A 72,089-nucleotide genomic window follows, 5' to 3' on the forward strand; every position below is an offset into this window, starting at 1 on the left:
TGATTTGGTCCATACGCCTGTTTTAATAGCTTACGGCGGATATCTGGAGCCGACTGAGTGAGAAATCTATCTTTTAAGATCACTTTTTTCTCTTCACTTTCGGGATCAATCTCAGTGAATCTGCGAAGGCCTTCTCTCAGTCTATCTAGGAATTTACCAGGAGCTTCTTTTTCCTCCTGTTCTATATCTGCCAATTTGCCATAGTTTAAAGGCTTAGAACGTGCCTGTCTAAGTCCTTCAGGAATACATCTAACAAAATGATTCTGATCCCATCTTCCTTTAGCTGTGTTGTAGTCCCAGTCTGGTTCTATAGTTGGGACCGCCTGATTCTCAGTGGGGAGGGCCGCTATCTCGTTCTCCCTCTTCTCTACTGATTCATTACCAAGCCATTCATCTCCATAAGCAACCGCTTTTCCCAAAACTCGAGTCTTTGACTCGGGAGTCAGCGTTTGTCCCAAGATATACATCACATCCTTCCAGGTGAGGTCATAAAGCAGAGTAACACCTTTGAAAGCTCTAATATATTTTTCTGGGTCATCTAAATAGTCTCCCAGATCTTCCTTGATTCTTTGTATTTCTTGATAAGAGAAAGGCTTATTAACTCTCACAGACTGATTATTTTTCCCGGTGGGTGTTTTATAAAGAGGCAACAGCTTTTGTGGCTGTTCCTCAGTCTCTCTGGCTGTTCTGCGCATATGATCCCAGGGATAGATTGGAGAAACCTGTTTTTCCTCTTCTCTTTGTCTCCTGTCCTCCATCTCATCTCTTACTTCGATGGTCTGAGTTTCTACTGAAACCAGAGTAGTCTGAGGTCGTACTGAGACAGGAGATGTTTGGACCTCCATGTGGGCAGTTTGAATCCCAGTTTGGAGTCCCCAGCACGGGGGCAAAGTAAGAGGACAGGAGGGAGCTGAAGGTTTCACGCCCAAATCTATACCCTTAGGACATAAGTCTGGCATATTTCGCAGAGAGTAAAAGGGCAACACATATGCTACTTCTACCCATTTCCCTTGTTCCTTACAGAACCGGTCTAATTGTAGAACAGTATTATACTTAAGAGACCCTCCAACCGGCCACCGTTCGCCGTCCTCCAATGGATACCGTGGCCATGCAGTATCACATAGGAAGACCAGGTGTGTCTTCTTTAAGCCCTGGGGATCAAATCTATCCCAGTTTTTCAGGATACAGTTCAAAGGAGTGAGGCTGGAATTGTTAGCTCCCATCTGTAAGAGAGAAAAAAAGCGACCAGCGCCATTTTTTCTACCGGAGGCGTCCCTCCCTGCTCTAGATGGGGGTGTAGACAGACGTTACACCAAAAGCTTTTCCTTCCTGGTCGGACTTAGTCTGTCCCTTACCGACGCAGGCGCCGTACTCGTCCCTCCCGGTTCTACCACCGAGATGGGGTGGGGATGTACCAGGGGTAGACTTGATAGCATCCCTATTTGACGTCCAGCTCTTCACCCTTAACCTTGCTTGTCTCTGATGTCACCCGGGGTGAATCAGAGTAACCTTCTGGAATGCCTCCCAAGCTAAGACCGCTGTGGGAAACATTTGTCACCTGAGTGCCTGTGCACGACCCTGAGCATTTCCTGACTACAATAAGACCGACGCGAACATAAAACTGAGATGTTCTTTTCAAGCATCACCACACCAGTATAACAGCCTCCTCTGATCCACTAAGAGCCGGCGTTACCCATCGCAGTCCCAATCTGCGTAACCTTTAACCTCAGAGATGTTCTGGGGGCTAGAGCTCCATCTAGCTTCCGAACTTTCGATTTCTAGCGAGGCTAGGCGCTTTCTTGAATTACCAGTCTAAGTTTGGGACCTAAGCCACAGTATACAGTAACAATATAGATCACAAGTCTCTCGAAAGTCTATGATCCGATAGATTAGGTTAGTACTTCTAATTCTCAAAGAGTTATGAAATGGTCAAAGAGACCGAAAAGTTTGACCGAGAAAGGAGAGTTCGGTCCACACGCTTTGCCCATTTCTGGTCGGTTCCCGAAGGAGACATTGAGTGCCTCTTGGCATTGGCAGGTCGGTATAACACCCCAACAGGTTTTTCCCATAAGCCCTATGAGATCACTGTGGAACCGCAGAGCAGGGCCCCTTACTTGCTTCACGCAGGGCCTGTCATTCATTCACACAAGCACACGGTAGAGTTAGTAAAGCACAGCAGAAAACGTGTTCGCTAAGAGAACAAAGAACTAAAGCTCTAAGCATCCTTACCTTGTCCTGAAGGATCCCGGACGAGCCCCCAAGATGAAAGGTTGTTGTTGAATCACGCGAATACACCAGGATTCTTGGCTCCCAGAGGAGAAGAATTCAATCCGGGGCCAGAGACAAGGCTTGATTGCTCAGAGCTTTTGTGTAATAAAGTTTTTTATTAAAGTATAAAGGAGATAGAGAAAGCTTCTGACATAGGCATCAGAAGGGGGCAGAAAGAGCACCCCCCTGCTAGTCTTCAGCTGGATGTTATATAGTCACTAGCAGTCTGTTAATGAAAGAAAGGAATGTCTTAAAATTTAGAATGGCACCAAATGGTTTATCTTGGGCCATAAAATAATTAACTTGAATCTTAAAGGACAGACCACCATACAAATAGTTTCATTTACATAGATTAGGGGAACAATATCTGAGTATAACATACTGGTTTGTCAAGTAGGTTTTGGGCCAAGAGGCGGAACCGACTTGGAGACAGAGTTTGGGGTAAAGGCGTAGTACATTAGCATAGCTTAAGACAAACATTTCCATAAGAAAAAGGCATTGGTTATTTCTAGGCTCAAGAATAGCTAACTTCAGGTGAAACCAGGTGTCATTATGGCAACACAGTATTTTAAGAGAAACCTCTCTTTAAATTTGTATAGAGAAGGAAAAAAATATTATTAGTTTGTTTCTTCCTGCCGCTTAAGAGAGATAAAAATGTCTGACACTTGCAGGCTATTTCCTCCATTTGGAGACCCCTGGCCTTCCTGCCTGTTACCCTCTCATAAGCAAGCCTTCCTCAGCGATCAATGCAAAGAAATAGAGGAAAACAACAGAATGGGAAAGACTAGAGATCTCTTCAAGAAAATTAGAGATACCAAGGGGACATTTCATGCAAAGATGGGCTCGATAAAGGACAGAAATGGTATGGACCTAACAGAAGCAGCAGATATTAAGAAGAGGGGGCAAGAATACACAGAAGAACTGTGCAGAAAAGATCTTCACGACCCAGATAATCACGACGGTGTGATCACTGACCTAGAGCCAGACATGCTGGAATGTGAAGTCAAGTGGGCCTTAGAAAGCATCACTACGAACAAAGCTAGTGGAGGTGATGGAATTCCAGAGGAGCTGTTTCAAATCCTGAAAGATGATGCTGTGAAAGTGCTGCACTCAATATGCCAGCAAATTTGGAAAACTCAGCAGTGGCCTCAGGACTGGAAAAGGTCAGTTTTCATTCCAATCCCAAAGAAAGCAATGCCAAAGAATGCTCAGACTACCGCACAATTGCACTCATCTCACATGCTAGTAAAGTAATGCTCAAAATTCTCCAAGCCAGGCTTCAGCGATACACGAACCGTGAACTTCCAGATGTTCAAGCTGGTTTTAGAAAAGGCAGAGGAACCAGAGATCAAATTGCCAACATCTGCTGGATCATGGAAAAAGCAAGAGAGTTCCAGAAAAACATCTATTTCTGCTTTATTGACGATGCCAAAGCCTTTGACTGCATGGATCACAATAAACTGTATAAAATTCTGAAAGAGATGGGAATACCAGAACACCTGACCTGCCTCTTGAGAAATCTGTATGCAGGTCAGGAAGCAACAGTTAGAACTGGACATGGGAAAACAGACTGGGTCCAAATAAGAAAAGGAGTTCGTCAAGGCTGTATATTGTCACCCTGCTTATTTAATTTCTATGCAGAATACATCATGAGAAACGCTGGACTGGAAGAAACACAAGCTGGAATCAAGATTGCCGGGATAATATCAATAACCTCAGATATGCAGATGACACCACCCTTATGGCAGAAAGTGAAGAGGAACTCAAAAGCCTCTTGATGAAAGTGAAAGTGGAGAGTGAAAAACTTGGCTTAAAGCTCGACACGCAGAAAACGAAGATCACGGCATCTGGTCCCATCGCTTCATGGGAACTAGATGGGGAAATAGTGGAAACAGTATCAGACTTTATTTTGGGGGGCTCCAAAATCACTGCAGATGGTGACTGCGGCCATGAAATTAAAAGACGCTTACTCCTTGGAAGAAAAGTTATGAACAACCTAGATAGCATATTCAAAAGCAGAGACATTACTTTGCCAACAAAGGTCCGTCTAGTCAAGGCTATGGTTTTTCCAGTGGTCATATATGGATGTGAGAGTTGGACTGTGAAGAAGGCTGAGCACCGAAGAACTGATGCTTTTGAACTGTGGTGTTGGAGAAGACTCCTGAGAGTCCCTTGGACTGCAAGGAGATGCAACCAGTCCATTCTGAAGGAGATCAGCCCTGGGATTTCTTTGGAAGGAATGATGCTGAAGCTGAAACTCCAGTACTTTGGCCACCTCATGCAAAGAGTTGACTCTTTGGAAAAGACCCTGATGCTGGGAGGGATTGGGGGCAAGAGGAGAAGGGGACGACAGAGGATGAGATGGCTGGATGGCATCACTGACTCGATGGACGTGAGTCTGAGTGAAGTCCAGGAGTTGGTGATGGAGAGGGAGGCCTGGCGTGCTGCGATTCATGGGGTCACGAAGAGTCGGACACGACTGAGCGACTGAACTGAACTGAACTGACATAACATAAGAAATCCCCACATAATAGGAATTAAACTCAATATATGAGTTTTCTCATACAGTGTGATTTACTAGCGAAAAGCAACCACCACCCCACAACCTGAACTGCTCATGAATCCAGACTGAATGAGGCAGGCAGAATAATGTCTTATTTTAAGCCTCATTCCGAGAGAGAGAGATTTGTATGAATGATGTCTCTGTGAAATGAAGCAATATATTCTGGCCTCTTTATTTCCTAGTACTTGTATTTATTAACAGGAGAGATAAGAATGGCATATATTGTAAGCATCTTTTTTAAAAATTCCTCACCCAAAATATCTGGTATTAAACTCCGTAGTTCATGGCTGAAGGTCATGGATTATGGTTTCTGCTTAATTTACACATGAAGGCAGAGCTGAGGTCTCTATGGAAGGCTGTTAAACACTATAAGCAAACATGGGGGGATGGGGATATTGAAAAATATCAGTTATTACCAGATATTCGCAACTATCTGGGAAGACGAATGGATGATCTTTATGAAAATGTAACTCCAAACAACTGATCCACTTGAGGAGATAATTCAATTGGGAAATTAAGTAAGATTTGGTTGATTTACATTATTTACAACATATTCATTCAGTTACTTTGATAACTTCTGCCTCCTTAAGATTATTATTTACAATTCTGAAACACCATTCTTTTTTGACATTTAAATATTCAGCAAAATATGCAAAATAATATTTGCAAAGTATCTTGCAAGTACAAAAATAAGACACATACATATTCAGTTCAGTTCAGGCCCTCAGTCGTGTCTGACTCTTTGAGACCCCATGTACTGCAGCACACCAGGCCTCCCCGTCCATCACCAACTCCCGGAGTCCACCCAAACCCATGTCCATTGAGTCAGTGATGCCATCCAGCCATCTCATCCTCTGTTGTCCCCTTCTCCTCCTCCCCTCAACCTTTCCAAGCATCAGGGTCTTTTCAAATGCGTCAGCTCTTCTCATCAGGTGGCCAAAGTGTTGGAGTTTTAGCTTCAACATCAGTCCTTCCAATGAACACCCAGGACTGATCTCCTTTAGGATGGACTGGTTGGATCTCCTTGCAGTCCAAGGGACTCTCAAGAGTCTTCTCCAACACCACAGTTCAAAAGCATCAATCCTTCGGCCCTCAGCTTTCTTTATAGTCCAACTCTCACATCCATACATGACTGCTGGAAAAACTATAGCTTTGACTAGACAGATCTTTGTTGCTCGTAAAGTAATGCTCAAAATTCTCCAAGCCAGGCTTCAGCAATACGTGCGCCATGAACTTCCAGATGTTCAAGCTGGTTTTAGAAAAGGCAGAGGAACCAGAGATCAAATTGCCAACACCTGCTGGATCATCGAAAAAGCAAGAGAGTTCCAGAAAAACGTCTATTTCTGCTTTATTGACTATGCCATAGCCTTTGACTGTGTGGGTCACAATAAACTGTGGAAAATTCTGAAGGAGACACACACATAATATAGCCAAATATTAATATGGCCTATCTTTGTGTGGAGAACAGTTAACAACATTTTTATGACATAGTAATAATATGATTCTTTAAAATCCATCATCTGTCCTATTAATTCTAAAAAATATTACATTATTTGAGAGAGAAACATTAGAAAATATCCTATTACCTAAAATAAATCTATAGTATTAAATATAGTTTAACTCATTATATAGAATACAAATCTATACTATTAATAGTTACATTTTATATCCAAAACTATGCACATTTTCATAAGAAAATGCAGCAATCTTAAAAATGTATTTCAAACAAAATGTATACTTTGCCCTAGAAAATCATGAAAATCCTATAGGTATGGATGTATACACATTAGACTTCCCTGGTAGCTCAACTGGTAAAGAATCCACCTGCAATGCAGGAGACCCCTGGTTGATTCCTGGGTCGGGAAAATCCCCTGGGGAAGAGATAGGCTACCCACTCCAGTATACTTGGGCTTCCCTGATGGCTCAGTTGGTAACGAGTCTGCCTGCAATGTGGGAGACCTGGGTTCAGTCCCTGGCTTGGGAAGATCCCCTGGAGGAGAACATGGCAACCCACTCCGATATTTGTGCCTGGAGAATCCCCATGGACAGAGAAGCCTGGTGGGCTACAGTCCATGTGGCCACAGAGTCAGAAACACCTAAGCACAGCAGCAGAATATATATATATATATATTCCCATCACTGAGTCTGATCTATATTTTGTCAAATATTATTTTAGGATTATTCTACACTTGAATTTAGATAGTAAGTGAAAGTCTTTTACTTTGAGATAAATCATCTGTTTTGAGGAACTAAAGGATTTATATTTTCTTCTTTTTTGTAGCAAAGTCAGTTGTAGTTTATTTATTCCTTGATCATGTATACTTAATGTCAAACCCAGTTCAAATAGCATGAGTTTGTGTATATATATATATATATATATACACACATATATTTCCCCCAATACTTACAATGTTACTTCACAAACAGATCACACAGTGACTTGCTTTTCAGACTGTAAGACTTGCCATGTCGACTATAAGGCTGGACTTTACACTATGTTGTATTTAGATCTATATATTCTTTTCACTTAAGTAAAATAATAGCAGTTCACAAATACACACAAAAAAATCTCTAGGTACTTGATTAAAAGAAATCTAGAGTTGTAGGATACGAGGCTAGGTATATAGTTCTGAAAGGAGTTTGCAGTATGTGATTGTTCTTATTTTCCTATAACTGCCTTTTTGTTTTTGTTTAGTCGCTGAATCATGTCCAGCTGTTTTGCATCCCCATGGGTTGTAGCCCACCAGATTCCTCTCTCCATGGGATTTCCCAGGCAAAAACACTGGAGTGGGTAGCCATTTCCTTCTCCAGAGGATCTTCCTGGCCCAAGGATTGAACATGTGTCTCCTGCATTAGCAGGTGGATTCTTTAACTGTCTTTTACCTTGTAACATATTATTACCTTTTATACCTTGAGGCCAAGTATTTTGAGAGCGAAGTCTCCCCCAGGTTTAGCCTTCAATACAGGCAGGATCACTCTCCCTCCAGATTTTTCAGTGTGTTTTTACTCTGTAAAAAGTTTCCTTTTCTTTTTTTTTTAAACAAAGGGGATTATTAGTGAAAAGTGAAATCAAGGAAAACGCATTGAGAGGAAAATAAAGAAGGAACCACTGAAGGCAAGCTGTTGTTGGAGGCTTGGCTTTTACACATTCTGCCTGATGTTCCCATTAGCAGGAGAGACTCAGCAACAGAGGGAGTGATGAGAAGACAGTCACTGGCGTCAGAGATGAATGACCTTCAGATCATTAAGCTCCCTTCCCAGAACCTTTTATTGCACCAAACTCTTCTTATGGAATTTTTCATCTCCATGTTTCTAAGTGTGTAGATAAGCGGGTTGAGCATGGGGACAATAATTGTGTAGAAGAGCGTAAACACTTTATCCTCTGGTAATGTTGTGGCAGGTCTAATGTAAACAAAGATGACAGGTGTGAAAAAGAGGATCACGGACTGTGATGTGGGAACTACAGGTGGAAAGTGCTTTATGGCGGCTTTCTGCAGAATATGTGCACACATTATACAGAATCAAAATGTAGGAGGCCATCAAAACCACAAAGAGCACCAGTCCCATCAAGCCAGAATTGGCAATGACAAAAAAGCCAATTTTGTATGTATCAGTGCAGGCTAGTTTCAACAAAAGATATGCATCACAGAAATAGTGGTCTATTTCACTGGGGCCACAGAAAGGTAAAACAATCGCAAGAAGAAAGAGACCAAGAGAATGAAGACGTCCCCCTGCACACGACGCTATGAGAACTGAGTGATGTTTTTGCCTGTTCGTGGTGATGGCGTCGTGGAGAGGTTTGCTGATGACCACATAGCAGTCACAGGCCATCCCTGTGAGGGTGAAGACCTCATTCCCCCCTCCCCAAAGAAGTGGGTGGTGAAAAGCTGTGTCATGCAGTTTTTATAGGAAATGGCCTTTTTCTCCATCAGTAAGTCAGTCATGAGTTTGGGTGTCACAGTGGAGGTGTAGAAGAGATCTGAGAGTGCAAGGCAGTTAAGGAAGAAGTACATGGGCTGGGTGATTAGCTGACTGCATGTAATAGAAATCACAATGATCAAATTCCCCAACCAAATAGCCAGGTAACAGAATAAGAAAAATAAAAAGCAGAGGATCTGGACTTTCTTGTCCATAGAAAGTTCTAAGAGGATAAATTCAGTAACATTATTTCTATCTTCCATGATCTGATGTTCAAGAAAGTTATCTGAAATGACAAAACCAATGAAACGAATCATTGATGAGAAAATGGAAACCTAATATCTACTTTAAATGGCACCAATGTGCCGGTGCTAGACGGCAAAGTCGATCAGGTCCCGAGAACGTGCACGGCGGGGCTGAGAAAAGAAACGAAAGCAAGAGAAATCTCCAACAAAGATGGGGTCGAGAGGTTCAGACACGTCTCCACGAAGGGACGCAGTCTGACACCAACTTTATTCAGCATCTCATATTTATACAGAAGAGCGTGAGAAAGACAAGACAGTTAACATTTTCTTTGTTTGACCTACACATCTTACAAACAGTCACAAGAAATCTTGAGAGCATGGGAATGGCACCCTGTTATTATTTCTTACACCAGATAATATTTCTCTGTGCGTGAGAAGTTTGCACAGAACTCCAGGTGCCTGCAGTAAATAAGCGCCTAATCTCTGGGGTGGCGGGACAGAGAGCTATGTTTGCAAGCAAACCCTCAAGGACTGAGGCAGCTCCCAGAGCTGTGTCCTTCGGACAAAGGACCCCGTTCTGACGGGCAGCTCCCCGCACCAATGCCTTTTAAAGACAAGTTCTTTTGAGACCCACTGAAATCATTTTCATTTAATACGAGTCTTTTGAATATCTAGTACTAATATTCCTCGAAGAGCTAAGAATACAGTGATAAATTAGACAAAGTTCCAGTTTTTATATAATTTAAATTATTTTGTGAGGAAGCCAGGAATTATGTTTATCAAGAATTTTTAAAAAAGAGATAATCTTAATAGTGTTAAGTAGGGCGACATATAATGTGCCAATTTAGGATGTAAAATAGAGGTAACTATAGAATTTGCTTGATTAAGTGGTTTCTAATGAAGTCACAAAATTGGTGTAGGGTGTGTGGGTGGGCTTTGCAGTGCTGGCACAGAGTCAATGTTAAATAAATATCAATTAAATAAAAATCTGGAAAGTGAACAATGTGCTATAATTTTGAAGGAATAATACAATACATAATCATCCTTTAGTCAGGTAATTCATGATAAAACTGAAGAACAAATCATTTTTATGAGTGGACTCATGATCCTTTTTGACTTTTAAGGTAGTTAAGTTGCTCAGTAGTATCTGACTCTTCGCGACCCAGTGGACTGTAGCCCACCAGGCTCCTCCATCCATGGGATTCTCCAGGCAAGAATACTGGAGTGGGTTGCCATTTCCTTCTCCAGGGGATCTTTCTGACTCAGGGATCAAACCCAGGTCTTCTGCATTGCAGGCAGATGCTTTAACCTCTGAGCCACCATGGAAGCCCTTTTGACTTTTAAGAGGAAATAATTCCTTCATGCGAAATACTCCATGAAACTTTCATATTTCTTAAACAATATTTGTACCATATCTAGGTTAATATATTGACAAACTATGCTTTTCCTGTTTGTCTATATTTCTCTTGCAAGATTATTTCCTCTTTCAAAATCAATTAACATTCAGAAGTTATTTGAGTTACATCTTATCAGACTGTAATTATACTTGCCTAGTTTGGAAATCATATACTGAGGAATGGGCTCCTCTAATTCCAAAATAGTTCCCCCAAAACACAATACAACAAACAAGATGTAGCACTCCTTCCCTTAATTTCTTAGAGAATTCACCCACACAATCTGCATGTGGAGTAGAGTTCCCTTTGGTCACATCTCCTCTAGCATTCGTTATTGACAGACTTTGCAATGAGGACTATTCGAACTCGTGGAAGTGGTCCCTCCTTGTAACTTGGAGTTGAGTCGCTCCAAATATTAGTGTTATGGAACAAGATGACATTTTGGAAATGCAGAGAAATTCTATCATCTCCCTGCCCCAACTGCTCTTGTATTTTTCCATCATATTGAATATATGATCACATCCCTTCATGCTTGTTCCCCACGTTAGTCTCTGATGTCTTTTAACTGGAATGCCCTCTGCACTCTTTGGCTTCCATCCCATAGGGCATTTTTCATTTCTTGAATGTTCTAAGTTTCCCTGGTCGCATAGCCTTCCAAGATGCTATTTTCCCTGCCTGAAATTCTTCCTGCATCTTAACCCTGGTTTACGTAGGTTCAACCTATGGACCTCAACTCAATTGTTACTCTGAAAAGCCTTCCCTGACACCCAGGTTTTGGTGAGACAAGAGGCCCCTCGATAAGTTCTCAAAGGATCTGCCTGTGATGTATCATTAGATTCGTCTCAGTGAAAGCAGGAACTCTGTGTCTGCTTCTCTCCGCCTTCTAGTTCCAGAAACTTATTACATGCCTCCCAGCTCATCGTAGGTGCTCAGGATTTACTTAGTGTGTGAAACACAGAAAAGTTCTTGGAAGCGTCAAGGTGTCACTTGGCTTGGCACTTTTGATCTCTTTGTATATTTGGCGATTCAATTCTTTATTTCCTGGGTTGATGTGTACACTATAATCAAGGCACAATCTAAGGCACTAAGACATATCCATAAATATAGGTTCTTGCTTTCAAGGAACTCGTACAGCAGATTTCTACAATTTAGGTTCTTGCTTTCAAGGAACTCGTACAGCAGATTTCTACAATTTAGGGCTTTTCAAATGCTCTACAAGAACGTGAACGTTGAGTATGATCCATTTTCACTTCAAAGAAAGATATTTTGATTTCCATAGAAAAGGTGGAGACCTTGCAACCTTTAGTCCAATACTTATACCTTGACCATTTCAAGCAAGTCTTGTGGTTCCTTCTGGAGGTGTGTGGCTCTTGCAGAAATGTGAAGATCTTCCATCGTCCTCAGACTTTGGTGTCATTTGCAATCATAAAGAAAGCTTCCAGATATAGGTTCCAGACCACCACCACACACAGTCAGTAGCCAAAGGAGTAGATTCCAGGAATATGCGTTGTTAACCAGCATCACCGTTGACATTTCTGCTGCACACTCAATGCAGTAGCAAGGGCCTGGATTGTCCACTGGGTCTCATGTGGAATGGAAAGAAGGGCTTCCCCCCCCTCCCAAACATCCACCCCACTCTTGACAGCCTTGTGACTAGAAACGGGCCCCGAAACAAGAATCAGACAAACCAGATAAGCCCAGATGGTAGTCCATGAGATGAAGGAACTAAGCAGCTGGTTGGGATGGCGCCAAGGGGAAAGGTTGCTCTTTTTGTCTCCCGCTCTACTCCTTTCTTCCTGGACGCCTTAGGGGTTCATCATGGAGATTTGAAATAAAGTTCACCAAAGTCATATGTGTTGAATCAAGATTTTGCATTTCACCATCTCTCAAAAACGAAGAGTGCTTAACCTGCACAGGTTTCTTTCAAAAAAGTCAATTGCTTTTCAGTTCTGGGGTTTCTCTCTTGCCTTGTTCAAGTAGCCTTAAGAGTAAAAATCAACGAAAACTAAAGAAAGATTCAAAGATACCAACAAAGGACACCTTCTGTTTCTTCAATCATCTTTCCACTTAGTAGCACACGAGCTCTTTTCTTTGTATTTTGCCTAGGGAATTCGCAATGTGCTGGTTCAGATGGCAAGGCATCCGCCCGCAGGAGACTCGGGTTTGATCCCTGGGTCGGGAAGATCCCCTGGAGAAGGAAATGGCAACCCACTCCAGTATTCTCGCCTGGGAAATGCCACGGACAGAGGAGCCTGATGGGCCGCACTCCATGGGTCCTATAAGAGTTGGGCTCAACCCAGCAACTACGAACAGAAGTATTTCCAAAGACCACACTCGTGTGTGTGTGTGTGTGTGTGTGTGTCTGTCTGTCTGTGTGCCTGCCTGTGGTTCGTCTGCTCTCTCAGGAAGGTCGGGTGCTTGGCAGGCGGCGTGGGGACAAGGGGGGCGCCTCGGTAGGGCAAAGGGGCGGGGCTGAGGCGCTCCGGTCGACCGCGCCTCCGTGGCTCCCGGTGGGTTTGGGCAGCGGGCAGGTGCCGGGCAAGTTGGGCGCTCAAGATTCGCTGCGCCTAGGCCCGCAGGAGGTTCAGAGGCCCCCGGGCCGCGGGGATCGGGAGGCGGCGGGCCCCGAAGACCGACACCTCCGGGGTCGCGCGGCCCTGAGCAGCGAAGGGGATGGGGGGGGAGGCCCCGCTCAGCCAGCGCGGCCGGGTCTGGAGTGGCCGGGGGTGGGAGGGCGCCGAGACCTCCGCACCCCTCAGCCCACCCCCCAGGCCCCGCGCGCACGCACGCACGCCCTCCCGGTCACTGGGGGGTCCTGGAAGCCCATCGGGCCCCCGGCCCGGCCAGGCGGTTGCTGGTCTGGTGTTGGCGGTGTTCGGGGGCCGGGCCGGCGTCAGCAGGCTGGAGTGCGGTCGCGGGTCGTGAGGCTCAAGTACAGCACGGCTCCCCGAGGAGAGGGGCGGCCCGTTGGCCCGACCTGCAGGTCAGAGCGAAAGGGAGGCGAAGCGCAAGTCTCTTAGGGCGCCCCGCGGCGACCGCGTCCTTCTCAGGCCCTACCGGCCTGAAGGCGCCCGATCTCGTCTGATCTCGGAAGCTAAGCAGGGTCGGGCCTGTTTAGTATCTTGGATGGGAGACCACCTGGGAATTCCGGGTGCTGGAGGCTTTTTTGCCTACCAGAAGAGGTCCTTTAGCCCCCGCCCCGCGTCCCAATTCTTGGACCCACACCCCCCTCGCCCCCCCGCCACCCCCGCAGCCCCAGCCCCTCCCGGGGCGGGGGGAGTGAGTGGGTGGCCGGGGCCCCGACTCCCGCTGCAGACCTGGGTTGCCTCCCCGAGGCCCGCGAGCCCCTCCGCATTCGCATTCGGCTTTCAGGAAACCAGACGACCGGCCGTCCCGTCTCCCTCTGGGGCTCCTTTGGCTTGCCTCAGGCAATCCCGGGGCTTGCACCGACTCCAGCCAGAGCCCCAGCCCCCGCCCCACCCCCAGCCTCGCAGGCGATCGCGCATGCGCATGCGAGCGCGCGCACAGATCGATGTGCCCAAACCGGGCATCTGGCTTGTTGGCTTGGACTGGGGGTGGATCTATGCCTGGGAGTGGGACTGCTGAACCATAGGCTACTTCTACGTTTAGTTCCTTCGCGAACCTCCATACTCTTTTCCATCCCGGCTGTACCAACTCCCATTCCTACTCAGCGTGGAGGAGAGTTCCCTTTGCTCCACAGCTTCTCCAGCATCTGCTATGGACAGACATTGCAATGAGGCCCAGTCGGACTCGGGCGAAGTGGTCCCTCCTTGGCGTTTGGAGTTGAGTCTCTCCAATCATTAGTGACGTGGAGCAAGATGACCGTTTGGAAATGCAGATGCAATTCTGTCACCATCCTGCTCCAACGGCTCTTGTATTTTCCCATCATATTGAAGATACGACCAATTCCCTTCATGCCTGCTCCTCACGTTCTTCTCGGATGTCTTTTCCCTGGAATGCCCTCTGCACTCTTTGGCTTCCATCCCATAGGGCATTTTCATTTCTTGAACGTCCTAAGGTTCCCTGGTCACGTAGACTTCCAGGATGCTGTTTTCCCTGCCTGAAATTCTTCCTGCATCTCAACCCTGGTTTACGTAGGTTCAACCTATGGACCTCAACGCAATGGTTACTCTGAAAAGCCTTCCCTGACACCCAGGTTTTGGTGAGGGTAGAGGCCCCTCGACAAGTTCTCCAAGGATCTGCCTGTGATGTATCATCAGATTCGTCTCAGTGAAAGCAGGAACTCTGTGTCTGCTTCTCTCCGCCTTCTAGTTCCAGAAACTTATTACATGCCTCCCAGCTCATCGTAGGTGCTCAGGATTTACTTAGCGTGTGAAAGACAGAAAAGTTCTTGGAAGCCTCAAGGTGTCACTTGGCTCGGCACTTTTGATCTCTTTGTATATTTGGCGATTCCATTCTTTCCTTTCCTGGGTTCATGTGTACGCTATATTCAAGGCACAATCTAAGGCACTAAGACATATCCATCAGTATGGGTTCTTGCTTTCAAGGAACTCGTACAGCAGATTTCTACAGTTTAGGGCTTTTCAAATGCTCTAGAAGAATGTGAACGTTCAGTGTGATCCATTTTCATTTCCAAGAAAGATCGTTTGACTTCCATAGCAAAGGTGGAGACCTTCCGACGTGTAGTCCAATACTTAGACCTTGACCATGTCAGGCAAGTCTTGCGGTTCCTTCTGGAGGTGTGTGGCTCTTGCAGAAACGTGAAGATCTTCCATCGTCCTCGGACTTTGGTGTCATTTGCAATCATCAAGAAAGCTTCCAGGTATAGGTTCCAGACCACCACCGCACACACTCAGTAGCCAACGGAGTGGATTCCAGGAATATGCGTTGTTAACCAGCATCACCGTTGATATTGTTGCTGCACGCTCTATGCAGTGGCCAGGGCCTGGATTGTCCACTGGGTCTCATGTGGAATGGAAAGAAGGGCTTCCCCCCCACCCCACCCCACCCCCCACTGTTGACAGCCTTGTGACTAGAAACGGGCCCCGAAACAAGAATCAGACAAACCAGATAAGCCCAGATGGTAGTCCATGAGATGAAGGAACTAAGCAGCTGGTTGGGATGGCGCCAAGGGGAAAGGTTGCTCTTTTTGTCTCCCGCTCTACTCCTTTCTTCCTGGACGCCTTAGGGGTTCATCATGGAGATTTGAAATAAAGTTCACCAAAGTCATATGTGTTGAATCAAGATTTTGCATTTCACCATCTCTCAAAAACGAAGAGTGTTGGGAGCCGGCATATTGCATATTGAGTGAGGATCTGGAATAGCTCAACTGGAATTCTATCACTTCCGGGAGCCAGCGTGAGGCACTCCGCCCATGACAAAGGTCATGAGGAAGGAGGCTCGGCATACGCAAAGGCGGGATCGAGCCTCAGGAGTCCCCCTGGAAATTCTCGAGCATCTACCCCCAAAACCAGAGTCTGCCTACTTTCTGCTTTGTGCTTTCACCTACACCTCTGACTTTATGGGGGGCTGTCTCCCACTACCTCTCTCTGAAAAAAGAGTTAGCTTACAGCTCCAGTTAATAATTCTTGGATGTGACAGTGTTTCAACCTACAAACTCCTTTGGAAATCCTCTAGCCTGCCTGAATGGGTTTTTCCGGCCACATGTGATTGTTCAGAGCCTCCCAACTGTGAGAGGCAGGAGATGTTCTAAACTGCCTAAACACAGATTGCTTTGAGTAGTTAAAAGATTAATTAGAAATTGTATTGGTGAAGGGTTTTTTCACTTGTTGAGCCAGTTTGCTGCTAAGTCTTCATACTCCTTACCTACTGTGTCCTTGGCAGTGTATTGATTGATATAATGGGTGTATAGAAATGTAAAATGCCGCTTTGTCCAATGCTTTTTGGAAGGCTGGCGCCTGACTTTGGAATAATCACCTTTAGAGAAAGATAAGTTTCTTAAAATGTTAACAGGCCTCCTGGCCAGAAGATGATGTCAATCACCTGAACTTTTGCATATGATAAGGAAGAAAGCCTGGCTTGCTGCATGGCTCTACCCCTTCCCCCATTTTCCTCTATGCATACCTTAAGGTATAAAAACTACTTTGGAAAATAAAGTGCGGGCCTTGTTCACTGAAACTTGGTCTCCCCATGTCACTCTCTCTCCCAAATTCCAGCTGAGTGTCCATCTGGAGCGCGGATGTCCTCTGCGACCATTTATTTGCCTGGGCTTCTAAGACCCACTCGAGAAGGTGTCTAAGGTGGGGCACCTTCCGCTATTCGAGAGGGCGCCTGCGGCCTCCGTGGTCAGAGCTAACCTGGTGTCACGGGTTATATTGATTTTCCGCGTAAACCAAGCCACTCAGCTTCTTTTCTCCACTGAATTTTTCTACTGAGCTATCCTTATTTCAGCCGCTTTTCTCCACTGAATTTCTTCACTGAGCTATCCTCATTCTATTACTCTTTGAATCTTTGATGAATAAATAAATATAAATAGGTCGCCGACGCCGTCCCCGCTTCGAATACCCTGGATCAGCCGGGGCTGGACCCCGGCAGAAGAGTGCTTAACCTGCACAGGTTTCTTTCAAAAAAGTCAATTGCTTTTCAATTCTGGGGTTTCTCTCTTGCCTTGTTCAAGTAGCCTTAAGAGTAAAAATCAACGAAAACTCAAGAAAGATTCCAAGATACCAACAAAGGACACCTTCTGTTTCTTCAATCATCTTTCCACTTAGTAGCACACGAGCCCTTTTCTTTGTATTTTGCCTAGGAATTCGCAATGTGCTGGTTCAGATGGCAAGGCATCCGCCCGCAGGAGACTCGGGTTTGATCCCTGGGTCGGGAAGATCCCCTGGAGAAGGAAATGGCAACCCACTCCAGTATTCTCGCCTGGGAAATGCCACGGACAGAGGAGCCTGATGGGCCGCACTCCATGGGTCCTATAAGAGTTGGGCTCAACCCAGCAACTACGAACAGAAGAATTTCCAAAGACCACACTCGTGTGTGTGTGTGTGTGTGTGTGTATCTCCCTCTTGCCGTCTTGGAGTCTGTCTCGGAAGCTTCATGGATTTCTGCCTCTGTCTCTCCCGACAGCCGTCCGCCGGGCCTTTGGTCTGGCCCCGGCCTCTCCCAGGTGCTATGGCTCTGGCTGAGGAGCTCGCGCAGGCCAGCTGTCTCCCATGGCGTGGGTGCGTGCGAGTGTGTGTGTCTGTCTGTGTGCCTGCCTGTGGTTCGTCTGCTCTCTCAGGAAGGTCGGGTGCTTGGCGGGCGGCGCGGGGACAAGGGGGGCGCCTCGGTAGGGCAAAGGGGCGGGGCTGAGGCGCTCCGGTCGACCGCGCCTCCGTGGCTCCCGGTGGGTTTGGGCAGCGGGCAGGTGCCGGGCAAGTTGGGCGCTCAAGATTCGCTGCGCCTAGGCCCGCAGGAGGTTCAGAGGCCCCCGGGCCGCGGGGATCGGGAGGCGGCGGGCCCCGAAGACCGACACCTCCGGGGTCGCGCGGCCCTGAGCAGCGAAGGGGATGGGGGGGGAGGCCCCGCTCAGCCAGCGCGGCCGGGTCTGGAGTGGCCGGGGGTGGGAGGGCGCCGAGACCTCCGCACCCCTCAGCCCACCCCCCAGGCCCCGCGCGCACGCACGCACGCCCTCCCGGTCACTGGGGGGTCCTGGAAGCCCATCGGGCCCCCGGGCCCGGCCAGGCGGTTGCTGGTCTGGTGTTGGCGGTGTTCGGGGGCCGGGCCGGCGTCAGCAGGCTGGAGTGCGGTCGCGGGTCGTGCGGCTCAAGTACAGCAGGGCCCCCCGAGGAGAGGGGCGGCCCGTTGGCCCGACCTGCAGGTCAGAGCGAAAGGGAGGCGAAGCGCAAGGCTCTTAGGGCGCCCCGCGGCGGCCGCGTCCGTCTCCGGCCCTACCGGCCTGAAGGCGCCCGATCTCGTCTGATCTCAGAAGCTAAGCAGGGTCGGGCCTGTTTAGTATCTTGGATGGGAGACCACCTGGGAATTCCGGGTGCTGGAGGCTTTTTTGCCTACCAGAAGAGGTCCTTTAGCCCCCGCCCCGCGTCCCAATTCTTGGACCCACACCCCCCTCGCCCCCCCGCCACCCCCGCAGCCCCAGCCCCTCCCGGGGCGGGGGGAGTGAGTGGGTGGCCGGGGCCCCGACTCCCGCTGCACACCTGGGTTGCCTCCCCGCGGCCCGCGAGCCCCTCCGCATTCGCATTCGGCTTTCAGGAAACCAGACGACCGGCCGTCCCGTCTCCCTCTGGGGCTCCTTTGGCTTGCCTCAGGCAATCCCGGGGCTTGCACCGACTCCAGCCAGAGCCCCAGCCCCCGCCCCACCCCCAGCCTCGCAGGCGATCGCGCATGCGCATGCGAGCGCGCGCACAGATCGATGTGCCCAAACGGGGCATCTGGCTTGTTGGCTTGGACTGGGGGTGGATCTATGCCTGGGAGTGGGACTGCTGAACCATAGGCTACTTCTACTTTTAGTTCCTTCGCGAACCTCCATACTCTTTTCCATCCCGGCTGTACCAACTCCCATTCCTACTCAGCGTGGAGGAGAGTTCCCTTTGCTCCACAGCTTCTCCAGCATCTGCTATGGACAGACATTGCAATGAGGCCCAGTCGGACTCGGGCGAAGTGGTCCCTCCTTGGCGTTTGGAGTTGAGTCTCTCCAATCATTAGTGACGTGGAGCAAGATGACCGTTTGGAAATGCAGATGCAATTCTGTCACCATCCTGCTCCAACAGCTCTTGTATTTTCCCATCATATTGAAGATACGACCAATTCCCTTCATGCCTGCTCCTCACGTTCTTCTCGGATGTCTTTTCCCTGGAATGCCCTCTGCACTCTTTGGCTTCCATCCCATAGGGCATTTTCATTTCTTGAACGTCCTAAGTTTCCCTGGTCACGTAGACTTCCAGGATGCTGTTTTCCCTGCCTGAAATTCTTCCTGCATCTCAACCCTGGTTTACGTAGGTTCAACCTATGGACCTCAACGCAATGGTTACTCTGAAAAGCCTTCCCTGACACCCAGGTTTTGGTGAGGGTAGAGGCCCCTCGACAAGTTCTCCAAGGATCTGCCTGTGATGTATCATTAGATTCGTCTCAGTGAAAGCAGGAACTCTGTGTCTGCTTCTCTCCGCCTTCTAGTTCCAGAAACTTATTACATGCCTCCCAGCTCATCGTAGGTGCTCAGGATTTACTTAGCGTGTGAAAGACAGAAAAGTTCTTGGAAGCCTCAAGGTGTCACTTGGCTCGGCACTTTTGATCTCTTTGTATATTTGGCGATTCCATTCTTTCCTTTCCTGGGTTCATGTGTACGCTATATTCAAGGCACAATCTAAGGCACTAAGACATATCCATCAGTATGGGTTCTTGCTTTCAAGGAACTCGTACAGCAGATTTCTACAGTTTAGGGCTTTTCAAATGCTCTAGAAGAATGTGAACGTTCAGTGTGATCCATTTTCATTTCCAAGAAAGATCGTTTGACTTCCATAGCAAAGGTGGAGACCTTCCGACGTGTAGTCCAATACTTAGACCTTGACCATGTCAGGCAAGTCTTGTGGTTCCTTCTGGAGGTGTGTGGCTCTTGCAGAAACGTGAAGATCTTCCATCGTCCTCGGACTTTGGTGTCATTTGCAATCATCAAGAAAGCTTCCAGGTATAGGTTCCAGACCACCACCGCACACACTCAGTAGCCAACGGAGTGGATTCCAGGAATATGCGTTGTTAACCAGCATCACCGTTGATATTGTTGCTGCACGCTCTATGCAGTGGCCAGGGCCTGGATTGTCCACTGGGTCTCATGTGGAATGGAAAGAAGGGCTTCCCCCACCCCCCACCCCACCCCCCACTCTTGACAGCCTTGTGACTAGAAACGGGCCCTGAAACAAGAATCAGACAAACCAGATAAGCCCAGATGGTAGTCCATGAGATGAAGGAACTAAGCAGCTGGTTGGGATGGCGCCAAGGGGAAAGGTTGCTCTTTTTGCCTCCCGCTCTACTCCTTTCTTCCTGGACGCCTTAGGGGTTCATCATGGAGATTTGAAATAAAGTTCACCAAAGTCATATGTGTTGAATCAAGATTTTGCGTTTCACCATCTCTCAAAAACGAAGAGTGCTTAACCTGCACAGGTTTCTTTCAAAAAAGTCAATTGCTTTTCAGTTCTGGGGTTTCTCTCTTGCCTTGTTCAAGTAGCCTTAAGAGTAAAAATCAACGAAAACTCAAGAAAGATTCCAAGATACCAACAAAGGACACCTTCTGTTTCTTCAATCATCTTTCCACTTAGTAGCACACGAGCCCTTTTCTTTGTATTTTGCCTAGGGAATTCGCAATGTGCTGGTTCAGATGGCAAGGCATCCGCCCGCAGGAGACTCGGGTTTGATCCCTGGGTCGGGAAGATCCCCTGGAGAAGGTAATGGCAACCCACTCCAGTATTCTCGCCTGGGAAATGCCACGGACAGAGGAGCCTGATGGGCCGCACTCCATGGGTCCTATAAGAGTTGGGCTCAACCCAGCAACTACGAACAGAAGTATTTCCAAAGACCACACTCGTGTGTGTGTGTGTGTGTGTCTGTCTGTGTGCCTGCCTGTGGTTCGTCTGCTCTCTCAGGAAGGTCGGGTGCTTGGCGGGCGGCGTGGGGACAAGGGGGGCGCCTCGGTAGGGCAAAGGGGCGGGGCTGAGGCGCTCCGGTCGACCGCGCCTCCGTGGCTCCCGGTGGGTTTGGGCAGCGGGCAGGTGCCGGGCAAGTTGGGCGCTCAAGATTCGCTGCGCCTAGGCCCGCAGGAGGTTCAGAGGCCCCCGGGCCGCGGGGATCGGGAGGCGGCGGGCCCCGAAGACCGACACCTCCGGGGTCGCGCGGCCCTGGACAGCGAACGGGATGGGGGGGGAGGCCCCGCTCAGCCAGCGCGGCCGGGTCTGGAGTGGCCGGGGGTGGGAGGGCGCCGAGACCTCCGCACCCCTCAGCCCACCCCCCAGGCCCCGCGCGCACGCACGCACGCCCTCCCGGTCACTGGGGGGTCCTGGAAGCCCATCGGGCCCCCGGGCCCGGCCAGGCGGTTGCTGGTCTGGTGTTGGCGGTGTTCGGGGGCCGGGCCGGCGTCAGCAGGCTGGAGTGCGGTCGCGGGTCGTGCGGCTCAAGTACAGCAGGGCCCCCCGAGGAGAGGGGCGGCCCGTTGGCCCGACCTGCAGGTCAGAGCGAAAGGGAGGCGAAGCGCAAGGCTCTTAGGGCGCCCCGCGGCGGCCGCGTCCTTCTCAGGCCCTACCGGCCTGAAGGCGCCCGATCTCGTCTGATCTCGGAAGCTAAGCAGGGTCGGGCCTGTTTAGTATCTTGGATGGGAGACCACCTGGGAATTCCGGGTGCTGGAGGCTTTTTTGCCTACCAGAAGAGGTCCTTTAGCCCCCGCCCCGCGTCCCAATTCTTGGACCCACACCCCCCTCGCCCCCCCGCCACCCCCGCAGCCCCAGCCCCTCCCGGGGCGGGGGGAGTGAGTGGGTGGCCGGGGCCCCGACTCCCGCTGCAGACCTGGGTTGCCTCCCCGCGGCCCGCGAGCCCCTCCGCATTCGCATTCGGCTTTCAGGAAACCAGACGACCGGCCGTCCCGTCTCCCTCTGGGGCTCCTTTGGCTTGCCTCAGGCAATCCCGGGGCTTGCACCGACTCCAGCCAGAGCCCCAGCCCCCGCCCCACCCCCAGCCTCGCAGGCGATCGCGCATGCGCATGCGAGCGCGCGCACAGATCGATGTGCCCAAACGGGGCATCTGGCTTGTTGGCTTGGACTGGGGGTGGATCTATGCCTGGGAGTGGGACTGCTGAACCATAGGCTACTTCTACTTTTAGTTCCTTCGCGAACCTCCGTACTCTTTTCCATCCCGGCTGTACCAACTCCCATTCCTACTCAGCGTGGAGGAGAGTTCCCTTTGCTCCACAGCTTCTCCAGCATCTGCTATGGACAGACATTGCAATGAGGCCCAGTCGGACTCGGGCGAAGTGGTTCCTCCTTGGCGTTTGGAGTTGAGTCTCTCCAATCATTAGTGACGTGGAGCAAGATGACCGTTTGGAAATGCAGATGCAATTCTGTCACCATCCTGCTCCAACAGCTCTTGTATTTTCCCACCATATTGAAAATATGACCAATTCCCTTCATGCTTGCTCCTCACGTTCTTCTCGGATGTCTTTTCCCTGGAGATTATTTAGTATAGCTGATCTGGAACCCTTGTTTTTTAATTCTCAGCATTACTGTTCTTTGCTCGCTTTTACTTATATTTGTTTTTTAAATGGTTAAATATTGCAGTGTATAAGGTAAAAAAAAAAAAAAAAAACTCTCTCTTCCAACAGACTTCCCTCCCACTCTTCCATGTTGTCCAACTGTTTAGGGGAAACCACTATTGATAGTTGGGCTTCTCTGGTGGCTCAACCGGTAAAGAACCCACCTGCTGATGCAGGAGACATAAAGAGACGTGGGTTTAATCCCTGGGATGGGAAGATTCCCTGGAGGAGGGCATGGCGACCCACTCTAATATTCTTGCCTGGAAAATTCCACAGACAGAGGAGCCTGGAGGCCTACAGTCTGTGGAGTTGCAAAGAGTCAGACAAGACTGGGCACTTGTGCACTCACTATTATCAGTTTGCTGTATACATATGCAATTTCCATGTGTGTGTCTTAAGTACTGATACATTCATTCACATACATATGGGTATATACACGGTCCAAGATTTTTTAAATTTGTATTATATTTAATTTTTATTGAATTATAATTGACATACAATATAATGTTAGTTTCAGGTGTACAACATAGTGATTTGACAGTTTTTTAATTTTAATTATTTTTTTATTGAAGGATTTTGCTTGACAGAATTTTGTTGTTTTCTATCAAACCTCAACATGAATCAGCCATAGGTATGCATATATCCCCTCCCTTTGGAACCTCCCTCCCCTCTCTCTTGGAGAAGGCGATGGCACCCCACTCCAGTACTCTTGCCTGGAGAATCCCATGGACGGAGGAGCCTGGTAGGCTGCAGTCCATGGGGTCGCGAAGAGTCGAACACGACTGAGCGACTTCACTTTCACTTTTCACTTGCATGCATTGGAGAAGGAAATGGCAACCCACTCCAGTGTTCTTGCCTGGAGAATCCCAGGGACCGGGGAGCCTGTTGGGCTGCCGTCTATGGGGTCGCAGAGTCGGACACGACTGAAGTGACTTGGCAGCCCCTCTCTCTCCCCACTCCACCCCTCTAGGTTGATACAGTGCCCCTGTGTGAGTTTCCTGAGCCATGCAGCAAATTCCCATTGCCTATCTATTTTACATATGGCAGGCTAAGATTTTTGAAAATAGTTTTACTCCAAACTAGAACCTAACTAAACCAAACTAAAAATGGCGGGGGAGGGTGATAAAATGGGAGTTCTGAACAACAAAATAAATATCATTTCTAATAGAAATTGTTATTTCTCTTATCATTGCTCATCTAGAAATAATCATGAAATTTTTAAACATTTTTATTTATTTGACTGCACTGGGTCTTAGTTGTGCCATGTGTGTTCTTTAGCTGCAGCATGCAAACTCTTGCAGCATGTGGGATCTAGTTTCCTGAACGCAGATGGAACCCAGCCCCCTGCATTGGGAACACAGACTGAGCCACTGGGCCACCAGGGAATTCCCTAGAAATTCTCATAAAATTTGACAAAAGCTTTTCAGGCTTCCCAGGTGGAGCCAGTGTTAAAGAACTCACCTGCTGGGACTTCCCTGGTGGTCCAGGGGCTAAGACTCCATGCTCCCAATGCAGGGGGCCTGGGTTTGATTTCTGGTCAGGGAACTAGATCCCACATGCTTCAACTAAGGGTTCACATGCTTCAACAAAATTGCAACCAAATAAATTAAAAAAAGAAAACTCACTTGCTAATGCAGGTGATATAAAGGACACTGGGTTCGATCCGTGGGTCATGAAGATCCCTTGGAGGAAGTCATGGCAACCTACTCCAGTATTCTTGCCTGGAGAATCCCACAGACAGAGGAGCCTGGCCAGCTATAGTCCATGGGGTATCCAAGAGTCGGACATGACTCGGTGACTAACACACATGAAGGGGTCCTCAGTGCTATGCATGGTGGGTAGGGTGGAATTTATTCTTTGGAACAGTCTGTTATCTCTTGCTTCATAGGATTAGTTTGGTACTTTAGAAAGATCATTCTGGGACCAGAATAGAGGATGGATTAGAGACAGTGAAACCAGCTGAGGGGTTACTGCAATGTGCCAGGCAAAGGGGGGTGAGTGTGTGAACTGAGAACGTGGAGCTGGATGTGCACAAGTCAAAGGAGAAAAGGGGTCTGGATGAAGAGACCTCGGAGGAAGACTCACAGAACCTGAAAACCAGTTGGATATGGAGGTGAAGGGGAGCTGGTAGACACTCTTCCTTCTCATCTCCTAAATCTTTAAAAAATGTTTATTAATTTATTTGGCTGTGCTGGGTCTTAGTTGCAGCACACAAGGTCTTTAGTTGCAGTATGTGGGATTGAATTTCCTGGCCAGTGATAGAACCTGGGCCCCAGCCCTGGGAGCAAAGAGTCTTAGCCACTGGACCACCAGGGAAGTCCCTAAGATCTTTCTTTCTAAGCAGGAACTTTGTATCTCTTGCCAACTCTGGCCAGGTAACTGGGGCTCAATTAAAGTTTTCTTTATTTTTGTTCTAAATGTATTTCAGTTTTTTTCAATTAAAATTTTTGAAGAAATCCTTCATTTTGTTTTTTGGGTTTTTTTTTTTTGTTTTTTTTTTTTTGTTTTTGTTTTTGTTTTTTATCCACTATACAATCCTAAGCAATTCCTGTTCATGTTTTGATTACCAAAATTTTAATGCTTTTTTTCCCTTCAAAGTATGATTTCAACTAATACAATAGTTCTTATTACTCACCCGGTCATTCAAAAGCTGATGGTTTAGGGGTGTCCAGGTACTCATCTTTGTCTGCATTTTGGGACCATTTGTGTTTTTTGGAGGTGGAAATGCCATCATGAAATAACTGAATATTCTTCTGTAAGAAAAACTATGTCTTCAGAAGAAATGAATCATACAATCTTCAGAATACTAAAAATACTAATACCATATAATCTTTTTCAGTACACTGGGACAGGGACTAGCGGGAGAGTGACATTTACTGGGAGTATTTTATATGTCAGGCACTTAACAGGTTTGTTCAGTTAAACCCATAACAATATGGTAAGGTGGTGGGTTTTAGCTTATTTTACAGATGAAGAAAATGAGGCTCACTTTGCTTTGCCCAGAGTTATACAGACAGTAGGTGGTGAAACAGAGAATCAGACCCAGGTCTGTTTAACTCTGTTTGATTTTCACTGGACCAAGCGGGAAAAATCAGAATCACTCTTAGCTAAGAACATACCATATTGGTCAGAAAGAAGTATTTATAAAATCACTGTGCAATCTGATCTACTCCATTTTGTCCCTTGTGACCTCCTTCTTCCTCTGTTAACTTTCTGACATCTAGCTAACAAGGGCTCTAGCTTGCTACCATGTTTAAGAAGTAGAATAGTACAATGGACAAGGCCAAGAATTTATATATGGGCAGATTTGGGTTTATTGAGAAAAATACACTGGGGAAAATATACAGTACACCCAGTACTGTATATGTCTGCCTTCATTTTTGTGGCCTCACGGCATGTGGGATCTCAGTTCTCCCACCGGAGATGAACTCACATCCCTTGTATTGGAAATGTTGAGTCTTAACCATGACTGCTGTTGTTCAGTCGCTAAGTTGTGCCCAGCTCTTTGCAACTCCATGGACTGAAGTACACCAGGCTTCCCTGTCCTTCACTATCTCCAAGTTTGCTCAGACTCATGTCCATTGAGTTCGTGATGCCATCCAACCATCTCATCCTCTTTTGCCTCCCTTCTCCTCCTGCCTTCAATCTTTGCCAGCATCGGGGTCTTTTCCAAGGAGTCGGCTCTTTGCATCAGGTGGCCAAAGTTCTGGAGCTTCAGCTGCAGCATCAGTCCTCCCAATGAATATTCAGGGTTGATTTCCTTTAGGATGGACTCATTTGATCTCCTTGCTGTCCAAGGGAGTCTCAAAGGTCTTCTCCAGTACCACAATTAAAAGGCATCGATTCTTCAACGCTCAACCTTCTTTATGATCCAATTCTAACCATTGGACGGCCAGGGAAGTCCCTATGTATGTCTTCATTGGATTAAAGCACTCTAATTTCCACGAGGGATTACTTTTCCCTCAGTGTTTAGGGTCTGCTGGGTTGGTTAATCGAGGTGGCCTCCCCTTGCCCAGTCATAAGACTAAGCTAGGCCAGGTAACTGATGCTGGCTTATCCTTGCTTTACAGCCAAGGTGATCATTCAAAGTACCATAGATGCTCTGAGTAGACTGTTAAGCTGTTCTTAGACTCTTCTTGGAGGGGCTTCCTTGGTGGTGCTAGTGGTAAAGAATCTGCCTGCCAATTCTGGAGACAGAAGAGATGCAGGTTTGATCCCTGGGCCAGGAAGATCCCCTGGAGGAGGCCATGGCAGCCCACTCCAGTATTCTTGCCTGGAGAATCCCTGGGGCAGAGGACCCTGGTGGGCTATGGTCCACAGGGTCACAAAGAATCAGACACGACTGAAGCAACTTAGCATGCATGCATGTCCTTTCTTATCCATTTTGTGGGCCACCTGATAGCCTTCAATAAATTTCACCTACATTAGCTAGAAGACCCTTCTTGTAGGGGCATCCCTGGTGGCTCAGATGGTAAGGAATCTGCCTGCAGTGCGGGAGACCTGAATTCGATCCCTGGGTTGGGAAGAGTCCTTGGAGGAGGGCATGGCAACCCACTCCAGCATTCTTGGCTGGAGAATCCCCATGGACGGAGGAGCCTGGCGGGCGACAAAGAGTTGGAAACAACTGAGCGACTAAGCACACAGCACACACACATTAGCTAGAATCTATTGCTGTTGTTTGCAACCAAAACTTTTTACATTACACAGTTTGGATCCTGGCTCTAAAACTTACTAGCTTTGAAACTTTTTGCAAGTAGTCACTCAGTCATGTCCGACTAACTCCATGGACTGCAGCATGCCAGGCTTCCCTGTCCTTTCCCATCTCCCGGAGGTTACTCAAACTCATGTCCATTGAGTCAGTTATGCCATCCAACCATCTCGTCCTCTGGCATCCCCTTCTCCTCCTGCCTTCAATCTTTCCCAGCATCAGGGTCTTTTCTAATGCGTGGGCTCTTCGCATCAAGTGGCCAAAGAATTGGAGCTTCAGCTTCAGCATCAGTCCTTCCAATGAATATTCAGAACTGATCTCCTCTAGGATTGACTTGGGCAGGTACACACTGCTATACTTAAAATGGATAACCAACAGGGACCCATGATATAGCACAAGGAACTGTGCTCAATGGCAGCCTGGCTGGGGGAGAATGGATACATGTATATGTATGGGTGAGACCCTTCATTGTTCATGTGAAACTACCACAACACTGTTAATTGGTTATACTCCAACACAAAATAAAAAGTTAAAAAAAAATAAAATAGCATCACCACAGACTTTCTTAGAACTTCCTGTTATTTCCAGAGTTCTTCAAAGCCTCTCCTTGAAGGGGGCACAACAAAATATTTTAAGGTAAAAATATTTAAAGCAGATGGATGGCATTTTTCAGTATATAGCTTCAGTGTTTCTGTTTGTTTGTGCCTTCTTCCTCTCTGAAGGTATGTTTCAGATCCAAAGCAGTGGTGCTGAGTTGGAGCCTGCACAGGATTTGCCTACCTGACCCAGGGCTCCAAAAAGTATAGCAACAAATATAAGACAATTTAAAAAAAGATTTCTTTTTATTTATTTATCTGGCTGAGCCAGCTCTTTGTTAGGGCATGTGGGATGTAGTTCCCTGACCAGGGATAGAACCCAGGTCCCCTGGACCACCAGGGAATTCACCCAGACAATATTTTGATCCACATGCCACAACGAAGACCTGGCACAGCCAAATAAATAAAAACAAATATATATTTTTTAAATTAACCGTTAGTTTTGGACTTACAGAGGATTCCCCCAAATGCTAGATCTGAAATTTTGTGACTCTCACTTGACATGTAATATTCCCTCTCAGGTTTAAATTAGAGCTGAAGAGAAAGCCAATAGTTTTAAAACCTCAGGGTTTTAAACCATAGATAATGTCTTCCTGCAGTTGCCTGCTGATACCACTCCACTGGAATAAGGGGAAATAAAGGAGGTTCAGATGAGCCCTCACATTCTTAGCTCCTAACAGCTAAGTTGCAAAGATGTAAGAAATGATTTCATTACAGTATTATTAATTGGCTGCTATAAAAATACACATGAACAGGCAAATATATAAAGCATGGTCACTGAGTCTAGATCTGCTCAGTTAAAAATCACATATTTCCTTTTTTATTGCTATTTATTCATGGTTGATGTTTCTTCTATTTAAATTGATTGAAGTTGTGTGTACACAACAATTTTTATTTATCTGTTTAGGCTAAGCCACTCGGCTTGCAAAATCTTAGTCCCCAACCAGGGATTGACCCTGGTCCTCGGCAATGAACATACAGAGTCCTAACCTCTGGACTGCCAGGGAATTCCTTAAACCAATTGTTTTCCATCTTTTATTTTATTTTTTTCAGGCCTATAAAACTCTTTGAGGATATGATGAAAACTATGAATCTTCTCCCTAGAAAAATTCATATTAACATTGCTGCTGCTGCTGCTAAGTCACTTCAGTCGTGTCCAACTCTGTGTGATCCTACAGACGGCAGCCAGCAGGCTCCCCCATCCCTGGGATTCTCCAGGCAAGAACACTGGAGTGGGCTGCCATTTCCTTCTCCAATGCATGAAAGTGAAAAGTGAAAGGGAAGTCACTCAGTCATGTCCGACTCTTAGTGACCCCATGGACTGAAGCCTACCAAGCTCCTCCATCCATGGGATTTTCCAGGCAAAGTACTGGAGTGGGGTGCCATTGCCTTCTCCGCATATTAACATTACATTTTGCTTATACCAGGTTAAAACCGTCTGTTGTAAGCTCAGAAACTCTCTTTTCCCAGTTTGAGTAGAAAACAATCTGACTGATTCTAAGCACGATTTCTGATTAAGACAAAGTAGTTTTTCCAGGTCCTCCCTAAGGTTTTGCTGTTTCTTTTTGTTTTGTTTTGTTTTTTTTTTCCTTCCTGGTTCTTCAGAGCTAGAAATCATTTGAATTAGGCTTTGTTTTTTTCAAGTCAATTTGAGTAAAGTTTGGTTTTCAGGAGATGGGCCTGGCTGAGCAAAAGAGCCCTCTTGGTAATAGTCTTCCTGAAGCAGGCATATGGAGGTATCCTGCCCTGGTTTTTGTCATTATCCTTTTACAGTTTTTTTCCTCTGTCCACTCTAGAAGATGGGCAGTGTGCATATCTGCATGTCCACACTGGTTCACAATATAGACCACTCAGACTCTTTCATACAACATACCAAAAAATTACAAGACAAAGCAAGTTGCCTTCCCTCCTTCTACATACAAACCTGGCTGTTGTTTTTTCATGACCTCTTTCCCCCTTAATGGCTGTCCTTGCATGTTCCCCTTTAATTTTTCTTTGGATAAAGGGGAAGAAAAAGGGCTTCTGGCCCTTACCCCCAGTGTGTGCTTCTAGTGTCATGCTTAAAGGCAAGGCTAGGTCCTCTGGTTAAGTTCCAGTGGTAACACACCTCCAATCCCATCTTCAAAGCCATTCTTCACACTGTCACCATTGCACAACTTCACTAAAGACTTCTTAGGTCTGTATTACAGGTATAAAGACAAGTCTTGCCTGTAATGGAGATTACAGTCTACTACAAGAGGGTTTTTTTAACAAAAAAAATGTATATATTTAAGGTGATGTTTTAGTATATGTACACATTGTGGGATGCTTACCACAATCAAACTATGTAACATATCCATCACCTCCCATAGTTACTGTGTGTGTGTGCATGTGTGCGTGTGTGTGCATGTGTGTGCTTCTGTGTGTGTGATTACCCTTGAGATCTACTCTTCTAGTAAATTTCAAGTATATAATATATTATTATTAACTATAGTCACCATGATCCCTGGGCAGGAAGATCCCCTGAAGAAGTTAATGGCAACCCACTCCAGTGTTCTTGCCTGGAGAATCCCATGGACAGAGGAACCTGGTGGGCTACAGTCCATGGGGTTGCAAGAGTGGGACACAACTTAGCGACTAAACTACCACCACCATCACCACATAGTCACCATGCTGTACATAAGGTCTCTAGAACTTATTCCTTTTATAACTGAAGGTTTGTACCCTTTGATCAATATCTCCACACTTCCCTCCTCCCCAACTTTGGCTAACCACTACTCTATTCAGGGAAGTATTTTTTTAAAGGTCTGTTTGTCATTTGTCAGCTCAAAAACCTTCAGAGACTCAGTAAGGGCTACAGAATCCTTAGCATGCTGATCTAGGTGCACCATGAATTTACCTTTTTGGTTCATCCTCCTTCCTCTCCCTTCATGCACTATCTGTACAGACACACTGAACTTCAGATCAGAGAATGTGGTACAAAACTGGTGCTTCTCTGCTAATGTGGTTTTCTGAATGTGCTCACCTGAATCCTAAACTCAGTAGTACACAGTAGGTGCTCAATAAAACCTTGTCTCAATCAGCGGAATGAATGAACACAATAGTGGAGGTGAGGTGGTTTAAGGATTAAAGCTAGTGGCAAAGAAGGTACAACTCAACATTAGGAACCGAACATTGGGGTTAGACTCAGGATAATCGGGTTTTTATTTGGCGTTTACAGAGCAGAACACGGTTGAGTTTCTCCACTAACACACAGCTCACCCATTGTAAGCTGCAGTATCATCAGAGAAGGAAATAGAGATTGCCAGGAAATGATCAGGAAATAGGGTACGGATGTGAGAGTTGGACTGTGAAGAAGGCTGAGCACCGAAGAATGGATGCTTTTGAACTGTGGTGTTGGAGAAGACTCTTGAGAGTCCCTTGGACTGCAAGGAGATCCAACCAGTCCATTCTGAAGGAGATCAGCCCTGGGATTTCTTTGGAAGGAATGATGCTCAAGTTGAAACTCCAGTACTTTGGCCACCTCATGCGAAGAGTTGACTCATTGGAAAAGACTCGGATGCTGGGAGGGATTGGGGGCAAGAGGAGAAGGGGACGACAGAGGATGAGATGGCTGGATGGCATCACTGACTCGATGGACGTGAGTCTCAGTGAACTCCGGGAGTTGGAGATGGACAGGGAGGCCTGGTGTGCTGCGATTCATGGGGTCGCAAAGAGTCGCACACGACTGAGCGACTGATCTGATCTGATCTGATCTAGATTTAAATATGAATTCATCTTATATCCAACTAGGTGGAAACAAAGAGAAACTATAAGACAATGCAAAGACCTAGTGCTTTGATAAGCACAGAAGTAATTATTTGTTGGTTGTTAATTTCATATATACGATGCACCTGGTCATTTAACTGCTAATACACAGCAAAATGTAATTCCCGGGGTCACTGCCAAGCCTCGTGAGAAGCCCAGGAGGACCTGAGAGAAGAGCTCTCAAAAGAGTCTCCATCTTTTTCATGCAGCGATCACTGCTCTCACCTCTTTAAGGCTTTCTCTTCAAGTCTTTCTCCTCAAGCGTCTAGCGCTGGTGTTGCCATAGCTCCTGTTTCTGTGACTCCGTCTAGCCCCCACCCCTTCCAGTAGGCCAATCACTACCTATAAATCTTTTCGCTGGCATCCGGGGTCTCTTAGGCAACAATGTGTGGTCTCTTGATTGGCTGGGAGATCCTGGAGGGCTGGCTCCAAATTTGGGCACGGGGACAAAATGGAAAAGTGGGAGGGCCCAGAGGGTGGGAAAGGCTGCCATCTCTCAATAGAGTGCCAGGACGAATATGCAGCCAATCCTGAAACAAACAGCATTAAATGCCCCCTTTCAAGCTGTAAGTATGTTCCAAATCAGGCCAACCTACTGAGCATGCCCAGTTATATCGTTCTGGTCACTCCGGGGTTCTGAAACGTAAACTCCGTTTCTCCGGGTTTTTAGAGTGGCCAACAGGTAAAAGAAGGTTGCAGGAAAAACAATTCTGGAGAGGTTCAATGAAAGAATAGCACCTGCACACAGGAAGTGAAAGAACGTGGGAAAATTGCCCAACACACAAACTCAGCAATGCTTCCACATGAATTGTACTTGATTGGATTAAGGAATTCAGGCCGACTAACAGATACACCAGGGAACCAGCAGATGGCATGCCTGAATAAGGATAACTCCAAATTTGGGGAATTTTTCAATCTGGTCTAATTTCATTAATGAAATTTATGAAGCATCTACCATGTAATGAGAGGCAGAGTGAGAATGCAAGAATAAAAAAAAAGAAATCTAATGAGGAGGATTTGAAAGTACAATGTAGAAATAACTACTGGTATAGAACTATAAACTAATGCTGGAGAAAAACAACATTTCAGAAGGGACATCTGGTTAGTGTAAAACAGTTCTTATGGGCAGCAGCTAACCAAATTCAAAAAAGAAGACTTTTCTCATTATCTCACGTTCTCTAAAATACATAAAAATGTACTCTCTTCCAAGGTAAATAAATGTAAACCCTATGTTTATATTGTTTCATTGTTTTGAAATAGGCAGCATTCGTATATCTCCCGTTTAAAAAACAATGAAAAGTAAAGCTCATAGAGGTTGCTGCCTTCTTTAGAGTTGACAAAGGCTCAGTAAGTGGCCAAACTGAAACTTATGGTGTCTGAATTCCATCCCAGTGGTTTTAAGTATGGTTGTATGTTTTATGATCAGGTTGTACGTAAAATGAATAAACAAAGACTTTTGCAGGGGTGGAGGCCTGGGGGAGGTAAGTAGATGCAATACTGAATTACCATGTATTACCGGTTAACATGGATGGTTTCAAAATGGGTTCATCCAGAAAGAGACCAGTTTTAACAACTCCCTGGGAGAGTGTTGGGTCTCAGTGAAGTTCCTGAGCTACCAGGGAAGCCCTAAAGACTTTCTATTGGTGGTTATAACATTGAATGAAAGAAAGATGGGATTAAAGAGAGCCCGACACTTTATCCCTGTTAGATCTGAATATTTTTATCCCTGAAAATAAGGTCCCTTTCATTGATCCTCTTAACTAGCATTCTCTGGACCTCTCCTTGTTCAGCCCTTCATCAGTGTGACTGCTGATCCCCCAGTGAACACCACCATTCACATTGTGTTCATGGTGAGCACATTGGCCTAATGTCCTTGAAAATTTAACATTACTTTCATTTAATTTTTTTTTAATTCCTTTTAAAAATATTTATTTGGCTGCACTGGATCTTAGTTGCAGCACACAAGATCTTGGATCTTTAGTTGCAGTTTGTGGAATCTAGTTCCCAGTTGTTCTTCAGTCGCTAAGTCGTGTGTGACTCTGAAACCCCATCAACTGCAGCACTCCAGGCTTCCCTGTCTTTCACTAGTTCCCAGACCAGGGATTAAACCTAGGTCCTCTGCATTGGGAGGGTGGAATCTTAGTTACTGGACCACCAGGGAAGCCCCTCAACATTATTTTTAAAGGAAACATTTCAACCATAAAGAAAAGTTTACAGACTTGCCTAAGAAACACCCTTTTCTCCCTGCAGAGATTTTTTAAAAATGTTAACATTTTGCTTCATGTGTGTGATTAAGAGTTGAAGCCTGTTTTACATGCTGCCCAGATCTCATTTCCCACCCTGCCTGCCTAGAAGCATCCACTGTCATAAAATTTAGTGTGCTGCCTACTTGTCCACTTTTTTTGCTTATTATATATACATGTTTGGCCTTGTAAACAGTGTGACTGTTTTAAAGAGCTATCATAATTTACATACTTTGTAGTTCGCTTCTTTCACTCAGTGGTCTATTTCTGAGATGTGATCATGTTGATACATTCAACGATAATTTCTACATCATTCCCACCTCCCACTAGGAGCCAAGATATGTTCTATGCCTGACAGTTTTCACAAGACCATGTGTAAATTGCATAAAAATGCGAGAGCAGCACATCTCTAGAGGATCTGAAGGTACAAGGGATCTAGAAGTACCCGAAGCAGGTCTATACTGCTTTTCATAAATGCTCTTAGCTGCTTCACTCACCTTCAGTAGAGGCAGTGTTGGCTCCACAACACACAATGACTTGATAAGAATCAGCCTATGGATCAATGTTATTTTTTTTTTTAGAAAGTATTACTGCATTAGTATTTATTAACGAAATTGAAAATGTCATTTCAGATCCCCTTTATGGTGCAATTCGCATAGCTCATCTGACATTAAACGATATTTATGACTGTCTAAGCTCAGTATTTATTGTCATTTAGGGAGCATCTTCAAAACAGATTGTTTCACTGGTGGCTCAAACAGTAAAGAATCTGGCTGCAATGCAGGAGACCTGGGTTCCATCCCTGGGTCGGGAAGATCCCCTGGAGAAGGGAATGGCAACCCACTTCAGTATTCTTGCCTGGAGAAGTCCATGGACAGAGGAACCTGGTGGGCTACAGTCCATTGGATCACTCACAAAGAGTCGGACACGACTGAGGGACTAACACTTCCACTTTTCTTTGTATAAAATAGTTGCCTATAATTAAAGAGGCCACAGAGATGTGTCCCAAGGGTTTGGACAAACCACAGATTATATAGCTGTTTTTGGTCAGTCTCCTAACATGGGGTGGCAAAGATTCAGACAGAAGATCATACTAAAATACACCATTTTAACCAAGTGTACAGTTGAAGAACCTTAAGTACAGTCATACTATGCTACAAGATCAAAGTATTTCTTTAAGTCCTGTGTGCTACCATAGAACAAAATGATGCCTGTGAAGTCTAGGTTGAAAAGGGAGAGAAAGGAAGAGAAAGGAAGGTAGGTAAAATGATAGAGGCAAAGGTAACAGCTTTGGCTTGGAATGAGTGAATCCAGACTCAGCCCTTAAAACGCTGCCTGGCTTTGGCTAAGTCTTTTTAACCTTTCTGGACCATTCTTTTCCACGTCTGAATAATGAGAGGTTAGGTTTAGATGATTTCTAAGGAATCTTTAAGTTCTGAAATAGCTTAGGTAGAAAAAAATAAAATCACTTACGAAGAAAAAGAGAGAAGAAACATTTCTCAAAGAACAGAAGATGGGGCATGTCACCAATAACCTCAAGCCCCACCTGCTCACTAAAGTGGGTGTTGGTAAAGAGGGTATCTGCTCTGCTGCTTCAGCCTGGAGCTCTGCAATATGAAAGCTGACTACCTCTATCTGCACCCAGTACCACTCTCAGCACCCGCCTCTTAATCAATTCCAATCCCCGGATTCCCAGGGGGCAGGCTGGTTCTCAAACAGGTTTTGGTGGTCTCTCAATAATAGCGTTCCAGGCTTGAGTGATGCGAGTCGCTGCACTGTCTCAGCAGGGAAGGGAGGGAGAGCTTTGCAAAGGGGACTGAGGGCATTTAAGAAAAGCTTCCAGAGCGCGGAACGACTCCGCCGGAGCAGGACAGGGCCGGGCATCAGCCTCGGCGCGAGGTCAAGAGCAACGAAACCTGCAGACGGGTATCCAGAAGCTGGTCTCAAACTAGGAGCGCTCGGCCGAGTGTGCGCAGCACGCCTGCGCCGTACGTGCGTGCGCATGTGCCGCGGCCATCGCGAAAGCTCTCGGTCGCTTGGAGGCGCACGCTGGTGGTCCTCGCTGGCTCTGTTTACCTGAGGGAACTGCGGCTGCCCCCGGCCGGCGCCGCAGCCCCCGGGGAGCCCGGCCCCGATGTGTGAGGTGAGCCCCGGGTCGTGCAGGCCACTTCCTGTCCTGCTCAGCGGGAAAAGGACTTGGGAGTGGGGACTGAGGAGGTGCCGCGGCGGCTGCCCGCTCCTCGGTCTAAGCCTGTGCCGAAGAGCCACGAGCAGCTGTGGCACCTCCTCCTCAAGGATCGTTATTCTCGTCTCCGACAAAACAAAAGCCTTGGGCGCTGTGCTGTGGAGGGGTGTCTCCGGGCTTTCTCGGGGTGGGTGGCGGGCCGGCGGGGGAGCCCGAGTTTGGCGCTGGGCGGGCTGTGCGCGCGGACTGGATTAACCCTCTCGGTCCCGAATCTGCGCCGAGCAACCGGTTAGAGTGTGGCCCGCGCTCCCTGCACGCCGCCCTCGGCCCAGCCCTGGGGCTCGGTCGGCGCCGCAGGGGCGTGTGGCGCTCCCGGGCCACTGGGGGCTGTGGGTGGAGCATGCGGCTGCTTGCAGGGAGGACGATGCACGGAGGGCTGGGTGCGGGGGTGCGGGCGGCATCGCAGCATCTGGACTGCTTCCTGTTTCTAGTCCTGAAAGTTGTCCCCTCTCCTCCCTCCCATCAGTTTTGCAAAGTCTGCATATTCCTCCTCGAGGCTTTCCCCTCTGCCCCCTTGGACGCTCCGTGTGTTTGCCCTGGGGTACCTCGGGGAGGTTCATCCATAGCCTCTGAAATAAGGTTCTGTTAAACATTTCAAGACATTTTAACATCTTCCTAGAGGCCTTTTTCAGAATTAGTTGCCTTCCTCAATAAGAGAATAAGGGGTGGTTTTTTCTTTCTTTCTTTCTTAAAAGAACAAAAGCATATGCCACTAATTTAGGCAGAGGAGTCAACTCGAAGTTGCAAAATATCTAGGAAGGACAAAAGGTCTGGTTCTGGGCCCAGAATAAATGAAATTTTGAATTTTTGTTCCCTTCTGAATGTAGGCAGACAGAGCAGCAGAGCAGACCAGCAACTATAGAAATAAATGACTGCTCGATAAGATTGGTCAAACAATATCTTATTTTATAGAAGTAGTTTGGAGAGACCTGTAACGTTTATGTACGGGAATTGGGTTACTTGGCAAAGCCAATACCGCAGGAGCAAGGAAACAAACACTTGACGAGGGGGATGTTAACCTCCCTCTTGAGCCTTCTTTTAGCCTTTAGTGGCATGCTAACAGTCAAAGGGATGGATAAATCCGTAGTTCTGTTATTAAGAACCATTTACTCCTCAAGATAATGATTTCCCTCCATCCTTTTTTTCCCCCTCATCGGTGCTTTTAAGCAAATCAATACCATCTTTTTACTCCATAAGAAGAAGGGGAAAAAAAAGTGTTTGTTTGAAGTACCAAACCACAACATAGAGGTAATAAGATAGGAAAGTGATGTAAAAGTTTAAGTGGGCAGGCTTGCAAGGATGTCACTAAAAATAAAAGATAATTAAGATGCAGTTCTTCTTGCAGTGTTGCCTTTTATTTAGTGAAATAAGAGATTCCTCCTCTACCCCCCTCCCCCCAAATGCTTTGAAATGTCAGGAAAATAAGGTAATTAGTTTTCAGGAAGCATTTAACAGGAGGCTTCCTGTGTGCTCTTTTGGATCTGTCAGAAATTCTCTGTTCCTTACTAATTCCTAAATACTCAAGTGTCTCCCGGGGGCTGAGAAATCCAGGCATTTCCTTCACTAGATTTTCTATATGAAGGTTAAGTACCCTCTTCCTTCTTGTGAACCATACGGTAAAAGTGATTGTTTACAACTCTCTCTCTCTTTAATATGGATCACCTATGTTTTGTAAGTCTGGAATTTTAATCTTTATCTTTGCTGAGAAAAACTACCTTGTAAGACAGTCTATATGCCCACACCATGTTAATTAAAACACCTTTGCTCCATCAGAGCTCTGATCCCCATGTCTTTCTTTTTCTCTCTCTATCAGGCTATTTCTTTGGAGCACAGAGGCCCTCTGAATTCACTTTTCTGCCCGGGCTTCTAAGACCCTCTTGAGAAGGCGCTTTTCTTGCTGCCTGTAGGAGGGTATTTTTGTGTCCCTTGGCTTGTTATTTAATCAACAGCCAGTAAATCATTGATTCAAGTAGTAGTATTGTCAGCACACATTCATAGATTTAGCACTTAATGTTCCCATACATAAATAACATGCGACAGACTTTAAAATAACATTGCAGCATTTATAATACTTTACTACTTTTTTGTTTTGTTTTTGTTTTTTGACCATGCTGTGCAGCTTGTGGGACCTTAATTCCCTGACCAGTGATGAAATTCGAGCTCCCTGACATAGAAGTGTGGAGTCCTAATCACTGGATTGCCAGGGAAGTCCCTATAATATTGTATTTTTAAACAGTTCAGGTAGTTTTATTCTGTTCTGTGTATGTATATTTTTGACAGAAGTGGGAGACTATATGCTGTTTTGTAAACCATTTAAAATTTTATTTTTCAGTTTTTGTAGTGTTACTGTCGTTTGAAGTCAGTATATACAGATCCTGCTCATCATTTTTAGTGAGTGTGTTATGGGTTGGTTGTACCTTAGTTTAACCAATTCCATATTGGCAGACTTTCAGATTGTCTCTGGGTTTTTGTACTAACATTTCAGTTATACATCATGTGTACTTGTGTTTACTTTCTTAGCATAAATTGTAGAATGGGTCTGCTGAATCAAATTATATACATTTTAAGGGCTTTTGATGTCCATAGCTATTTTTTTGAAATACCAACTACTTTGCTTTTCCTCCAGTAGTATTTGAAAATGGAGAATTTCCTGGCGGTCTAGTGGTTAGACACTCCACTACTCTAGCCCGGGTTCAGTCCTTGTTTGGGGAACTAAGATTCTGCAAGCCGTGTGGGACAGCCAAAAAAAAAAAAAAAAAAAGTACTTCCATGTGTTGGAATGTTGAATATATTCCTTTTTCTGCACCCTCTCCTATACTGTGTTCTGTTATTCTTACTTTGCTCATCTGATTGGCAAAAATGTTAAATATCATGTTTGTATGTTTTTATTAGTAAAGTTGAGTATCTTTTCATATGTTTGTTGGCCATTTGTAAATTTATGTCCTTTTTCGATTTTTCTATTAAGGTAGTATTCTTTATCTGCTTTAAAAAAAATTCATTTTATATATTACTTTTGCTAAGCACATAATTATGTGCAAATATTCTGTACTGTTTTAAGTTATTCTATTTTAGGATAGCATTTCTCAAAATATAACTTATAGATCACTTGTAACAGTACAGAGATAATCATTAGAATGCATGTATATCATTCATTTTCCAGAGGTTTGGATTTCTTAGACCCGTGGGGTTGCTATGAATCTACTGCACATTAAAATGAGGGAACCTCTAATTTGGAAGAAATATGAATTCCTTAATATTTTTACTGTTCCTGTTTTTCTTCTTGTCTCATGGCATTCTACTGTTTTTTCTTATTTATCTTAATAATCGTAAACTACAGTCTTAATGTATTAAGGTTTTATCCTATCCCAGGCTAACAATAATTTTACAAAAATGTTTGGATATATGGAAATTTGAATGTTAAAGTGCATAAAGGAAAGCACTTTTGTAAGTCTGTGAGAAGCATTGTTTGTAAATGAGGCAAAAGGAATAACTGAGGGAAAAACAAGTAAAATAGAGTAGACAGAAGTATAAGGGGGTTTCTCATCTGGTTTAAAAAACTCAATATTACCTTGTTTCTGCCTCAAGTTTTGTGTGGTCATCTTCTTTGAACCGTAAATTTAGAACCCATACAGCTTGAATAATAGTCTAAATGAAAAATTTGAAATTCTCATTGTTATACACATATTCAGTAGGGAGCAATGTCCCCTTTAATTTTTTTTAAGTTGCAAGCAGATGAACATGCTGCATAAGGAGCAAACTACAAAAATGGAACTTCTATGGATGTTTGGTACTGTAGCCAAATAAAGCTTTCAGGGCTTATTTGACACATGTAATGATATGCATAATTGGTACCGTGCTGCATGATAATTAAGCTTAAATATACATGACTGTGTTTAATATCTCTTTTCCATAGCCAGACATCACATTTCTGGGCCCAGCTTGAAGGAGGAAAGAAAATGGCAGGCCAAGAAGCTTTAACAAATATTTCTGATTTAGAGATTTCCGTATTAGAGAGATGAAACGTTTGGGGCAGAGGTTGCTTGTGACTTCGGTGTCTCTAATTCCTAAGGTTGTAGACTTTACTTTTCTCTTCTTCTACTCAAGACCATATGCTTGGGGGAGAAATTGGCAAGATTCAGCCATGGCTTTACTTTCTCCAAATAGTTTTTTCTGCCCAGTAATGAAAGCCTGGGAGGCAGAGGTCCCTGTCATTGGTAGTGGGCAAAGGACAGTTTCTTTCTCTGCTTTAGCCAAGACCGTCAAGTTCTCTGTCACAGGCCCTAATATCTATTTGAGTTGTCCTGTTAACCTGGGTCTCTGAGAATTTCTGAACCTGACTTTCTCATGTTTTCCCAGCTGAGGTTGTGTACTTCAAACAGAAATATTTGACATCTGTGAAGCAAAAATAAAGTAAAAGCAGACTTAACATCATTACAAAACCAAATGGAAGTATGATAGTTTTAGAATATGCTTTTTTCCTACCAATCCTGCCTTCCGCTCTACCTACCCTTCCAGCCCCAAAAGAGATGCATATTTTTGTCCCTAGAAAAAAAGTGAATGTGAAAGTTGCATCCAACTCTCCGCGACCCCACGGACTGTAGCCTGCCAGGCTCCTCTGTCCATGGCATTCTCCAGGCAAGAATACTGGAGTGGGTTGCCATTTCCTCCTCCAGGGAATCTTCCCAACCCAGGGATCGAACCCATGTCTCTAGCATTGCAGGCGGATTCTTTACCGTCTGAGCCACCAGGGAAGCCCCCAGGAAAGGCAGTGTCAAATCCAACTCTGAAACTTGGTAGAAACTCTTAACTGGAAATCATTCCTATTCCATGCTGTAACTTTCTAGAGTTGACTCTTCTCTGCAGCCTGACTGTGTATAATGAGGCATTTGTTGGTCAAACGTTTTCTCCATCTATGTACTGAATTTTTGTACTATCTAAAAGGATGAAGCATTGTTGGGAAAATGTCCTGATGCTACTTTTAGAATCTTCTGTTTGCCAGTTCAGTATTGGTTGATAGAAGTAAGTCTTTGTATCTGCTGTCATTCAGTAATAAAACTACCTAAAGTTTGATGTTGCTTTACCTTTTATAGAGGGCATTATTTTATAATTCACTCATACATCTTTGACAGGGAGGTGCAGTTTTTAGAAAGGAAAATTCTGAGCTCAGAGAAGTTAAGTGATTCACATAGTTGGAAAGAGGCTTCAATCCATATCTTTTGATTTCTTTAGAGTTTACACCTTTCACAGATACCATCTGCTGAATCATGTAATGATTAAAACGTATATAATAACATTTAAATAACTTGTTATTAAGTGTGGCAGATATTTAAATAAAATTTAGGACAGCAGCATGCAAGGTTTTCAAAATGGATCAATTATGTCTTGTGACAAATGAAAAACTACCACTGTAGATGGGAAATTAAACTATATGTTATATAAACAACTGAGGGAGGAAATAGTGCTTTCCTTTAAATGCTGTTTATGGATTCTCTTGTATATCTATAGCAAGAATGAGAAGGTAGAGAAACTGTCGTATCTTTTCTGAAATATCCATGTATTTTATCTGTAAGGCAGTCAAAGTTTGTGATCGTTGTTGTTGTTGTTAGCCACAGGCCTGGCGCTTGGAATTTTAGTTCTCCACCAGGGAGTGCACTGGAGCTCATCAGTGGATGTGTGCAGTTTTAATCACTGGACCACCAGAAAGTCCCAAAGGCAGTATTTTAAAATTTCTCTTTCTAGTAGCTGATTGCTAGTGTGTAGAAACGCAACTGATTTTTGTATACTGATTTTGTATCCTGCAACTTTACTGAGCTAATCAAAGTTTTAATATCAAGCTTGTAATATTTTAAGAGGAAATTGCTAATTTCACCCATTTTTTTTCAATTATTTTTCAGATATTTCAGTCAAAGGAAGAAATAGCTCTTCTCCTAAGATGGAATCTGTTGTTTGGGAATGTGGTTGATCAACTTGACACGTTGGCCACATGGTACCCGATGTAAGAAAATGAAAAGAAGAGGCAAGATGATGTCATTTTCCCATATTGTGAAACCAAAACCAAATGCCTTTTGTGAGACCAAGCTAACAAACCTCTGACGGTGCAGAGTAATTCTGTTTGAAGAACTTAACAGTAAGATAGAAGAAGTACTTTCAAGCTGAGACCTGTAGGTGTACAAAGATCTAAAATACATCTTGAGTAGGCCTGATCATCTGAATCCCATTCAATCGAGAAAGCATGGCTATGAGTTGGATCATCTTTTAACTGTGGCCCTTGACTATGTTTGTGGGCCATACAGGTAGGCACAGTTTATTTTCTTTGAGCCCATTACCTTGAGGGTGTGCCAGGATTTGCCTTATAACACTGCCTTCATGCCCAATCTTCTGAATCACTATGACCAACAGATGGTAGTTTCAGCAATGGAGGTAAGACTTCATCTATTATTTGGCATATTGTAGAAAATTATTCTTGTATTGCCCTTTTAATCAGTCTAATGAATGTGTTTGATAAACAACAGGAACAACTAACATGTTATTTTTAACTGCATCTTGTACATTAAAAAGTTATGTATTTACGCTCAGACTCTGATAGATTGACGATTTCATATTTGGGGGATGTTACTTATCTTAGTTTTCAGATATTATTCTTTTATGAAGAACTTTGAAACATTGGAACTGGGGAAGTAATAGCTTTTCAGAAGTTTAAATTGTCCAAGTTATGGTTACATCTTTTCTGTTATTTGATAATAAGACTTTAAAGAGCAGACTATAATAATACTATTCATAATTCACTTAGTAAATATTGAAGGTAACATGATTTTGAAAATGGGTGCTTTGGTTCAGCCTTTAGGCTGGTGGGTTTACAGTATTTACCTTGTCTTAAATACTTAAGATGGTATCCTGGTCTTACTATCTTTACATCAATTTAAGAACAGTAACTCCCAAGCAGTGATAGAGGTTTTGTTGTGTGAATTATCTGTTCTTGACCTCTCAATACGTCCTGAAAATCGGTTGCCTTACTTGAATTTTTCTAATGATAATTCTTTAGGCACTTTTATTTATTTATTTATTTTTATTATTATTATTTTTTGTTACTTTACAATATTGTATTGGTTTTGCCATACATCAACATGCATCCATCACGGGTATACACGTGTTCCCCATCCTGAAGCCCCCTCCCACCTCCCTTCCCATACCATCCCTCTGGGTCATCCCAATGCACCAGCCCCAAGCTTCCTGTATCCCGCATTGAACCCGGACTGGCGATTCATTTCTTATATGATATTATGCATGTTTTCATGCCATTTTCCCAAATCATCCCCCCCTCCCTCTCCCACAGAGTCCAAAAAACTGTTCTATACATCTGTGTCTCTTTTGCTGTCTCGCATACAGGGTTGTTGTTACCATCTTTAGGCACTTTTTAATTATCTTACTCTAGAAGCTATGACAAATTAATGGATACAGTTAATAATAGGTTTAAATAATTTTGTATGTGTTTCAACAGTGGTTTTAGAATTGTGGACAAAGGTATGTTTAACAGATAGGAATTAGGGGGCAGTAAACTGTGACGACAAGAGGTAAAAGCTTTGGAAGTGTATAAACTGCAGCAGCAGCTACCACTTTCTATCTGTATTACTTTGGTCAAGTTACTTGGGCTTTCTTACCATTGTCACTTTGCTTGTAAAATAGAGTTAACACTTTGGAAGATACAAAATGAAGCGTTTATACAAAATGAAGCATTTATAAAGTATTTGGCACAGTACTTTTGGAGTAAGTTCTGTGAAAGTGATAGCTTTTACCGTTTTCTCATATTCTAATATTAATGTAGCTACATAGTACATAGAATTTAAAGTTGTTGTTGTTGTTGTCTTAATTTTAGTCTTTAATCCTTTGTTACAGTGCTTTCAGCAAATCGAATACTACTTGTTTTGGAATCTTCATTTTATTGTAAAATTCAAAGATTTAATACTTCCAAGTAAACTAGCATAAATCTGGGAAATTTTGTAGAAAGATGATTATTGATAGATTTTGAAACGTAGAGGGCAACTTGTATAGTCCAAATACTTGAAAATATTGTAGAGGTTGAATAAAATATTTCTGCTCTTCCACTGACTACACACAGTCTAACTGGTAAGGAGAGATTTGGTATAGACTGTGGGTATTGGTTTAATATAGGAATTTGGTTCCTTGCATGGTAGTCCCTGTTGGGTGTTAAAACTACCCAGTTCTCTCACCAAAAAAATGAAGGAGGACTATCTTTGGTTCTGGTATCATTTTAAGTCAGTATAATCCCTTTGGAAAGCAAATAGAGTTGTAAGAAAGAAGTCATAAAGATTTATATACTGATTTGGGTTTAACTTTTGCCTCTTTCACGTAGTAGCTTTCAGACTTTGAACTTTTTTTTTTTAGTTTATTTTTTATTTTTTTTTAAATTTTATTTTATTTTTAAACTGTACATAATTGTATTAGTTTTGCCAAATATCAAAATGAATCCGCCACAGGTATACATGTGTTCCCCATCCTGAACCCTCCTCCCTCCCCATACCATCCCTCTGGCTTTGAAATTAAGTCACCTAACATCTCTGTGATCTGGAGAAGGAAACCCACTCCAGTCCTCTTGCCTGGAAAAGCCCATGGACGGAGGAGCCTGGTAGGCTACAGTCCATGGGGTCGCAAAGAGTCAGACACGACTGAGTCACTTCACTTCACTTCAACATCTTTGTGAAAATCATTTGTGAAAAGGCACTAATAACAAAAATACTTTGAATGGCTATTAGGATTAAGTGAGAGATTTAAGTAGCTAGCACAATGCATGATGCAGAATAGATGGTCCAGAAGTGTTCATTCTATTCCAGATTTCATTTCTAAGTGACCCTAGAGAGAAAGTACTAGAAAGACGATGTATTTGTTTCATATGAATTTGCATCTCTCACTGTGGGCTCCTGGGGCTTTCATAATGGTGGTGGCATGGTGAGCTGTCTCTGTCCTCTCTTCAAACATGCCCATATAGGCTAGACATTTTGCTGGCAGTGAGACTGCATCTTTTTGAATTTCACTCATTCTAGGGAGAGCACCTAGATGTGTAAGAGAAAGCTCTGGTGATATGAAGTGATGTCGGGGATAGTTGGCTTGGTTGTCATATCAGGCCAGTGATGCCACTGACAGAGTCTCCTGACAGTCTGAGAGTGTAAAGTTTCTGTAATAGCAAAGGATATGGAAATTCAGCAATCAACACAGCACACTTGCAAATAGAAGTAAGGATTCTTAGATCCTTACAAGGACTTGTCTGCTGATGACACCGTCCTGTCTCTGATCCAGGAACTTTGGATCAGCTTGCCAGCTTTTAGTGGGAGCAAATAATTGGAGCAGGTAACCCCAGCACATTCTTGAGTGTTCTTTGTGGGACTGGATGAGTCGAAAGACATTTCCTAGGTAAAGCATCTTTCAGCAGACCCAGGCTTCAAGCCTGCCTTGGGTTCATTCCTGTACTGATGTTTGGTGAAATCAAAATGAGTGCTTCGAATGAAATAATACATGGTATTGAGCTAAGGATGCCAGGAGAGAAATTGCAGAATTTGGGTTATTTCAAATTTGCTTATTATTGTTCACAATCAACAAGTTGGGTGTTCTTTCATTGGGTATAGAGAATTCCTCCTCAGTACTTCGATTGAAATTGGAACATGTTCAAATAAATGGGGTGAATGTCCATTTATTAAATTGGAGAAAAGATCCTTGTTAGTATGTTAGTATGTTTATTTCTCTTTACAAAACGTGCATTTATACACAAACACACACATTAAATTTTTCTGAAGTTCTTAACTTGATGTCTGTCTTTTCCCCGAGTATTGTGGCTTTTGATAGAAACAGGATTGCTCATTCCTGAGTTTGGCACACCATTTTGAACTGTCTCAATTGCCAAGTACACGGTACAGTACAGTTGTCTCCAATGTACAATTGACGTTGTACAGGAGACAGGAATCAAGACCATCCCCAAGAAAAAGAAATGCAAAAAAGCAAAACGGCTGTCTGAGGAGGCCTTACAAATAGCTGTGAAAAGATGGGAAGGAAAAGCAAAGGAGTAAAGGACAGATATCCTCATTTGAATGCAGAGTTCCAAACAATAGCAAAGAGAGATCAGAAAGCCTTCCTCAGCGATCAGTGCAAAGAGATAGAGGAAAACAATAGAATGGGAAAGACGAGCGATCTCTTCAAGAAAATTAGAGATACCAAGGGAACATTTCATGCAAAGATGGGCTCAATAAAGGACAGAAATAGTAGGGACCTAACAGAAGCAGAGGATACTAAGAGGTGGCAAGAATACACAGAACTGTCCAAAAAAGATCTTCACGACCCAGGTAATCACGATGGTGTGATCACTCACCTAGAGCCAGGCATCCTGGAATGTCAAGTCAAGTGGGCCTTCGGAAGCATCACTACAAACAAAGCTAGTGGAGGTGATGGAATTCCAGTTGAGCTATTTCAAATCCTAAAAGATGACGCTGTGAAAGTGCAGCACTCGATATGCCAGCAAATATGGAACTCTCAGCAGTGGCCACAGGACCAGAAAAGGTCAGTTTTCATTCCAATCCCAAAGAAAGACAAAGGCAAAGAATGCTCAAACTACCGCACAATTGCACTCATCTCACACTCCAGTTCAGTTCAGTTCAGTTCAGTCACTCAGTCGCATCCGACTCTGCAACCCCATGAATCACAGCACGCCAGGCCTCTCTGTCCATCACCAACTCCCGGAGTTCACTCAAACTCATGTTCATCGAGTCGGTGATGCCATCCAGCCATCTCATCCTCTGTCGTCCCCTTCCCCTCCAGCCCCCAATCCCTCCCAGCATCAGAGTCTTTTCCAATGAGTCAACTCTTCGCATGAGGTGGCCAAAATATTGGAGTTTCAGCTTCAGCATCAGTCCCTCCATTGAACACCCGGGACTGATCTCCTTTAGGATGGGCTGGTTGCATCTCCTTGCAGTCCAAGGGACTCTCAAGAGTCTTCTCCAACACCACAGTTCAAAAGCTTCAATTCTTCAGCGCTCAGCTTTCTTCACAGTCCAACTCTCACATCCATACATGACCACTGGGAAAACCATAGCCTTGAATAGACGGACCTTTGTTGGCAAAGTAATATTTCTGCTTTTGAATATGCTATCTAGGTTAGTCATAACTTTCCTTCCACGGAGTAAGCGTTTTTTAATTTCATGGCTGCAGTCACCATCTGCAGTGATTTTGGAGCCCAGAAAAATAAAGTCTGACACTGTTTCCACCATGTCCCCATCTCTCTGCCATGAAGTGATGGGACCGGATGCCATGATCTTTGTTTTCCGAATGTTGAGCTTTAAGCCAACTTTTTCACTCTCCTCTTTTACTTTCATCAAGAGGCTTTTTAGTTCTTCTTCACTTTTCTGCCATAAGGGTGGTGTCATCTGCATATCTGAGGTTATTGCTATTTCTCCCGGCAATCTTGATTGCAGCTTGTACTTCTTCCAGCCCAACGATTCTCATGATGTACTCTGCATAGAAGTTAAATAAGCAGGGTGACAATATACAGCCTTGACGTACTCCTTTTCCTATTTGGAACCAGTCTGTTGTTCCATGTCCAGTTCTAACTGTTGCTTCCTGACCTGCATACAGATTTCTCAAGAGGCAGGTCAGGTGGTCTGGTATTCCCATCTCTTTGAGAATTTTCCACAGTTTATTGTGGTCGACACAGTCAAAGGCGTTGGCATCGTCAATAAAGCAGAAATAGATGTTTTTCTGGAACTGTCTTGCTTTTTCCATGATCCAGCGGATGTTGGCAATTAAGTAATGCTTAAAATTCTCCAAGCCAGGCTTCAGCAATACGTGGAAAGAGAACTTCCAGATGTTCAAGCTGGTTTTAGACAAGGCAGAAGAACCAGAGATCAAATGGCCAACATCCGCTGGATCATGGAAAATGCAAGAGAGTTCCAGCAAAACATCTATTTCTGCTTTATTGACTATGCTAAAGCCTTTGGCTGTGTGGATCACAATAAACTGTGGAAAATTCTGAAAGGGATGGGAATACCAGACCACCTCACCTGCCGCTTGAGAAACCTGTATGCAGGTCAGGAAGAACTAGACATGGAACAACAGACTGGTTCCAAATAGGAAAAGGAGTATGTCAAGGCTGTATATTGTTACCCTGCTTATTTAACTTCTATGCAGAGTACATCATGAGAAACGCTGGGCTGGAAGAAGCACAAGCTGCAATCAAGATTGCCGGGAGAAATATCAATAACCTCAGATATGCAGATGACACCACCCTTATGGCAGAACGTGAAGAAGAATTAAAGAGCCTCTTGATGAACGTGAAAGAGGAGAGTGCAAAAGTTGGCTTAAAGGTCAACATGTAGAAAACGAAGATCATGGCATCCGGTCCCATCACTTCATGGCAGAGAGATGGGGACAGAGTGGAAACAGTGGCTGACTTTATTTTTGGGGGCTCCAGAATCACTACAGATAGTGATTGCTGCCATGAAATTAAAAGATGCTTACTCCTTGGAAGGAAAGTTATGACCAACCTAGACAGCATATTAAAAAGCAGAGACATTACTTTGCTAACAAAGGTCCGTCTAGTGAAGGCTATGGTTTTTCCAGTGGTCATGTATAGATGTGAGAGTTGGCCTATAAAGAAAGCTGAGTGCTGAAGAATTGATGCTTTTGAACTGTGGTGTTGGAGAAGACTCTTGAGAGTCCCTTGGACTGCAAGGAGATGCAACCAGTCCATTCTAACGGAGATCAGTCCTAGGTGTTGATTGGACGGATTGATGTTGAAGTTGAAACTCCAATACTTTGGCCACCTGATGCGAAGAGCTGACTCATTGGAAAAGACCCTGGTGCTGGGACAGATTGAGGGCAGGAGGAGAAGGGATCGGCAAAGGATGAGATGGTTGGATGACATCATTGACTCGATCGACATGGATTTGGGTAGACTCTGGGAGTTGGTGATGGGCAGCGAGGCCTGGCGTGCTGCGGTGCATGGGATCACGAAGAGTTGGACATGACTGAGCTACTGAACTGAACTGATATGCCTCTTAATTTATAGTTTCTCCTTCCGTTTCCCATCTTCCTTTTTTCTCGTAACACACTTGCCCTGCAGATTGTCTCAGACTTCATTTTGTTGTTTGCATCCCTGTGATGCTTTTGACCATGTTCCTCTGTCTGTTTTTGTTTTGAAAGAATAGTTCCAAGGCCCTGTAATAGCTGCTTGTTACTCTGTATAATTTTAGCAGCCGTCGATCTTTCCCTAGGTCTAGAATTTTATTAGGGGTTTGTAAAATGGTGATACTCTGTCATTCTTCGTTTCTCAGCTAGAATACTTTATAAACAGAAACTTCCTCATTTTGATTATTGGACTGTTGAGTTACTCTTGTGTTCGGTTTATATAAAAAAGACAGTAAATATGCAGCTGTTCTCCTTTGTTAGTTTTTAGGATAATAAATTGATTCATAAGAATCTTTCAAAAGTGACTAATGAGATCTTTCTCCTTTCAAATATCATCATTCTCCTTTCAAGTATCATTATGAAGTCATGGATTTTTGTCATATTTTATGGGTTTCAGTCCATTGCCGTTATTATTTTGTTGTGGCTCAGTCTGTTCTGCTTTTGGCAGTGAGCACCTCTTCAAGATAGCTCCTAAGTGTTTTTGATACTACCCTAGTGGTTTCTGATTGCTTCCTTGCTTTCTGGTATGATCCAACCTCATTTCATAAAATTCTGCCTCAGAACTTGAATTATCAGTTTCTTTTGTGAGCGCTGGTTCCTTTGAGTTGGAAGGAATTGTCACGGACGTTTACAGACTGCTCTCTGGGTGCTATGCTTATTGATCCTAGGTTAGGAATTTATAGGTCTCTTCAAAGATGGAGCTAGGAAATACTTTTTTAAAAAAAGAAAGTTCAGCATGAGTTTATACTGATAACTTGTAATGAAATATTATTGGAGAGTTTTTATTTAAAATTTTAGAATTTTTGTTTCTTCTCATACCGAAACCTTATGATATACAGACATGACATAATTTCAGCATAATATCAGTATCATTACTGAAAGCACTGTAAGGTTTCTTTGTATTTCTTATGTCCTTAGGATGCATTTCACCAAGGATGTGCAGTCAGATTGCTGTGTTTCAGAGTTAAGCACTCCTCTGTTTGGTTTAACTCAATATACAGTGTAGGTTTGTTTTTCATTTTGATTTTGAGGAACGACTTAAAAATTTTTTTTGTTTAAATTTATTTTATAATCATGTTTAAAAACTTGAGATCTATGACAAGGTACATTGAGAGGAGTCTAGTTTCTGGACTGTGTTTGTGCCTAGTCACTCATTTGTGTCTGACGCTTTGAGACCCACTGGACTGGAGCCTGTTAGGCTCCTGTGTCCGTGGGGATTCTGCAGGCAAGAATACTGGAGTGGGTAGTCATGCCCTCCTTCAGGGGATCTTCCCAACCCAGGGACTGAACTCAGGTCTCCTGAATTTCAGGCAAATTATTTACCATCTGAGCCACCAGGGAAGGCCATGAATACTGGAGTGGATAGCCTATCCTTTCTCCAAGGGATCTTCCCGACCCAGGAATTGAACCCGAGTCTGCAGCTGGATTCTTTACCAGCTGAATGCTAACCTTATTCTTTCCTTCCCTTGGGGGTAGTTGGTTTTTTTTAAAGCTTTTTGTTTATCCTTCCATTAAAAGTTATAGTAATTGTAGAAAATGTCTATATAATATCTGTGTATAGCTATATATTCTTCCACGCTCTTTTGGTATAGTGTCATACTGTTTGTTTTCTCTACCTTGTTTTTTTTTTACTTAACAATATATCCTGGCTATTTCATAGTAGCACTTATAGATAATATTCCTCAGAATTTTTTTTTAATTGTGGCAAAATATACATGTTGCACTAGTGGTAAAGCAACTGCCTGCCAATGCAGGAGATGTGGGTTCGAGCCTAGGGTCGGGGCGATCCCCTCGAGGGAGGGCATGGCTTCCCAATCCAGTATTCTTGCCTGGAGAATCCAATGGACAGTGGAGTGTGACAGGCTACAATCCATAGTGTTGCAAAGAGTTGGACATGACTGAAGTGACTTAGCATGCATGTACACAAAATATATATAACATAAAATTTACCATTTGAATCTTTTCTTGTTTGTTTTTTGGCATGCCATACAGTTTGTGGGATCTTAATTCCTCAGCCAGGGATTCAACCCAGTCCCCGGCAGTGAAAGTTCAGAGTCCTAACCGTGAAACCACCAAGGAATTCCCCCATTCCAGTCATTTTTAAGTGTGCAGTTCAGTGGCATTAAGTACAGTCACCTTGGTATGTCATTACCACTATCCTTTACTTTTTCAGCTTCTGAAACTGAAACACTGTACCTATTAAACACTAATTCCCTGTTCTCCCCTCCCCTCAACCTTTGGCAACCACCATTCTACTTTTTTTCTTTCTCTCTGAATGTGACTACTCCAGTACCTCATCTAAGTGAAATCATAAAATATTTGTCCTTTTGTGATTGGCTTATTTCACTTTGTCCAATGTCTTCAAGATTCATGCACGTCGTAACAAGTGTCAGGATTTCCTTCCTTTTTAAGACTGAATAATATTTCATTGCATATTTATGCCCAACATTTAGTTTAATCATTCATGCATCAGACACTTGAGTTCCTTCCACTTTTTGGCTATTACGAATATAGCTGCTGTGAATACAGATGTATAAATATTTGTTCCAGACATTGCTTTAAATTTTTTTTGGTTATTCTCAGAAGTGAAATTTTAGGATAGCATGATAATTCTGTTTAATTTTGTGAGGACCCTCCGAACTGTTTTGTATAGCAGCTGCTCCATTCTACATTTTTGCTAGCGATGCACAAGGGTTCCAGTATCTCTGTATCCTCACCAACACTAGTTATTTTCTGGGTTTTTGTTTTGGAATAATAGCCATTGTATTGGGTACGAACTCGTCCTCATTTTTTAGTTCAGGTCCTACTGCAAGACATTTGCTTTTGAAAGCAGAACTTGCTATTGAGGTCCTTATTCATCTTTGTAGGGCCAGCAGGTAACATAGTACCTAACACATCAGATCAGATCAGATCAGATCAGTCGCTCAGTCGTGTGCGACTTTTTGCGACCCCATGAATCGCAGCACACCAGGCCTCCCTGTCCATCACCAACTCCCGGAGTTCACTCAGACTCATGTCCATCGAATCAGTGATGCCATCCAGCCATCTCATCCTCTGTCATCCCCTTCTCCTCCTGCCCCCAATCCCTCCCAGCATCCGAGTCTTTTCCAATGAGTCAGCTCTTCGCATGAGGTGGCCAAAGTACTGGAGTTTCAGCTTTAGCATCATTCCTTCCAAAGAAATCCCAGGGCTGATCTCTTTTAGGCAGGCAGGATAGGGAGCTCTGAACTATCATGGAAACAAGCCACAAATATGTTCCCTCAGATATCCACACATTCTTTCCTCTTAAATGGCAAAATGTGCATTGACTCCTATACTTGCAACAAAGTAAATGATTTTTGGAATTAAAAAAAAAAAAAAAACCTCTTTCTGTGGTAAAAAAAAAAAAAAAAAAAGAAATCCCAGGGCTGATCTCCTTTAGAATGGACTGGTTGGATCTCCTTGTAGTCCAAGGGACTCTGAAGAATCTTCTCCAACGCCACAGTTCAAAAGCATCAATTCTTCAGCACTCAGCTTTCTTCACAGTCCAGCTCTCACATCCATACATGACCACAGGAAAAACCATAGCCTTGACTGGACGAACCTTTGTTGGTAAAGTAATGTCTCTGCTTTTGAATATGCTATCTAGGTTGGTCATAACTTTCCTTCTAAGGAGTAAGTGTCTTTTAATTTCATGGCTGCAGTCATCATCTGCAGTGATTTTGGAGCCCAGAAAAATAAAGTCTGACACTGTTTCCCCATCTATTTCCCATGAAGTATTGGGACCGGATGCCATGATCTTTGTTTTCTGAATGTTGAGCTTTAAGCCAACATTTTCACTCTCCTCTTTCACTCTCATCAAGAGGCTTTTGAGTTCCTCTTCACTTTCTGCCATAAGGGTGGTGTCATCTGCATATCTGAGGTTATTGATATTTCTCCCGGCAATCTTGATTCCAGTTTGTGTTTCCAGTCCAGCGTTTCTCATGATGTACTCTGCATATAAGTTAAATAAAACGGGTGACAATATACAGCCTTGACGTACTCCTTTTCGTATTTGGAACCAGTCATAGGTAACTGCTAAGTAAATGTTTGAGTGAGTTAATGAACTTCATAAACTGTGAATTCCAGAAGAGGTGGTGGTAGTCGTATAGAGGTTGTAGAGCTGTACCCAGGCACATGATCTCCTGGAATTGTAAGTAGCTGTGGGTTTGTTGGGGTTAGTAATGGTAGTCCTGACAGGAGTACCAGAGATACCACTTTTCTGTGAACACCAGTGTTTTACTTGGCCCTTTTTTTTTTTTTTTTTTTTTGGAGCGGGCAGAGGTCAAAGTGACTTGAAGCTTTCGACAGTATGTGTTTACACTTGTAAGTAGTATAGTAAAGTAAAGGACTAAAACATACCTGCTTTGTTATCTCTAGACCTCTCATTCTCTTTCTGCCTAAATAATCATCTTATCTCCATCTTTGCCTGTCAAATTCTAATGGTTATACTTGATGGATCCCTCCAGGCTTCTCTGTCAGTGGGATTTCCCAGGCAAGAACACGGGAGTGGCTTTGCCATTTCCTCCTCCAGGGACTCTCTGTGACCCAGGGATTGAACCAGAGTCTCCTGCTTGGCAGGTGGATTCTTTACTACTGAGCCACCAGGGAAGCCAAATCTGATACATTAATTAATAGGAAATAAATAGGAAGAGATCATAAAATACTATATATGGTATCATCCTGTTTTTGTTGAAGAAAAGAAGTGTATTCATGTTCATGTAGTGTAAGTGATCTGGAAATATTTTTGTCAAGACCAACAGTGATTGTTCTTGAATTAGCACAGTTTATTGTGTTTTCTGTGGTTTTCATTTACTGTTTGTGTTTTCTGGTTTTTTTGTAAGAAACACATTGTATTTTTAAAATAGTAAAATTAGTACAGAAACTTTATTTTTAAAAATCCCAGCTGTCCTTTTTTGTCTAGCTCCCAGTTGCAGTGTCTAAGACTTAGTAACTTTTATTAAATATGTTTTTATCTGAATGACTGAAACTTAAGGAAGAACTTGGTAAATGCCATAAATAGGCATATAGTGCTGCGAGGATTCAAAGAGAAAAGGATCGTGTGTGGAAAGGATCAGTTGCAGATGATGTTTGACTTGACCTTGAAAGACAGAGTTTTCTGTTGTTTTGTTTTTAAGAGGATACTGTAATTTAATACCCCTTTGTACCCGTGATTAACATTTTGTGGATAGGCATTTGAGGAAATGAAATTTGTTTGATTGTATTTATTCTTTAAGCTCATGGCTTATATTTTTAGGATACGTGCATTACCCAGCAGACTGACTTATTATCTTCTATTTGGGTTAGTATTATTACGGTGGTTTTCCCTAAGCAAACAACAGCCTGGTGAAGTGGATTGAAGAGCCTATTGTGTGATAGGGGAACCAGCCAGGAATTAGGAAACTTCTAAATCGAAAAGTGTGGAAAATACACAAGTAGTGGAGAATTAATTGCATTTAGTGATTTCTGACTTTAAGAAGAAATAAGCTTTTAAAATTTTAATTGATTATCTTGCATTTTAGATCACTTTAAAAGAATGCCTTAAAATGCTTATTTTAAAGTATTAATTGTGATGAATTTGATTTGTAAAGTTTTATCTTTTGAGTCAGACTATAATTCACAACCATTCATGATACTTGAAATGTTAAAAGTACTTCCTGAAGCAAAGTCAGATTTTATGGGCTGCTGCAGGAGCTCCCCTTTGACTTAAGATAAATATACTCCTGTGATAAAGTCATGTTTCTGCAAACTAGCTCACTGAACTAATATTGGAAAGTATTTAATATGCTGTCATAAGACATTAACAAAATACATTTGTAAAAGAAAAGCAAATCTATGGGACTAGAGGTATTTTACAAACGTAGAATTTTTTATATAGTCTATATAAAGTAATTCTTAAAGTTTTAGACCTTTTCTCTTTAGAATTTTATTCTTACAAAAACGTTTTCAACGGTCTTATTTTACGTCACTTAAAATTATTCTAAAAAATTGTTTAAAATAATTTCTTACTCTAATTTGGATCTAAAATAGAATGAATACCATTTTTGAATTTTCAAGGCCATTCCACATTTGGTTTCGCATTTAGTAAATTTAGTCATAATATTCCCAAACCCAGTAGGATACAGTTTCTGTGGTTCTCAGACCCTTTGTAGAGTGACAGAGATTGGAATTCTGAATCTCACGAGTCAAATTTTGGCCTTTGACTCTGTTCCCCTTTCACACTCCTTGCTAAGCTTGGAATGGAAATTTCAAAGAAGAAAGAGAATAGGAGCACAAAGGCTTGGTTGATTTGAACTTGAACAAAAAATAGAAGGTTCCCTGTCTTGCACCTTTGTTGAAGAAACCAGAAATTTAATATTAGAAAGTTATTTTTCAGTTTGTAAACTTCATATACCCTGGTCTCAATTTAGTGAAGAAAAGTGCTGCTGCTTAGGGGAGTACTCAGTAAGACTCTTCTAAAAACTTTATCAGCTGAAGATTCTTTTTTCCTCCTTTATAGAGCTTTGATAGTCTGTGTTCCTTATATATATTCTCAACTTGGCAGTATGCTGGCTAACATTTAATTTTTACTTTGATGAAGTTAAAATTTGTTAAGAGTTATAATCAGGGCAGTTTGCTTATTTGAAAAATATTAATGTTTTTTGTTTTGACATAATTCTGTTGAGGTATGATTTGTATACAGTTAACTGTACCCATTGAACAGCGTTCAGCTTGAGTTTTGACAGAAGTATGTATCTGTGACACCATCATCACTATCAAGATATCATACATTTCCATCACCTCAAAAGCTTCCTAGGGATCTTCCCTGTGGCTCAGACACTAAAGAATCTGCCTGCAATGCAGGAGACCGAGGTTCGATTCCTGGATTGGGAAGATCCTCTGGAGAAGGGAATGGCAATCCACTCCAGTATTGTTGCGTGGAGAATCCCACGGACAGAGGAGCCTGGTGGGCCACAGTCCGTGGGGTCACACAGAGTCCAACACAGCTGAGCGACTAACACTGCTGCTGCTGCTAGGTCGCTTCAGTCATGTCCGACTCTGTGCGACCCCATGGGCGGCAGCCCACCAGGCTTCCCCGTCCCTGGGATTCTCCAGGCAACTAACACTACTACGCTGCAAAAGCTTCCCGGTGCCCGTTGTAGTCCACCCTTCTGAGTTGACTCCCCGCGGAAGCAACCGCTGATCTGCTTTCTGTCACTGTGGATTAGTGTGTTCATTTTCTAGAGTTTTATATGAATGTACATATAGCATCTACTTTTTTATGTCTGGTGTCTTTCACCCAGAATTGTGATTTAGATTTTAATGCATGTTTTATTTTGCTTTTTAAAAACACCATTCCAGTTGACAATTGACTTTTTCACTTGGTAGTTGAGCACAGGGAATTGAGCAGGGTTCCTGGTGCCCATCAAATAGGCCTTCTGCAGCTTTATTAATTTGTAACTCGTTCCTAATCTGTTTTTAAGCTGTCATTTACTAGGAGCTGTATCCTATTTTATATATTCTTCTTTGTATATGTTGTTGTTGTTTGGTCGCTAAGTTGTGTCCGACTCTTTGCAACCCCATGGACTGCAGCATGCCAGGCTCCGCTGTCCTTCACCATCTCCCGGAATTTGCTCAAACTCATCTCCATTGAGTCTGTGATGCCATCCAGTCATCTCATCCTCTGTCATCTCCTTCTCCTCCTGCCCTCAGTCTTTCCCAGCATCAGGGTCTTTTCTAGTGAGTCGGCTCTTCACATCAGGTGGCCAAAGTATTGGAGCTTCAGCATCAGTCCTTGCAGTGAATATTCAGGGTTGATTCCCTTTAGGATTGACTGGACTGGTTTGATCTCCTTAATACTTCTATATATATTAACACCATTTTATAGAGGAAAAGCTGAAATTTAGAGAGGTTACAGAGAACAAACTGGTTAATAATAAGCTCAAGGGCTCTGGACAAGAATGCCAAGGTTTAACTCTTGGGACTGTCTTTGTAGCTATGTGATCTTCGGCAAGCTACTTAGCTTTCTGTGTCTTCTTTTCTTCACATTTATTTTCAAGTGGTATGACTAATGATAGTACCTGCCTTATGGGATTGTTGAGAAGATTAAGTTAGGTGTGTGAAGCACTTACAGCGCTGCCCAGCCTGTAGTGAGTGTCCATCAATGCTAGCTGAGCCACAGCACAAGAGACTTACAGCTAGTGAGTGACAGAAGCGTACACTTAAAGCCTTATACTCAGTGCAAACAGCACAAAATGGTGATTCAAGTCAGTTTTATAATTCATGATGGGGCTCACAAATGCAGGTTTTACTAACATGGTAACATATCAATATCAGATTAGTTGGTATTGTGTAGTTGAGGACTAAGCAAGTTTGAGACTTACTTAGGGCATACATATGCTTGTATGTGTGATGTCTATACATACATCAGCATGTGAATATAATGCATTTTTAAGCTTTGATTTTTTTTTTTTTTTTTTGGTGGCACTGGGTCTTTGTTGCTGTGCACAGTCTTTCTCTAGTTGTGGTTTAAGAGCTTCTCCGTTGCAGGGGCTGCTCTTGTTCCAGGGCACAGGCTCGAAAGTGCATAGGCTTCAGTAGTCATGGAGCGTGGGCTTAATAGTTGCAACTTGCAGGCTCCAGAGCTCGGGCTCACTAGTTGTGGCCCACTGGCTCAGTTGCCCTGTGGCATGTGGGATCTTCCCAGACCAGGGATTGAACTGGTGTCCCTTGCATTACAAGGTGGATTCTTAACCACTGGACCACCGGGGACTCCCTAAACTTTAAAATAGTTATAGACTCACAGGGAGAAGGCAATGGCAACCCACTCCAGTACTCTTGCCTGGAAAATCCCATGGATGGAGGAGCCTGGTAGGCTGCAGGCCATGGGCTGGCTAAGAGTCAGACACGACTGAGCGACTTCACTTTCACTTTTCACTTTCATGCATTGGAGAAGGAAATGGCAACCCACTGCAGTGTTCTTGCCTGGAGAATCCCAGGGACAGGGGAGTCTGGTGAGCTGCCATCTATGGGGGTCGCACAGGGTCGGACACGACTGAAGCAACTTAGCAACAGCAGCAGCTCAGGAAATGAAAGGCGGGTAGAAATTCTATATACTGTAGCTAGTTTCACTGGGGGCGGGGGGCTGGGGAACTGTGTCTTGCTCTCTTATGTAGCCATTAGTATCAAAACTGGGACCTTGGACTTCCCTAGTGGTCAAGTGGTTAAGAATCCTCCTGCCAGTTTGATACTGGGGGCACCAGTTTGATCCCTGATCCAGGAAGATCCCACATGCTTCGGGACAGCTAAGCCCAGGTACCATAACTACTGAAGCCTCTATTCCCTAGAGTCTGTGTTCTGCCACAAGAGAAGCCGCTGCAATGAGAAGCCCGCACACCGCAACTAGAGAGTAGCCCCCACTCACTGCAGCTGGAGAAAGCCTGCACTCAGCAGTGAAGACCCAGCACAGCCAAATAAATAAATAAAAAGTTTTAAAGGCACAGGTGATCTTAAAAAAAAAAAAAAAAAGGAAAGTTATCATAGGTATATGCTTTAGCCCTTTATCATATTTCACCCGTTTTTACATGTACTCATTTTTGTGTCTGTATATGCACATGTCCATGTATTTTTATTGTCTTTGCATTTGTATCACATGTATAAGTTCATGTAGCCATCACTTTGGTTAAGATACTGTGGAAGTTCCCTGGCAGTCCAGTGGTTAGGATTCTGTGCTTCCACTGCAGGGGGCACGAGTTCAGATCCCTGGTTGGGGAACTGAGATCCCACAAGACGCCCAGCGTGGCAAAAAGAAAACAAAACACCAAAACGATACAGAACTGTTTTTATCACCACATCTTTCTTGTGCTTCCTTTCTCCCTACCACTCTTTCCTGTTCCCAGGCAACCACTAATTTGTTCTCTGTCCCTCTAATTTTGTCAAGAATGTTGTATAAATAGATTCATACAGTGTATAATCTTTTGAGATTGACTTTTTTCGTTTAGCATAATACCTTGAGACCCATCCAAGTTGCTTCATGTACCAGTAGTGACTGTTTTTAATTGCTGAGTAGTATTCCGTTACAGAGATGTTTTGCAGTTTGTTTAATCATCCACTGAAGGATACTGAGTTGTTTCCAGCTTTTTGCTATTGCAAATAAAGCTGCTCTGAACATTCATGTACAGGTTTCTGTGCAGACATAAATTTTCCTTTCATGTAAATAAATGCCCAGGAGTGTGATTGCTGGGTTGCAGGATAAGCATGTATTTGAATTTTTAAGAAACTACTCAGCTATTTTCCATAGAAGTTCTACCATTTTACATTCTACCAGCAGTGTATGAGAGACGTATGTTCTCAGCATTCTTACCGCCGTTTGGTATTTTCACTATGTTTTATTCAGCTTTTCTCAGATGATGTGATTGATACCTTACATGATTTCAATTTGCATTTCCCTTACGACTAATAGTATTGAACATCTTCATGTGCCATTCATGTATCTTCTTTGATAAAATGTCTGTTCATGTCTATTGTTCACTTTCAGTTGAATTGCTTTTTACTTTTGAGCTTTGAGAGTTCTTTATAGATTCTAGATACAAATCTTTTGTTGGAAATACAGTTTATAAATAGTTTATTCTAGTCTATAGCTTGCTTTTTCAGCCTTTTAAGAAAGTCTAGGAGACTAGAAGTCTTAAATTTTAACACTGTCCAGTTTACCAAGTTTTTTTCCTTTTAGGGACTGCATTTTTGGTGTCGTTTCTAAGAATTCTTCAGTGGGTCTGCAAATTCTCTGAAGTTTTATAGCTTTATGTCTCACATTTAAATCTATGATCAATTTTGAGTTAATTTGTAAAAGTGAGTTTCGTTTTTTTGCCTGTGAATATCCACTAGCTTAAGCACCATTTGCTGGAAAGGCTATCTATCCTTCCACCATTGAACTGCTTTTGCTTCTTCCTCAGAAATCAGTTATCTGTCCTTGTATAGATTTATATTTGGGTTCTCTATTCTGTCTTGTTGATCTTTGTGCCTCTTTCACCACCAATACCACAGTGTCTTGATTTTTGGAGCGCCAAAGAATTGATGCTTTTGAACTGTGCTGTTGGAGAAGACTCTTGAGAGTCCCTTGGACTGCAAGGAGATGCAACCAGTCCATTCTAAAGGAGATCAGTCCTGGGTGTTCTTTGGAAGGAATGATGCTAAAGCTGTAACTCCAATACTTTGGCCACCTCATGCGAAGAGTTGACTCATTGGAAAAGACTCTGAGGCTGGGAGGGATTGGGGGGCAGGAGGAGATGGGGACCACAGAGGATGAGACGGTTGGATGGCATCAGCAACTCAATGGACATGAGTTTGAGTAAACTCTGGGAGTTGCTGATGGAAGGGATACCTGGCTTGCTGCAGTCCACGGGGTCTCAAAGAGTTGGACATGACTGAGCAGCTAAACTGAACTGAATATTAAGTAATCTGGACTTCATAGAATTTGTTCGGATTAGTTCTCTGCTGTTTTCTGGAAGAGATTGTGTAGAATTGGTATTCCTTTAAAATTGTTAGATTTTACCAATGAAAGCATCAGGCCTGAACATCTTTGTTCAGGAGATTTTAAACTACAAATTCAATTTGTTGAATAGTTACAGGACTGTTCATATTATCAGTTTCATCTTGGGTGAGTTTGGGCAGTCTGACTTCTGAGGAATTGGTCTACTTCATCTAAATTGTCTGGTTTATATGCATAGAGTTGTTTGTAATAGTACTTAGGTATTTTTAACATTTTTATTGGAAAGTGAAAGTTAGTTTTGGTTGTGCTGGGTTTCCATTGCTGCGTGCAGTCTTTCCCTAGTTGCAGAGTGTGGGGGCTACTCTTGGTTTTAGGCTTTTCATTGTGGTGGCTTCTCTTGTTGCAGAGCCTGGGCTGCAGAGTGTGTGGGCTTCAGTAGTTGTGGCACATGGGCATGTCACTCTGAAGCATGAGGGAATTTCCTGGACCAGGGATCGAACCCATGTCCCCTGCATTGGCAGGCAGATTCTTAACCACAGGGCCACTAGGGAAGTCCTTCCTTATTATATTTTTAATGTCGGTACAGTCTCTAGTGATACCCTCTTTTTCATTCTTGATATTGGTTAAGTTGTGTTTCTCTGTCGTTTTAAATGATTTGTACTAGAACCTTATCAATTGTACTAAAGTGCCGGGAGCCGGCATATTGCATATTGAGTGCATATTGCATATTGAGTGCAGCACTTTCCACAGCATCATCTTTCAGGATCTGGAATAGCTCAACTGGAATTCTATCACTGCCGGGAGCCAGCGTGAGGAACTCCGCCCATGACAAAGGTCATGAGGAAGGAGGCTCGGCATACGCAAAGGCGGGATCGAGCCTCAGGAGTCCCCCTGGAAATTCTCGAGCATCTACCCCCAAAACCAGAGTCTGCCTACTTTCTGCTTTGTGCTTTCACCCACACCTCTGACTTTATGGGGGGCTGTCCCCCACTACCTCTCTCTGGAAAAAGAGTTAGCTTACAGCTCCAGTTGATAATTCCTGGGTGTGACAGTGTTTAACCTACAAACTCCTTTGGAAATCCTCTAGCCTGCCTGAATGGGTTTTTCCGGCCACATGTGATTGTTCAGAGCCTCCCAACTGTGAGAGGCAGGAGATGTTCTAAACTGCCTAAACACAGATTCCTTTGAGTAGTTAAAAGATTGATTAGAAATTGTATTGGTGAAGGGTTTTTCACTTGTTGGGCCAATGTTTGCTGCTAAGTCTCCATACTCCTTACCTACTGTGTCCTTGGCAGTGTATTGATTGATATAATGGGTGTATAGAAATGTAAAATGCAGCTTTGTCCAATGCTTTTTGGAAGGCTGGTGCCTGACTTTGGAATAATCACCTTTAGAGAAAAATAAGTTTCTTAAAATGTTAACAGGCCTCCGGGCCAGAAGATGATGTCAATCACCTGAACTTTTGCATATGGTAAGTTTGAAAGCCTGGCTTCGATTAGAACCAGGAACTGCTGTCCTTGCATGACTCCACCCCTTCCCCCATTATCCTCTATGCATAACTTAAGGTATAAAAACTACTTTGGAAAATAAAGTGCGGGCCTTGTTCACCAAAACTTGGTCTCCCCATGTCACTCTCTCTTTCAACTTCCGGCTGAGTCTCCATCTGGAGCGCGGAACCCGCCATGCTTGCTAATTATGCCTGGGCTTCTAAGATCCGACCGGGGAGGCCTCAGTGTCTCCTCTCCTTCGGGAGAACGGAAGGATGCCTGCGGCCTACGTAAGTGGTGCAAACTTCTTGTCTTGAAGTTTTATTGGTCTCCCGCGTAAACCAAGCTACTCAGCCTCTTTTCTCCACTGAATTTTCCTACTGAGCTATCCTTATTTCAGCCACTTTTCTCCACTGAATTTCCTCACTGAGCTATCCTTATTCTATTACTCTTTGTATCCTTAATTAAAGTGTAATTAAGCAGTTGTTTCCTGACCCTCGCCTACGCCGTCTCTCCTTCGAATACCCTGGATCAGCCGGGGCTGGTCCCCGGCACTAAAGTTTTTAAAGAACCAGCTCTTGGGTTGTGTGATTTTTTAAAAAAATTGATTTTCTGATTTCAGTGTCATTGAGTTCTCTTCTTTATTATTTCCTTTCCTTTGCTTGCTTTTGCTTTATTTTGCTCTTTATGGTTATTATGAATAACACTGCTCTGTTATGAACAGTCATATGCACATTTTTGCTTCAGTTCAGGTCAGTCGCTCAGCCGTGTCCAACTCTCTGCGACCCCATGGACTGTAGCATGCCAGGCCTCCCTGTCCATCACCAACTGCCAGAGCTTGCTGAAACTTCTGTCCATTTAGTCGGTGATGCCATCCAACCATCTCATCCTCTGGCGTCCCCTTCTCCTCCCGTCTTCATTCTTTCCCAGCATCAAGGTCTTTCCCAGTGAGTCAGTTCTTCCCATCAGGTGGCCACAGTATTGGAGTTTCAGCTTCAGCATCAGTCCTTCCAATGAATATTCAGGACTGATTTCCTTTATGATGGAGTGGTTTGATCTCCTTGCTGTCCAAGGGACTCTCCAGAGTCTTCTTCAACACCACAGTTCAAAAGCCTCAATTCTTTGGCACTCAGCTTTCTTTATAGTTCAATTCTCACATCCATACATGACTACTGGAAAAACTACAGCTTTGATGAGACGGACCTTTGTTGGTAAGTAATGTCTCTGCTTTTTAATAAGCCGTCTAAGATGATCATAACTTTTCTTCCAAGGAGCAAGTGTCTTTTAATATCATGGTTGCAGTCAGCATCTGCAGTGATTTTGGAGGCCCCCAAAATAGTCTGTCACTGTTTCCATTGTTTTCCTGTCTATTTGCCATGAAGTGGTGGGACTGGATGCGGTGATCTTAGTTTTCTGAATGTTGAGTTGTAAGCCAACTTTTTCACTCTCCTCTTTCACTTTTCATCCAGAGGCTCTTCGGTCCTGCTTTGCTTTCTGCCATAAGGGTCGTGTCATCTGCACGTCTGAGGTTATTGATATTTCTCCCAGCAATCTTGATTCCGGCTTGTGTTTTGTCCAGTCTGGCATTTCACATGATGTACTCTGCATAGAAGTTAAATAAGCAGGATTATTTTTGCTTAGACATGATTTAAAATTATTTGGGGTATATTCCTAGGAGTGGAACTCTGGATCATGTGGCAGTTTTATGTTTAACTGCTTGAATAGTCACCATAGTGGTTGCCTCATTTTACATTCCTACCAGCAAATTTTTTTTGTACCTAGTGCAGCAATCTTACTCTCTTATGTCGTCGATAGTTCATTTATATATAATGCGATTGGTGATGTATTTGGGTTAATATCTGCCATCTTATTCTTCGATTTCAGTTTTTCCAAACTGTTTTTCTTTTTCTCTCTCCTGTCTTGACTTCTTTTGTATTATTGTATTTCTCTCTCTGATTACCTAGTTAGTTGTGCATTCTTTTATTGCTTACCCCAGAAATTATGATATGTACTCTTGACTTACAGTATTCTAATACAAATAATAACTATGATCACTCCCCCATTAGTGTTCCTCTGACCCCTGTCTTTATCATTTTATTATTACACATAATTATTTTGTATTTTATGTGTCTCAAGGCATTATTTTTTGTTTTTACAGAGAATATTCATTTCTGTTTTCCCACATCTTCCTATTTATTTAGGGGCTTCTAAGAGGCTCAAAGCATTTTATGAAAGAGTTACACATTTCAAAGTTTGTTGATATTTCTAGAAAGCCATTCACATGTAACATATTCATTAAAAACATGGGGTTTACAGTCCCATCTGTAACACTTTGAGTCTCAGTTTCCTCATGTAAATATAGGGAATAATATGTTCAATACAGTAATATCTACCTCATAGGTGGCTGTGAAGATTAAATGAGAAAATCAAGTTAAGCCTCTTACTTGAATGCCATACACAAAGAAACATTTCATTATTCTGTTGTGGCAAGTACATAATTCCTGAGGTTTAAAAAAGAATTGTTCTTATATTCTGTATTAGAATCATCATTTTGTCTTTTAAACATTGATTTTCAAAAGAACATGTTTCCTTTCCTAAAGTTTCCCCCTTCATTTTTTTCTCTTTCATCCATCTAATCCAGTTATCTATGTCCCAAGGAATTTTGATACTAGAACCTGTGTTTCAATAATAGAAATGTGTTACCGTAATAGAAGCAGCTTAGCCAAGACTGTCAGTTCACCTTAGAGCCATTTGTAGAATTAAAAAAAAAATTATTTGTGTAGAAAACAAACAACCCATTATTTCTATTTTCAGCCACAGAAGGCAGCCCATCTGTTGTTTATCTAATCTTGATTCAGAAACATACAAAAATAGAACAATAACATCATATCTAACTCATAATTTTAGTTTCATCTTCTGATAACAGTGTTTCCCCTTCACCAGACAATAACAGAAGGACCTGACAGAGGAGCACAGAACTAGAGAAACACTGTTTATGTGTTTAAAAGACAAACTAGAGAAGCATTGTTTATGAAAGGACCATAAGGAAATGGGTATGTTTTGCTCTTGCAACATTAATGACAGCAAGTAATTCTCTATAAATAGATAGTATATACTACTGATCTTTTTTTTTTCTGCTACTAATCTTTAAAGTTGGGAAGTATCCTGCCTGTGACTTCCTAGCACCAAACTGATTTTTCCTCGAAATTGTTCAGTGCCTGTAATAGAGGGAAAGAGGGAGAGTTACTGAAAAAATATTCAAAGTCTCTTATAGGAAAATATTTTGAAATATTATATTTTAGAAGTATAGACTATTAAATGTATTTTAAAAGTATTCATCTTCTTATGTACAGGCTGTAAAATGCTATCAAGGGGCACTTTTGGATAAATACTTTAAAATATACGAGTCATTTTGGCCTGTGTGAAACAGACTAAATAGCCTAAGCCATGAGTTCCGTTTTAGTCTTAACTCAGATCAACCGGTGGTGGTGGTGGTGGTGGTCATTCGTTAAGTCGTGTCCAACTCTTTGTGACCCATGAACTGCAGCACGCCAGGCTTCCCTGTCCTTCACCATCAAAGAGCCCTGTCTTCGTCTTTTTGGGCTACTGTTGTAAATCCCGTAGACTAGCTGATAAACAACAGAAAGTTGTTTCTTGTAGTCCTGGAGGCTGGGGAGTCCCAAGATCATCAGCAGGTGCCACGTCTGGTGAGTCATGTTTCCTGGTTCCTAGATGCCTGCTGCTTCTCCCTGTCCTCGCAGCACGGGAGCCCATTCCTTCCTGGCCTGACCCCTCCCAGAGTGCCTGCCTCCTTGGATCATCACCACGTGCGGGGTGAAGTTTGAGGGCCCATAAACTGTCAGCCCATTGCAGTCCCTAAGTATACTCTGCATTACTTCAGTCTTTTGAAATAATTCGAGCTTTCCTAATAGCCCAATACATGTTCTTTTTGTTTTATGTTCGTTGGGCTCTTGAAAATAATATGTATCAGTGGGAATGCAGTGTTCCATGTGTATCAGTTACATCAGGTTTGTCACTCATGTAATTCAGATTCCAGTAGCCACCTTGAATAAAAGCAAAAGTAGGTGAAATTACCTGTAATATATTTTATTTTAACACACCCCAAATATTATCATTTCAGTGTGTAATCAACATGATAAAACCTAATGAAATAGTTCACATTCTTTTTTTCATGCTAAGTCTTTTTTTTTTTAATTTTTTTTTAATTTTTAAACTTTACATAACTGTATTAGTTTTGCCAAATATCAAAATGAATCCGCCACAGGTATACATGTGTTCCCCATCCTGAACCCTCCTCCCTCCTCCCTCCCCATTCCATCCCTCTGGGTCGTCCCAGTGCCCCAGCCCCAAGCATCCAGTATCGTGCATCGAACCTGGACTGGCAACTCGTTTCATACATGATATTTTACATGTTTCAATGCCATTCTCCCAAATCTTCCCACCCTCTCCCTCTCTCACAGAGTCCTTAAGACTGTTCTATACATCAGTGTCTCTTTTGCTGTCTCGTACACAGGGTTATTGTTACCATCTTTCTAAATTCCATATATATGCATTAGTATACTGTATTGGTGTTTTTCTTTCTGGCTTACTTCACTCTGTATAATAGGCTCCAGTTTCATCCACCTCGTTAGAACTGATTCAAATGTATTCTTTTTAATGGCTGAGTCTTTAAAATCCAGTGTGTGTTTCAGGCTTGCAGCGCATCTCATTGTAGAGCCAGCCGCATTTCAGGTACTTCATGGCTGCAGGTGACTACATACCAGGGGGCCCAGTTCCACGAGAGATGTGTCTTTAACGTCTCCCACTGGGATTATGAACTCGGCTGTTTCTCCTTTTCTATTTCTGTCAGTTTTTATGTATTGATATTTTGAGGTTATGTTATTAGGTACATTCAAGTTTAGAATCCTCATCTTCTTGCTAGACTGAACTTGTATCAGTATGAGATGTTCTTTTTTATTGCTAGTAATGCTTCTTTCTTTAGACACTATTTGACAGTGATATTGCCACGTCAGTGTTCTGTCCGTGTTAGCCTGGGTATCTTTTACTTTCACCTGTCTAAAAGACCTTCCATCTTAACACATACCTCTGAATAGTGTATAGTTTTCACTGGAATCAGTTTGAGTATTGGCTCTGTTTATAATGTTGATATTTCAGTGTGTAGACACCATGTTGCTGCGTGTTTTCTGTTTGTCCCACCTAGTGTGTGTTCTTTGCTCTTGGCTTCTTTTAGAAGTATGAAGTGTTTCTCTAGTTCTGTGCTCCTCTGCCAGGTTGTTGGGTGCACATTTGCAGACACAGCGTGTGTTTTACATTCAAGTCTAGCTTAGTACTCTTACTGCCTCCCTGACACGACTGTTTCCTCCTTGTCACTGTCACACTTTAAACTGTTAGATATATTTTTGGCGTTAACATCATTGTTTTGTAGAGTTAGTATTTACCCTCACAGTTACCTCATTGTTGGTCTTTACTTGTTTTTTATATTTCCGTCAGAGACTACTTTTCTTTTTCCCAAAGCACTGCCTGAATATTTTTTTTTTAGTTCCTGTGTGTGGGTGATGAGTTGTCTCATTTCCATTTGTCCTAAAAGTCTCTATTTTGCTTTCACTTTCGAAGAGAGTTTTTGTTGGAAATAGAATTCCAGGTCGGTGGTTATTTGTTTTTCAGCATTTTACAGATGCCAGTCCATTATCTTCTAACTTCCTTATTCTTGGAAAGTCAGCTCTCAGTGTTGTTGTGCCGTTAAAAGCCACACCCTTTTTCCTCTGAGCGCTTGAACATTTTCTTCTAGCCTTAGGCACCCACAGAGCTGCTGAAACCAATGTGTGGTTTTCATTTTTGACTCAATGGTCTGATTCTTGAACCAGCTCTTGCCACTGTCCCTGTCAGTCAGTTCAGTCGCTCCACGTCTGACCCATTGCAACCCCATGGACTGCAGCACGCCAGGCTTCCCTGTCCATCACCAACTCCTGGAGCTTGCTCAAGCTCATGTCCATCGAGTCAGTGATGCCATCCAACCAGCTCACCCTCTGTCGTCCCCTTCTCCTCCTGCCTTCAGTCTTCCCCATCATCAGGTTCTTTTCCAATGAGTCAGTTCTTTGCATCAGGTGGCCAAAGTATTGGAGCTTCAGCATCAGTCTTTCCAATGACTATTCAGGATTGATTTGCATTAAGATTGACTGACTGATTGGATCTCCTAGTAGTCCACGGGGCTGTCAAGAGTCTTCTCCAACTCCCCAGTTCAGAAGCATTTATTCTTTGGTGTTCAGCCTTCTTCATGGGCCAACTCTCACATCCATACATGACTACTGGAAAAACCATAGCTTTGACTAAATGAACCTTTGTTGGCAGAGTAATGTCTCTGCTTTTTAATATGCTGTCTAGGTTTGTCATAGGTTTCCTTGCGAGGAGCAAGCATCTTTTAATTTCACCATCTGCAGTAATTTCGGAGCCCAAGAAAATAAAGTGTGCCACTGTTTGCACTGTTTCCCCATTTATTTGCCATGAAGTGATGGGGCCGGATGCTATGATCTTCATTTTTTGAATGTTGAGTTTTATGCCAGCTTTTTCACTCTCGCCTTTCACTTTCATTAAGAGGCTCTTTAGTTTCAACCCCTGGAGGCATTTCTTATTCCCCTTTCTGTCTTTTCTCCACCATGAGGGCCCCCATTTATAGTTTTTAACAACATAGTTTAACAACAGACTCCTTCAATACATTCTATCCTTTTTTCCTCGTATATATATATATTGTAACCGATCCGTCCTTCAGTTCACTGATCCTCTCTTCAGCTACGTCCAATCTGATGTTAAGCCCAGAGACTGAGTTCTTAAATTCAGTCACTGTTATTGTAAAGTTCTAGATTGGTTTTGATTCTCAGAAATTTTCCCTTTTGTCAAGTATATTTTTGAACAGGTGACATTTGCATCTGATACCTCTAGCATACCTCTGATATGCTGATACATATCTCATACCTCTGGATCTGGTTCAGTTCTTTTCCTCTTGGTCCTGTTTGTTGTTACACCCTCTTTTGCTTTTTTGGTTGCATGTTGGACATTATGTTTGGAAAACCCTAGAGGTTCTGAGTGATGCTGCCTTCTCCAGAGTTTCCTCTGACGCAGACCTCCAGTGGGGACAGAGCTGTCTGTTCACTCAGGGCCTGAGGGACTTGAGGCTTGGGGGTCCTTTTAAGCTCAGTCTCAGCCGCCTTCACCCACCTCCCCCCCCTCCCCCGACCCCAGGGAGGAGCTTTCCAGCGTCTCCAGTGTCTGGAAGCCTGGGGTGGCTCCCAGGGCCCCCCCCCCTTCTCGGCAGGTCCTGAAGCCCACCGTCTCTCCTGAGCACCACGAGGTGACTGATAGTCAGCCCTCAGCCGGTTTGGGCAGAGTGTTGGGTACGTTTTCTGACATCCGGACTGACTCGTCAGGCCTGCGCTCGACTTTATGTCTCCACAGCCCAAGGAACCCTCCAGAGCTGTGTTAGCCAGCCCCCTCTGCTTGACTTTTTCCCTTCCTTTTCTTCACAGAGTCAGCTTTGCTCAGATGCCCCGAGGGAAGGAGCGGCCCTCTCAGTCTCCAGCTCCCTCACTGGGCTTCGCTTTTGTTTGAAATCTTGGATTGTGGCTGCCTAAGGACCTCTTTTCAACCTTAAAAGCTAAAAGCTAAAGCTTTTCTTGCTCTTGGTAGGCTGACCTACAAGATGCTTGCGTCTGTCACTGGAAGTGGAGACACCCTGGGGGGTCTTCTGTCATCTGAAGCCACATGTAACAGTCACAGTAATTGTCTTGATCAAGTTTATTTGATACCAGGGAAAACAAGAACCAGGGGTCCTTGCTTGGTACCCACGGTTGTGTTTCTGGTCAGAATCCCCAGCTTGCCCGGGCTGTTTCAGTGCCATGTGAACTTGGGAAGGAGGTGGAGCAGGCGGCCCACGCGGCCTGGAGACAGAGGAGCCGGTCTCCCCTCTGCCCTTGCCCCTGGCGGCCCAGGGCAGGCCTTGCGATGACAGGCTGCTGGTGGTGGAGGCCAAGGCTGAGGAGGGAGGGGTTACGTGACCTGTATTCTGTGACATGGTCACATGTGGGTTTTCTTTTTCAGTTTGAAAAAATGACTGCTTTTAGTCTTCCCTCCAGTTTCACTTTAAGGTGGAAAATGAAGATTTTATTCGTAAAGTTGAGCACAGTGACTTTATAGTCTTTTTGAAAGCAACAGTTGATGCTTTAAGAACACATCTCAGAGAACTCCAGTAGATAAAGCCTAAAAAAAGAGAACGTGTTCAGGGTGAACTGAGGGCAGGACCCCAAACTGTACTCTGTCTCTCCCAGAGTGTGTAATTGCTGAGATGGGTGGATATAGGACCCCAAGCACCCTGGGGACCGAGGTCCTCAAATGACAGCAGAGGTCCGGGCTGAGCCAGGAGCAAGTGGCCTGTGCCCTGGCGAGTGGAGAGCCGCGAGGGTGGGAGTGGAGCCAGGAGAGGGGTGGGAGACTCAGGCGGGGTCTGGGAGGCGCTGGCTGTCGCGGCTCGAGGCAGGGACACCCTTGAACCTCCACCATGCAGCCCCCACGTGGCAGAGTCGTCTGGCAGCCAAGGGTCGAGGTTAAGAGGGCAAGTTCGCAGCAGGTTGAATGAACCCCTGTACGCACTGTGGGTTCATTTTAAGTGCCTGGAGCGAGGTGGGTCAAGCCCTTGCTGAGCTCGAGTGAGGGAGTCCGACAGGGAGGACCGAGCTCAGGGTGAGAGTGAGGGGCAGCTAGCATGGTGAGTCCTCCTCAGCCGGGTGGGTTCTGGGGACTCCCTTGAGTTCAGGGCTGCCCTTTCAGTAGCCTCACTGGAGGCTTGTTTAGGGGGTAGAGGGGGCAGAAGCCCACTTAGAAGACGTGCTCATTCCCAGGGGTGGTGGTTTCTGAAGGAGTTTATACTGGTTGGTTCGACTGTGACCCAGTACCATGCAGGGTCATGTTTGACAGGGGGCCTGAGCCGTGGGCACAGCCTGCCTTCTCCTGCACTCCACACTCAACTGTTGTCTTTTTGGCTGCCCCTCCCCCCTCTCTGCACCCTTGACGGTGGGCCTGAGCCCAGCCCCCCTGTTGCCACGGAGCCCCTTGTGACTGAGTGGGTTCCAGTTCTGGGCTCCTGGGAGACGTGCTGGAGGCAGAGCCTTCATGCCATTTGGTGGTCATAGTGTGAGAGCAGTGGTCATAGTGTGAGAACGGTGTGTGTGAGAGTGGTGTGTGAGAGCAGTGTGTGTGTGAGAGCGGTGGTCGTAGTGCGAGATTGGTGGTGATAGCTCGGTAGCCGAGGTATCCTACCGTGAAACAGCGGTTGCCCCCGAGTGGGGGGCTGTCCCCATCCACGAGGATGGGTCGCAGAATGGCCCGCCTGTGGGCGTTATTCCAGCGCTGCAACCCCAAGGCAAAGGCGAGGACTAGGAAGGACTTGGCCTCAGCCCACGTCCTGGAAGCAGAGCGGCCTGAGGTGAGAGCAGCCGGGGCCTGGGCCCGTCAGATTGGCCCTCACCCGGCGAAGCATTGGGGTTGTGTTTCATTTTGTTAGCGTGGTTGTGGGCCCTGCCGGCCAGGGCGTTCTGGCCTTAGTGGGCAGGATCGACCCCAGCAGGTTTACCTTGTAAGAGGTTGTGCAGTTGCTGCGTGGAGGATGGGCGGGGGCCCCACAAGAAGGGAAACACTGGCTGGAGAAGTCACTGGGGCACGTGGAC

At 44.0% G+C, this 72,089-nt stretch overlaps 3 pseudogenes; all 3 read left to right on the plus strand.

Annotated features, from left to right (window-relative positions):
* The first annotated feature begins 13,431 nt into the window (after positions 1–13,431).
* Positions 13,432–13,551, plus strand: LOC129627424 (uncharacterized; annotated as a pseudogene).
* A 4,701-nt stretch (positions 13,552–18,252) lies between these two features.
* On the plus strand, positions 18,253–18,372 carry LOC129627376 (uncharacterized; annotated as a pseudogene).
* A 3,232-nt stretch (positions 18,373–21,604) lies between these two features.
* On the plus strand, positions 21,605–21,724 carry LOC129627425 (uncharacterized; annotated as a pseudogene).
* The last annotated feature ends 50,365 nt before the right edge of the window (positions 21,725–72,089 follow it).

Source organism: Bubalus kerabau, chromosome 14 (genome assembly GCF_029407905.1).
Source record: "Bubalus kerabau isolate K-KA32 ecotype Philippines breed swamp buffalo chromosome 14, PCC_UOA_SB_1v2, whole genome shotgun sequence".
NCBI lineage: Eukaryota > Metazoa > Chordata > Mammalia > Artiodactyla > Bovidae > Bubalus > Bubalus kerabau.